Genomic DNA, 55,119 nt, shown 5'->3' with positions numbered 1-55,119 from the left:
AGAAAATGTCAAAGCGGTGAACCTACCTGAAAACATCCTGGTTTGGCTGGTTTTAGTCGGTTATAGAGTTAAAAAGGGAATCACAACTGCTCGTTGGGGATATGAAATTATCAATAACTAGGTTGTTGGCAGGGTTAAAACAAAAGAGATAAAGATTGACTCGTTCGTACTTTTTAGGGACACTGGTGCAATATTACCGGGTTGTGAGTTGTTGAGGTTGATTTTTACCTGGGTTGATCGATACTGAGATAGTTTTAGACCAGGGTGAGGAAATTAAGACTTAAACATGCTGCCTGGGTTAGGAGAAAATAGGAGGAATAAGAGTAGGAATAAAAAGACTGAAGGAGGTATAGAGGAAGTTTATTACATGCAACTAAAGCTGTTGATTAAGCTGGAGTTGAAGAAGTCTTCACTCGATAGTTGTGAGACAGGATCCATTTCTTCTACTGGAATTAGTAATCTGGCATCTAACGCCTGGTCTCGGTTCACCCAGATGTCACTCCTGTTGGTAGAGGCGGTATTCAGCTTTTGATAGAGAAGCGTTCGGTGTGTTTGAGTCAATCCAATCCCATCTTGGAAGAGCGAGAAAGGCGCATCCATGGTGGTTGGGTGGTGTGAACTGCAGCTGGCTTCTGTATCTGTTGAGCTGAATAGGTCTATTGATGGGACACATTTCCACAGCATTTGTGGCAGGAAGAGAGGTCCAGGGGTTGGTTTTTCAGCTTCTTCTGTGGTGAGGATGGTGTCCATTGAAAATGTAAGTCCTTTCTTCTGTGTCACCTTGGATCAGTTGGATTCTATGATATTTCTGTGATAGCCCCGTTGGAGATAATAACGTACCAGGTTGTCAGCATGTAGTTTGTAATTTGCTGGGTTTGAGCAGATTCGTTTCAGTTGAAGAAATTGACTGTAGGGTCCCTTGATTTTGATATGAGGTGGGTGACAAGTGTAAGAGAGATAAGAGTGCATGTCTGTAGGAACAAATCAAAAGAGAGTTTTCTAGTATTACGGTCACATTTGACCCCAGTATCTAGGAAGGATTCTTTTTCAATGGAATATTCAGCAGTGACTTTTATAGTTTTATGGAAATTGTTCATGCGCTGGATGAAATCTGAGAGTTTGTTGATTCCATAGGTCCAGATGAGGAAAATGTCATCTATATATCAATAATATACCGAGGTTTGCCGGCATCTGGTCTAACATTTCATGTTCAAATACAAATACAACTTAACAGTTTACAAAGTTTCAATTACAGACAAAAATAGAAACTTACGGGTTTATCCAATGAAAGACTAATTTACTTAGAAATGATGCTCTTTCTTCTGGTGAAGGTCTCTGAAAAAAATATTTATTTAAACTAATACATATCATATACATGTGATAAACCATGCCCATTTTTAAAATTCCCTTTGACTGATTCTGTGACTGACTCTAACCATACTACAGAAGCCTTGTTACAAGTAGCAGATTTAGTCCAGACTTCAATGTCATTCTAACATCAGTCAAGATTGCTGGCCAGGCTAAGTAACATACACCCACTGGCATCTGTCAATGATAATTAAATCTTTATTGACCCAAAATATATTAAAGATCTTCATAATAATATGAAATTTCTCATTTTAAATATATTCACTAGAGCCACTCGTGGCACAGAGTGGGACTTTGCAAATGTAGCAATTTGCTAAAGACCCCGAAAAAATCATCCATCGACGATAATTAGGTCAAGCGCAAGAACAAGTCTAAAGTTGATAATTTTTTATTTTTTAGAAGATTCTAATACCGGAAGTAGACGTCAGACCTCACAAATGAAAGTATCAGCAGATAGCCAAGGTCAATGACCTTTGATCTTGTAAAGGAGAAGGCCTAAATAGGTCAAGATCAAGAGATATACGCCATTAAAATTTCAAATTGATAACGACTATAAAACCAGAAGTTGACTTAGGACAGCAAATATAAAAGTATAAATAGATAGCCAATGCCAATGACGTTTGATCCTACAAAGGTCAAGGTCAACAAAGGTCAAGTTCAAAAATTAAAAATTTTGAATTTCCAAAACCTGTTCCCCTTTTTTTGAACTATGAAGCGGAAACAACCAAAATTCTAAGACAAAGTGGCTCAAAATATAAGGTAATTGTGTAAAAAGTTCCATTTTGAATAAATGTATACTTTGCGAGTTATGCCCCTGGCCAAAAATATCAATAAAGAGTAATTTAACCCGGAAGTGCCACGCCCAACTCAATTGTTTTTGAATAAGTTAATCAATATTCAAAATGTTACGTTATGTTCCAAATGTCAAGTTCCTACATAATAGAGGTCAAAAGATATAGGTCAACAAAAGTCAAAAAAGGTCAAAATCGAAAAATGAAAATATCCAAATGTTAAAACCCGTTCCTTTTTTGAAACTATAAAGCTGAAACAACTGAGCTGTTAATACATACTGGCCAAAAGGATGAGGTAATTGTGTGCAAAGTCTCTTTTTGAACAAACGCATCCTATGCGAGTTATGCCCCAGCCCCAAAATGTAAACAATTAGTAATTTAACCCGGATGTGCCACGCCCACATAAGTTTTTTTGTCATAGGTGAATTCATATTCAAAGTGTCTAGTTATTTTCCAAATATCAAGGTTTTACATCAAATAGATCATAATATATACATATACCAAGCTCAAAAAGTCGCAAATATTGTAAAAAAAAAAAAAACTCAAATTTGAAAAAATCACGAATTTCAATTTTGCTTTAAAAAACGATTGTTATATATCTATGTAAAGTACACGAAAAGCACATTAGGAAACCGAAAAAATTTACTCTCTAGGTTAATTAGGTCACGTGCTAGAGCAGTCCAAAGTTGCGAATTTGAATGTTTTTGGACAGCTATAAAAGCGAAAGTAGACGTCAGAGGTCAAATATGAAAGCATAAACTAATAGACAACGTCAATGACCTTTGACCCAATAATGGTCAAGGTCATCAAAGGTCAAGGTCAAAAATTGAAAATTTTGAATATTTCCAAAACCTGTTCCTTTTTTTGAACTATGAAGCGGAAACAACCAAAATTCTAAGACAAAGTGGCTCAAAATATAAGGTAATTGTGTAAAAAGTTCCATTTTGAACAAATGTATACTTTGCGAGTTATGCCCCTGGCCAAAAATATCAATAAAGAGTAATTTAACCCGGAAGTGCCACGCCCAACTCAATTGTTTTTGAATAAGTTAATCAATATTCAAAATGTTACGTTATGTTCCAAATGTCAAGTTCCTACATAATAGAGGTCAAAAGATATAGGTCAACAAAAGTCAAAAAAGGTCAAAATCGAAAAATGAAAATATCCAAATGTTAAAACCCGTTCCTTTTTTGAAACTATAAAGCTGAAACAACTGAGCTGTTAATACAAACTGGCCAAAAGGATGAGGTAATTGTGTGCAAAGTCTCTTTTTGAACAAACGCATCCTATGCGAGTTATGCCCCAGGCGCAAAATGTAAACAATTAGTAATTCAACCCGGATGTGCCACGCCCACCCCAATTTTTTTGTCATAGGTGAAATCATATTCAAAGTGTCTAGTTGTATTCCAAATATCAAGGTTCTACATAGAATAGGTCATAAGATATACATACACGAAGATCAAAAGACACAAATATGGTAAAACTAAACTCAAATTTGAAAAAATCACGAATTTCAATTTTGCTTTAAAAAAGCAATTGTTCTATATCTATGTAAAGTGCATGAGAAGCACATTAGAAAACCGAAAAAATTAACCCTCTAGGTTAATTAGGTCACGTGCTAGAGCAGTCCAAAGTTGCGAATTTGGCTTTTTACGGATAGCTATAAAACCGGAAGTACATGTCGGAGGTCAAAGTATCAAATGATAGCCAAGGTCAATGACCTTTGACCCTATAAAGGTCAAGGTCATCAAAGGTCAAGGTCACGAGATATACGCCATCAAATATTGAAAAAATTCAATCGCAAATTGCAAAAAAGCAAAATCGAAATTCAAAAATCGGCTTCCTGCGATCTCTCTTAATTTTTATGTTCTTTCATTTGACACCAAAATTTTGAAATTCGGTTCAGCCAAATTGGCTGAATAAAAATCAAAGAGTTTCAGGGAAATCAAAATCTACGTCTGTTCCGGATTTTTTTTTCTTCGTTTTTTGGTCATAACTTTGTCTATCTATCAGCATAAATTTTTTTGTCCTATACAAATTACACCGGAAGATATTCAACCGGAAGTGAACATCGATTTCCTGTTTAAACCGGAAGTGAAATTGAAATTTTTACTGTACCATTTTGTTTACTTTCTTAAACTGTCTTTGCTCAATTTTTTTCAGATTAATCAGACAAAAAGCAAAAAAAATGAAAAAAATGCAAAATTTGGCAAAAAAAATGTCTGCGACAAATTTTCGAATTTTGAAATTGCTATTCTTTCAGATTTTGCCAGTAGATTCCAAAAATGCAAACCCAAAGAAAATCGACTGACAAATACGACTTCTAGAGCCGATTAACTATTCTTGCACATATTGAACTGTGGCACTTCCGGTTTTGCAAAAAAGATCCAAAATATATTTATGCACATCGTCGCCTATATTTAAGGTTCGTGAATGTTGAATGGTTGCTGCAACTATTGTAGTCTAAGCTCAGGAAGGTGTGTAAATTTCGAAAAAAAAAAAAAAAAAAAAAAAAAAAATTGACATTTCAATAACAAACTGATAGCAAAGTCCCACAATTACGCTTTTGTAGATGAAAAACCCTGAATATCTCATCAATTTAGGGTCAGTTATGCTGAGTTTTTTCACAAATCTGTTTAGATCAATAGTAATAACCCCGAAGCATTGAATTATCACACTCTGAAATTTTCAAATATAATAATAATATATATTAATTAGGTATCATCAAATTCACACTAACAAGGTCTCAACTACATAGACAAATTTAACTTTACTGAGACCTCATACCAAGTTTCATCAAGATCCGATAAGCACTGTAGCCCCCCTCGTGTGTCAAATTTGGTACATTTTTACTGAGTCAAGGGCAATAAATCTTTTCTTTCAAAATGAGCCAAATTTATACATGACTGTGATCTTATCAATATATACATATATACCAAGATTCATTACTATTAGATAAAATCTCTAGCCCCAATTCTTGTTTACATGCCAAATTAGACACATTTTACTATATCAAGGGAAATAACTCAAAAACCATTCATCAAATATGAGCCAAATTAAAACTTGACTAAGATCATTTCAATATGCAAACCAAACTTTATTAAGATCTGATAAAAACTCTAGCCCTGCTATCATGTTTACAATCCTAATTTGGTTTGTTTCTACGAAGTCAAGGGCAATAACTCAAAAAGAATTCATCATCAAATTCGAACCTGACCGCCATCTTGTCAGTCCCAATGCTCACACCAAATTTCATCAAAATCCATTGAAAATTGTAGCTTCTATTGTGCCCACAAAAAAATTTTGACGTGATTTTACTATTTCAAGGGTAATAACCAAAATCCATTCATCGAAAAATCTTCAAATTCGAACTTGACCGCCATCTTATCAATCATGCTCTCAGAATCCATTGAAAATTTTAGCTTCTATTGCGACAACAAAAAAATTTTGATTTTACTAATTCAAAAACCATTCATCGAAAAATCGTCAAATTTGAATTAAGTGCCATCTTGTCAATCTTGTTCCATTAAAATCAAATGAAAACTGTAATCTTTAATGTGCCCACAAGAAAAGTTGACCGACAGGGTCGAGGACAATATACGCCACATGAAATAATACAGACAAGATTCTGTAATAGCATGGTGTATTTATGAAGGGTTAAGATCAAAACTAAAAGATTGCGATGGCCATTGCGATACGCCCAAAATTGTAATGGCAGCCAAGTCGTCCTAGAGGAGAGCTTTCAGCAATTGAAACATTATGAGAGTGACATTTTCGTGCTAAAAGAGCTTAATTCACAGCCTTTTTCTTTCTTAAGATTCATTCATATCAACAAGAACTTAGTTTTGTTCATTGTATACAAGATTAAAAAAAGGATTTTTTTATAAAACAGCATAAAAAAAAAAAAACTAGATCCACAGGCTTCGCGTGGTTCTGAAGCAGTGCGTAACAGTTTGATTTTACGTTTAAAACTGTGCCACAAAGTATCATACTCCCATCTTCAATATCAACCCTTTCAGACCAGCGAGCAAGTCTCAAACGGACATCACATCTTCTCTTTTTTAGTCATCTCACTCATCTAAATCCAAAATTTATTATACAATAAAGCATCGCTTCAATATTTTGGAATGCAATCAAGAGGTCTTTGATAACAGTTCCTATAAAAATATGTTTACATGGTGGCGACAGACCGATGGGTCCTAAAGAAACAATTTAATTTTCTTGTGGTTAGTTGGAAGAGCTTTGTGATCTAAGGGGGATAACTCATGACATTACCCCCTTTAAAACACTTATGCCTACCCTGCAGTGTCTATAACGTGTGCAATGTTTAACTTTAAATCTTATATTTTGGATTACTGATTGTAAATTATTTACATCATTGACTTAATTTTGTTGTTGTTTATTTTTCAGGTTTTCATATTGGACTGAAGTATCTCTAAATATAATGCACAGGAACAAATAATTAAAATTTCCACCAATTGTCCACTTGTAAATGCTTATATATAAAGTTTGATCTAATAAAGACATTTTCATTCAATGAACTGTTTTATCATTTTGAACACTTCATTAGAAGCATTGTAGATCAGGTGGTTGCCTAGAAAGATACGCCCACTTTCCTGATACATTTTCAGTATTTTAAGGGCAGTCACAAATCTGTGTCAAATCATACCAAAAATCTAATTTGTGCAAGATATTGTTGACTTAAACAAACACACATTATTTAATAAAATTCTGACATAAACTGTCACCTCTATCACCAACAAATTTTGATGCGTTTTTACTAAGTCAAGGGCATAACTCAAGTTCCGTTGATCTAAAAAATTGTCAAATTCAATATGTCTAAGATCTCATTATAAATGATCATATCGAATTTCATTTAAATGGGATTTAAACTATACACTCTATTAGGTTCACAAACAAATTCCGATGCGTTTTTCATAAGTCAAGGGCATTAACTCAAAAACTGTTCATCGAAAGATCGTCAAATTCGAACTTGTCCAAGATCTCAACATTATAAATATTCACACCAAATTTCATTTAAATTGGATGAAATCTGAATTCGAACTTGTCCAAGATCTCATGAATATAAATGATCAAACTAAATTGCATTCAAATCAGATAAAAACTGTTGTCACAAGCCAATTGTGGATGGACGGACAGACGACAATATGTGACCCTCCAGGACAAAACCAGTCGAAAGTCGCAAAGTCTATATTTGGCCAACGGCAAAATGAGGGTCAAATTATCGAAAATGGCATTTTGTCATGAGCTTGAAGTAAAATCAATGAACTATCTATAAAATGTCATATCTTTCATCAAAGCTTGTCCTAAATGTGTATAAATCAGATTTTTCGACCAGCGGTCAAAGTTTAATTAGTTAATTACGTCAAATATGGCATCTTATCCCAACTAATTAGACCGTTTTGTCTAGTTTCACGTACGTCAATTTCTATCATGTCGGCCATTGTAAAGATGCTGGGAAATCCCTCTATCTAAAAATAGCATTTTATTTGATGTCACGACAGATGCAACTAATCAAATTGCAAGAATAAAACCCATTGTACTCCGCCTTCGATGTCTGATTGGTTGAATCTATCAAAGACATGCGCAATGCGTTATTTCCGTCTTACGTCTGACAGATCAACAATAGACAACATGGAAGTAGAAATAGCAAATCAAATCAGTCACACTATTGAATACCTGTGGGTCTAGTGTCCTAGTCTAAATCAATAAATTATTTACTAAATTTACACAATTGTAATTAATTAATTATTCTATGCACAAAATATGTTACTTTAATGATAAATTTCTTGTAGAGAAAATGTAAAATCTGACAGTATTAAAATTATAATATTACAGCTGTACGTGCAAGTACTTAAATAATGAACCATGCTATAGACATTTTTTACCTGAGGAAATGATTAAACGGCGTATGCTTTTTAGAGAAATGACACCAAGTGAGTATTAGCTATGTATTTATCTACAATTCTTATCCTTTAATAAGCAAAATTTTATCACCAGAATAAGATTTCATTTTCATATTTTAATTGTGACTACATGTGCTGGCTAGTGGCAATAACCCTGTTTTGTTTTTTTCTGAGTTTAAAATCATTTCTCATTAATACATTTTATTTGTTATCAAAATTCATAGTTGTAATGGAGATCAAATGTTGGTGCTTCTGGGGAAAATATCCTGTTCAATAAATATGTCAGAAAATACAGAAGCCAAAAAGAGAAAAAATCAGACGGTTCGACAACACCAGCGCACACTGTATTGGCTAGAGGGTCATCAGACTTGTCGGGACACTTTTAACTTTCTACACATGTAAGTACATATACATACCTAATATATTGGCATGTTAAAATACAAAAAGCCGATCAAATACAATTTCATAATTTTATTGTTGTGTTATTAATTGGCACAGTGATAAGGTTATTTTGCCACTAACCACAAGGTCACAATATCTGATTGGAGACCCTTATATTTCTTGTATATTTGCATGTTCATCTTTCAGTTATTAAGGGATATTGTCAGCTGAGCTGATGACGTAGAGTGACAAGCCCTGAATATAAGATTACAAAATGAAAATAAAGTCCATGTCGTGTGCAATTGGTACTCTACATCAAAGATTCTGAGGCAGTAAGAATTTGCCAACTATTTATGGACTTTGGTTTATCAAGTATAAAAAAAATGAACCCTAATAAATTCATTCAATTTGATCAATTCTCAACCATAGTTTTTATTAATTTTAGGTTAAGTCAAGATAGATTAACTCATCTATTAAAGCACGATAAGGAGAATGGCTAAACACCGATGGAGAAGAAATCTGGGGGAAGGCAATCAAACACGCAATCATTCGTTTATCAAGATGCTTGTGATGTTGTGAAGTTTTTGACTAATAATGCTACAGACCATGCATTAGTTTTGCCAGGACGGATACCCGGTTATAAGAGAGACGACATCAAATTATTACCATCATTGCACACAAAAGTTATAGTTTATGATCAGTATAAGACAATTCTTGAAAAATCAGGTGAGTATTTCTCTATTTAACGTTATTTACATTATAAGTTTCAAAATGTAACAACCTTCATTTACAACTTAAAGCGGAAGTTCTTTTTGAGAAAAAATTACTCAAATATAGCCCAACCCGAGGATAAGTGTGCATATTCAAATTTGAGGCTTAATTTCAAATAACGTTTGTGCTAGAATAGACTTGATTTTCAAAATTGAAATCTTTTTTTTTTTTTTTAGGTTAAAGAGTAATGGGGTCTAGCAGTTTTTTTTAATTTTTGGAAACAACTTTGCTCATTTATAGTTGTCGCTAAGCCAATAACCGATTTGTGTTGGACCCGTAAGAAAAATAGTTTACTTATTTTCGCAGATCAAATCTGACAGATGAAAACAAAAGTGAAAGAGTACGACTTCAAGAACAACAACATCTTTACATAGTTCAGCAAGAAAGATCTTTGTATAATGCCATGGTATCTGATGCCAAAAGCACCTGTAAACAACATGGAATCATGCAATTAACTACAAATTTACCTTGCAGTCGCAATTTATCTATGCACTACAGTTTTGACTATGCCCAACAAGTCCATTTACCCAGTAACCCTATGCAACCAGGACCTCTTTACTTCTTAGTGCCAAGAAAAGTTGAAATATTTGGTGTTTGCTGCGAGGGCATACCGAAACAGGTGAATTTTTTGGTTGATGAAGGGCATCTAATTAGCAAAGGATCAAATGCAGTCATATCATATATGGATTTCTATTTTGATCATTATGGTATTGGAGAAACCGTAGCTAATTTACATTGCAACAATTGTTCTAGTCAAAATAAAAATCGATGTATGATTTGGTATTGTGCATGGCGTGTTGCGAAAAGACTTCATCATTCAATTTCATTGAATTTTCTTATAGCAGGTCACACCAAATTTGCACCTGACTGGTATTTTGGATTGATGAAGAAGTCTTTTCGTAGACATTCCGTTCCTGCGCTAAGTGTCTTACAGGAGGGAGTCAACCTAAGTTCATCTGTTAACGTTGCTCAAGTAGTGGGTACAGAAGATGGAACAACAATTGTACCAGTTTATGATTGGCAAAATTTTTTTGCAGAAGATTGCCAACCACTTCCTGGAATAAAATCATATCAGCATTTCAGATTTGATTGTCAGCATCCAGGTACAGTGTTTGCTAAGTCAGCAACTGATAGTGAGGAGAAAATCTTTTACATTTTGAAGAATAATAAGAGAGGATAATGCTATGTATCTCCCCATAAAAGATAACGCTTCCAAACTTGCCATAGAGGATAACGCTTTCCAAATCGCTGTAGAGGATAACGCTTTCCAACTCGCCATAGAGGATAACGCTTTCGAATCCGCTATAGAGGATAACACTTCCCAACTCGTCAAAGAGGATAACGCTTTCCAACTCGCTGTAGAGGATAACGCTTTCTAACTCGCTGTAGAGAATAACGCTTTCTAACTCACTATAGAGGATAACACTTTCCAACTCGCCATAGAGGATATCGCTTCCCAACTCGTCATAGAGGATAACGCTTTCAAACTCACTGTAGAGGATAACCCTTTCTAACTCGTCATAAAAGATATCGCTTTTTAACTCACCACAGAGGATAACGCTTTCTAACTCGCTATAGAAGATAATGCTTTCCAACTCGCTGTAGAGGATAACGCTTTCCAACTCGCTGTAGAGGATAACGTTTTCTAACTCGCTATAGAGGATAACGCTTTCCAACTTGCTGTAGAGGATAGCGCTTTCCAACTCTCCATAGAGGATAACGCTTTCCAACGCGCCATAGAGGATAACGCTTTGAAACTCGCTATAGAGGATGACGCTTCCCAACCCGTCATAGAGGATAACGCTTTTTAACTCGTCATAGAGGATAACGCTTTCCAACTCGCTGTAGAGGATAATGCTTTCTAACTCGCTATAGAGGATAACGCTTTCCAACTCGTCATAGAGGATAACGCTTTCCAACTCGCTGTAGAGGATAATGCTTTCCAACTCGCTGTAGAGGATAATGCTTTCCAACTCGCTGTTAGAGGATAACGCTTTCCAACGCGCCATGGACGATAACGCTTTCGAACGCGCCCTAGAGGATAACGCTTCCCAACTCGTCATAGAGGATAACGCTTTCCAACTCACTGTAGAGGATAATGCTTTCCAACTCGCTGTTAGAGGATAACGCTTTCGAACGCGCCATAGACGATAATGTTTTCGAACACGCCATAGAGGATAACGCTTTCCAACTCGCCATAGAGGATCACGCCTTACCAACACGCTATAGAGGATAACGCTTACCAACTTGCTATAGAGGATCACCATTACCCAATTAGCTGTTAGGGGAATAACAACTCACTGTCAGAGGATAATGCTACTAGTTGTTTTTGTTGATAAATGATTTTCATTCTAAAATTGATTTCTGTCTGCTGCTTAAGCAAATATTTAAATATGTATAATAGATATTTGAATTCATTTAAGGTTAAATTTATAGTTTCATAGCTAACCGTAAAAAATTTGATCCTTCGTATCTTCAGCGTATGAAACTGTGGAACTGACAGCTGGTCTCTTCTGGAGACATAAGGTGCAGGACAATAATAGGCAAAATTTTGTTTCTTTTTTTTTAGAGACTCTTGATTTATAACTTTTGTGCCCTTAGCTCAGGTTGGATGTACTTCTGCAAGAGCATATCAATTTCCTAATAGACCTTGCCGACAAGACATACAATATATAGACACAGCTTTATGGAACAATAATCACTGGTTAAAGTTTTATGCAACGTTTCGAGGTGTTTCCCCCGTCGTCCTCAGGCACATAATGAGAAGAAGTGATGGGCAAACTATATATACATTAATGCTTATTATTGAGAATACACAAGTGATAAATGGTTTATTGATACATTACATTAAATTTTAACAGGTACAAAAATGGGTATATAATTCTTAAAATAACATACAGGCTGATTAAGTAAAATAATTGAAATAAAGTAAATGAATTACAAAAGATTAATTGAAGATTAAATAAACAACTATTGCTTGTATTGGAGTCTTTTATTAATAGAAATTACATTGTTTTAAATAACTGACTATGGTTATAGTTGAAAAATTTTTATTGAATTAAATACATTTATGAATATGAATAATTACAAGTTGATAAGTTTATCATATGCATGCGATAAACGAACACCTTCATCTCTGTTAAGGTCAGGCTGTAATGACTGGCTCAACAAATGGTGTTGCTGCAAGGTTAAAGCGGAAAGTAAATTGAGCTCTAAAGTGTCCATTGTGTTTGCCACTGCATGAGTTGACACTCAAAATGACATAAGTTATATTTCGCAAGTGCACGATCGGCTAACATCCTTCTGGTGCCTGTTTGAGAAATCTCCAAAAAGATTGGCTGTTTATCTTAACATACAGGTAAAACATAACATTGAATGAAAGCAGTCGAAATGTAGTTCATAGGCGTCTTAAAAAGGCATGTACCACACGCTGGCTCTCTTTTGATAATGCTGTCAATGCTTTCCATAAAGATTACTGTGCAGTGATGTTGACCTTGAGTGCACTCTCTGACAAAGAGCCCAATGCAAAAGGAATGCTCACAGAATTCAGAAGAGCCAAATTCTTATGTTACATCTACATACTGCGTCACATACTTCCACACACTACTGCCTGCACTCAGCAAGACAATGCAGACTGGAAATATACACTATTCTGCTCTGCAGCCAGTCTATACTATGCAGTTTCACAAGAACCCAGTAAAGCAATGATAAAAGATTTCGATCCCAATGATGGAAGACTTAAGCTAGTATTGATCCAAGAGGTAGCCGAAGCTGATGATGAGAGACTGGGAGAAATTACAAAAGATGAAGCAGAAGAGATCAACATACCCAAGTTGCTGAATCAAATGACGGGAATTTCAGTTTCAGCACATGAAGAGCAAGAGGCAAAACAGCTTCTCAGAAATGTTGAAGCTCTGAACAAGAATCTTGGACAGAGGTTTGAACATGTTTTTCCCATTCTCAATGCCTTCCAAATTTTTGATCTGACTCATGTTTCTGAAAGGATCTCCACTTTTACAGGGATATGGGGAGAGCAAAAATTGAGGTTTTAGGAAGCCACTTATTCCAGATAATCCTATGAAATATCAACAGCTCGATGAATATAGGATGTTTGAATACCAAATGGAAGTGGCCACAATACTAGCTTCTTTCCTTTGGTGTCTGACACTCCTTTTAAAGCAGAAACACTCCTTACAGTATGAGATCTTGCCCTATTCAGCAGAGGTGGCTCTCTCAACTCTAATATCTAATGCTTGACCAGAAAGAGGAGCCAATGCCATTAAACCCATTAAGTCATGACTCTGAGGTTCTCTGAACACAGATATGCTCAATGCACTCCTCCAAAATTCAATAAATGGCCCAAACTGCAATTCTCAGCAGCAAAATCAATTGTACTCAAAGCTGTTTCTAGGTTCCATGCGTAAAAGAAAAGGCAGAGGGGGAAGTCAATGAAAAAAACAACCAAACCAAAAGGGTAAGGAAAAAGCCAGACCAAGAGGTAGTACCTCTCCATTCAGTTGTTGAAATCATTGAACTCTTGGATCTGCCACTTGACATGACTGTAATTTTATTTTACTATTGTATTTTTCCTCCATATATATTATGTATTTGAATAAAATACAATGTTAGTACTTCACTTCCAGTGGAATTGAGTTATGTCAAAAATAACATATGCATTATATTACCATCCTTAATACAAACTTTTTTAACTAAAAAAATTCGTACCTTACTTAACATGTAGGCTGCCATTTTGGTTTGCCTCATTTTGCATTTTGCTATTCAGAAGCCATTTTTCATCTGATTTGCAAAACTTTTGTGTCAAACGTTGAATGTTTGTCTACAATTCCTAGGAAGTTTGAAGGCCTTGACCTTTGATGACCATTTAATTTGATGATAATTTGCGACCTTGTCTATCTGATGACCCATTCACCTCTGCAATCAAACCATTATTTCCGATTTTACAGGGGTTTAAAAATGGACCATTTCGAACCTTTGCATTACTGTATCTCGAAGCCTAATAGTGATATAGCAACAATTCTTACGATTTTCTAATGTTGAGATTCTGAGCTTTCCAATGATATAAAACATGCATGCCTTACATGCGAATTCATAATCCCATTCACTTAACATGGGGTTATTATTAGATAAATAGACTAATTAAATTAACCTGGCTGTCAACCCCAAGAGAAATCAAAATATTAGTTGTTTTAAAGACACCCTCCCTTTTATATTTCTTAAATATGTTTTATGTCCAGGTATGGTATATAATTAATAAGCTCTAGGATTGAACCGTGTTATACTGCATCTGAAAGGGATACCCACACTTAATTTACCAACTTTCTTATTTCTTGTCCGAATATTATCAAATTCTAAATTTGATGGAAATATTGAATTTTTGTAGTGTGCATGCGCATTACCAACTTTCTTATTTCTTATCCGAATTTCATCAAACTTGGTCTTTATTAATATAAAAGATTCTTTTATTCCTAGAAATATACTTTAAACTCCAGGCACTTTCGCATATTTGCATTTAGAAAAGTATTTACATTAATGTAATTGCAATAGACTATCTTCGTATGTACCTGAATGTCGTAACACGCCCTGCATCAGTACTGTTATTAGAACAGTTCTAGTTCTCTAATTATTGTCTAATTTACTGTAATGTACTCGTCACGTAATTATTTTTACTGACCTTGTTAATATCTTCTTGTTCCTTTCTCTTGTCAGCAAAACAAAATAAAACCATCTGAACAATTATCAAAGTGAAGTATACATAAAATGTTGAGAATTCAAATAAGTTTGAATTATATTCCTGAAAAAATCAATTTTGTAAATGGATATGAACATTTTTGGAAAAACAACTACATTGTAAACACTTTGTGCATGTAATCCTTGTTAGACTTTTAGAATTATCACAGCACATTAAGTAACAATTGTTTTATGGATATCGACTTCAATTTGACACTTGAAAACATTCAAGTTATTGAGCAAACGTGTAATCAAGACTCGAAGACAAAAGGTGGTATTACTAGCATCACACTAAACCAAAGTGGAGTTCAAAGATGGATACTAGCTCAGCCTCACAATGCAACCATCACAAGGCAATGTGAATTAATGGCTGGAATGGCTTGCAATGACAGGAAAAATCTCGATGAAACTTTTAGAAGGCTTTATCAACAATGGTTTAGTTGATAGAGGCTTGTTAACAGATCAGAAGACTTGTTTACTAATAGATGCAATGGCATTGATTCAATCCTTGTCTGACATTCCAGATTGTGTCAGATATCCTTTAATAAGCATAAAAAATGCTGAGTGAAGCAGGAGGGCTGCTGGAGGCACACAAAAACAGGCAGTTGCAGCCCCAAAAGCAAGTTTTTCGGGCAAAAATCTCATAACTAGGATAGAGATTGAGGCCATCTCAGATATCAAACTTTTGTGCTCTTCAACATCATCAGAACAATGTTTACCACCGCTTGGTGCCCTTACACATCATTTTAAGAGAGCCAATTACCAAGCTGCCATTTATAAGTGTTGTTTGGATCAGTTGGACACAGATGGGAAATGAAAGTCAATGATTTATCAATAGTATGGATGACAAAAAACCCAGCCCCTAAATCAATTTTGGAATTTTTGCATTGTGTGTGTAAAACAGGCTGCAAATCTGGAAGGTGTTTTTGTTTGAAGGCAAAATTAAAGTGTACTGATTTGTGTCATTGTTCAAATTGCGAGAATATTGAGGGACAAGAAATTGATAGTATTGATAATTATCATAGTGTTGACCCTGATGTTCGATTATCCTGTATGCATAGTATAGCCTAATAATAGGCCTACAGAACCTATCTACTTTTCTTTTTTTGATACATATAGGTCTAATTATGCCTCAAAAGGCAGTAAGCAGCCATTTCCACAGCTAAGGACTGTTTCAAATATTAGGCAATAAACGTAATGAGCAGGTAGACTAATCTAATATGGTATTTGCAGTTGATTCTAGACTGGAGCGAATAACTTGTTTCAAATTGTCCACAAAAAACAAACATGTCTCATAACAATACTTTGTTTACTTTGTTTCTATTGACCAATCCATCCCATGTGATCATTTCGAACTACCAAATATGGGTATTTATATATGCTCTGATCAAGTCCAAAAAAGGAAATGAAGTAAACATCCGCTGCTGAAGGAGTCCATATGGATTAGAAGGTTGTACAAGAAAACTGCAGGGTTAAGGATTAGGAACTATGTGCATTTGGCATCCTAATAGAACTATTTTACGACATCAATTCATTTTTTTTTCAGTGTCCACGTGCTGGAGCAGCGGTTTCATTCTATTAACATTTTGAATCTTCAGTCGTGCCTAAATACACAAAACATATGTACAATGGAAACAATGTCTCTAAAACTCCCCAGCACCATAAGTAACACCTTCGAGGCTTCTCATTTTTTGTTCAGCAGCAATTCTAGCAACTTTCTGTAATTGTCTTTGACATTTTTGTTTTTGAGCAGAGAAACACTGACTTTGTAAGTACCTCCTTTTGTCTTTTTGTTTTGAAATTTTATGAAAAGAAGTACCAGGGAAAACACTCATCAATAATAGTGTATCACTATCACTGGCTGAGGATTCTTTATTAAAAGGACTGCAAAGGTGCACCAAAAAACGGAGTGAATAGTCTCATTTTGTATTTTGTGTGGCTTTGTTCAACATTCGACTGAGTAGAGGGTTCTGTCAAATGTTTATATACTGGCATTAAATTATTGCCTATTTCTCTACTGGGTGGTATTCCATTGAAAGTGTCATGGGGTCCTGGTACTACACCACAAGCAAGAGCATGTATGAAAACACCAGGAGTTCGCACCAGTCGGACAGTAATGGTGTCGAGGATCATCATCCGTGGAAAATGAGTGAAAGAGTGTTGCATATTCGGTTAATTTGCCATGTCTACAACCACCCAGAACTATACCAGAAGTTTTAACAGTTTTTTACAAGATTTCTCAAAGCTGTACCTAAACTTTTAAAATTACGGTTTATATTTAATAAATGTGTATGTGTTTTAGCGTCACCTTCACTTAATATTGTTGTGTATCACAATTTTTGTTTGTCTAATGACCTTGTAAATAACATCTCAGTAGGATCTTACATAATTAACATATATATCATATATATATATGTCGTATTTTTATGACTTTCAAACCATTCTTTAGATTCATCACTGTCCTCCTCCAGAATATTCTTATGAAGAGAACAAGTATGGCAGTATTTTGACAGATCAAAATCTAATACTAATCCAGTGGATAAGTAAAAAATAAATGCAACACAACACCATAATAAGATTTATAGCCTCTTCTGTACTAAGACCCGTCAACCGACACAACAATGTCAATAACTGGACAATCGGAAATTAAATTGGTCCATTTTTTCGTTGATCTATAGAGTATCCACATTATTTGGATCAACTAAAAATGGGCTAGTGTACTGGTCACTCTGGATCACTTTTTGCCTTGTAGATGTTAAGATTGGGGACATAGTACACTAACACTATACACAGCAGCCTGCGCATGTTCTTTACTTTCCAAAATCAAAATTTAGTTACAATTCACTCACTAATGCCGTAGGCCATCTACTGATAGGTAGGAATATAAATATAACCACTCCCTCAGTCATAATAAATTATTCCATTGCCATATTGTAACAGTTCTCTTGCCATAATAATTCCTCCTGGACTCGTAACCAATGTATTTCCATATCCTTCCCAAAACCCCAAAAATTCATACAGGCAAAGGGAGAGAATCCAGAGAATGAACAGTAAAAAACTTTGTGAAATGTTTTGTAAATGAATGGAGTTTTTCGTCCTACTCTTCTGCACCTTACATAAAATATTCAACAATTTCACTAATTTTTGTCAAAATTTGTCAAGAATTGTGCCTTCTAGAGTGCTTATGAGCTAAAAACTGAACGCATTTTCAAGAACAAGGGAAATAACTTACACTAAAAATTTTTTTTATTTTTCGGATTTTCAATAGGGTTTATCCTTGGGTGATAACAATCACTCATACCAAGAAATTCTTCAAAATCCACCACATATCGTGCCTTCTAGAGTGTTTACAAGCTAAAAATTGAACGCAATTTCAAGAACAAGGGCAATAACTCATACTAAATATATTTCGATTTTTCTGATTTTCAATAGGGTTTATCCTTGGGTGATCACAAACACTCATCCCAATTTTTGTCAATATCCGTCAAGAATTGTCCCTTCTAGAGTGTTTATAAGCTAAACACTGAACGCATTTTTAAGAACAAGGGCAATAATTTCATATCAAATATTTTACAAATTTAGTGTTAAGTGTGAAGTTTTGTTAAAAAAAATTGTGCCTTCTGGAGTGTTTACGAGTAAAAATCCACTTTGAAGATCAATGGCATTAAGTTATATAAAATATTTTGAACTTCAATGAGTTCATCCTTAGTTGATGTAAAGTTTCATCCTAATTTTGTCTTCTGAAGTGTTTACAGGTTAAAAATTGAATGCGTTTCACAGAACAACATATTTTCAATAGGGTTCATTTGGGGCTATAATATACAATTTCAGTTTCATGAAAATCGGTCAAGAATTGTGCCTTCTACAGTTTTGACTAGCAATTGTGGACTGATAGACATGGTTGAAGGCAATTTATGCTTCATATTTCATGTGGGTATATAGAGATAGCTTGCCATGCAAGGTAATATACACCCACTGGCAGCTTTGATTTTAAATAAATATATTTGGCAGTACAATAACAATTACCAGCATGAAATATTCAACCTTCAGACATATACTTCTTTTGAACTTTTTGAGGCAATACAGAATAATATCACCAAGTTTTATCAAACTCTGTCAAGAACTGGGCCTTCTAGAGTGTTTTTAAGAACAGGGGCAATAATATTTTTCGATTTTTTTGATTTTCAATAGGGTTTATCTTGATGACATACTAAGTTTCATCTAAATCCGTCAAGATTTGTGACTTCTGGAGTTTTTACGAGCAAAAAATTGAATGGGTTTTTAAGAACAAGGGCAATAACTCATACTAAATATTTTTTTCAATTTTTCTGATTTTAGATAGGGTTTATACTTGAGTGATTACAAACAAGCACACCAAGTTTCGTCAAAATCCGTCCAGAATTGCGCCTTCTTAAGTGTTTACAAGCTAAAATTGAACGCGTTTTCAAGATCAAGGGCAATAAATCATACTAATTATTTTTTGATCTTTTTGATTTTAAATAGGGTTCACCCTTCGGTGATAACGAACACTCATACCAAGTTTCATCAAAATCCGTCATGAATTGCTCCTTCTAGAGTGTTCACGAGCGTTTTAAGAACAAGGGCAATAACTCATACTACAGATTTTTCGATTTTTCTGATTTCCAGTTCATCCTTGGGTGATTACAATCAACCAATCCAAGTTTTGTCGAAATCAATCAAGAATTGTGCCTTGTGTTGCGTTTACCAGCAATTGTGGATGGAAGGACAGGGTGACGACAATATACGTCCCCCATTTCATGTGGGCGTATAAAAAGGGCCAAAAACACAACCTCAGACTCCTAGCAGTCAGTTGTAGGATATTATCTTTAACCAAAACAATCATTGCCTGCAATTATATGTATTTTAATTTGCCCACATATGATGTGATGTGTATCTGTATTAAAGAAGAAGCTTATTTATTTCAAGGGCCTACTCCAACCTGAAACAGAGTTACAGTTCTTGCAAGTTTTAGGGATTTTTGTCTTGTAAATATGGTAGAGACCAAAGTTGTTTTCTTTAAACTTACACCCATTATTATGTCTACTGCAAAGAAGAACCCTATTTATTTTCAAGGGTTTACTTATTCTTGCTGGGAGTTGACCCGATGCTTGAACAGAACAAAGTAGTGGATTTTTTTAATAACCATCTCAGTTGTTACTTTCTGTTACGTCATCATCAGGGGAGATTGGTTAAAGTTAATTTTATGTAAAAGTCCCTTGCCAGTTTTAGAGATTTTTGTCTTGTAAAAACTATAAAGATCAGAGTTTTTAAGATTATTAAGCTTATCATTAGGAAGAAACCTATTAAATTGCACACACACAAGTTCCTGGTTGATAGCCTTTTAATTATATGGGACTCTTTCTTTCAAGGACAATTCAATTCTTGTAGGTTGAATGAAATGAATTATACTAGAATTGTTTTCTCCTGTTGCTAGTCAGCATGTTAGGCGTTATGAATAGCAAAGGAATGCTTTGTTTATCATTCAGTGCTACGTCACCGTCTCTCTTCACGTGAATTTGTTGTTTTATCTTGACACGTCTTGTTATTTACCATGACTGACGAGTCAACAGAAAGTATTGGTAGTACATTGAAACTTGTTTTAAATCAACTACAAGAATTAAAAGAAGATAGAAGTAATATTTTACTGGATTTTGAAACGAAGATTGAAATTGAATGCTTTTCATAATGAGGTTACCCACGGTAATTCTTTGGCTGTTCATTCCGAAGTGAAAAAACTTAAATTAGACACTGAGCATAAATTCAACATTCAACAAGGCCAATAGTTGCCAAATGGCGGCGAGAAGGGAAATTTGTTGTGATGTATCTGGATGATGGTTTTGGAACTTGTGTGGATAAAGATGACGCAGTATTAATTAGTTCACAGATTAAACAAGATCTGATTGAAAGTGGGTTTGTTCCTAAAGTTGAGAAATCAACGTGGTATCCGGTCCAGAACCTGGTGTGGTTAGGTGTTAATATGTATTCCAATTTAGGTTCTATTTCTATTCCAGATAGGAGACTTATTAAAATCTTAGATACTATTTCTTGCATTGAAAATTCATGTAAGGAAATTAGCAAGCTTAGCTGGTCCAATTATCTCTACTTCTGTTGTCATTGGAAATGTTTCTTTAATAATGACAAAATTTCTAAGCATGGATATTTTGAAAGCCTTTTCTTGGAATTCCTATGTAAGTTTAAGTCTTCAATAAATACAATTTTGGAAGGATAATATCTATAATTTGAATAATAGAAACATATTTTATCAGTACCTCCTACGCCGGATATGAGGGTTCAACCATAAATCGGGTTGCTCATTGAATGTGGTTGGATTGTGAATGCACAAAAAGTTCAACGTGGCGAGAGCTCGTAGCAGTCCAAAGGGTTTTGAATTCGTTACTGAACTAATTAGAAGGTAGTCGTGTAAAATGGTTCACAGACAATCAAGGGGTGGTTTCGATCGTATATAAAGGCAGTATGAAACCAGAACTTCAGAAAATAGCTTTTGATATATATTTGACATGTTTGAAGTTTTCAATTATTTTGGAAATTGAATGGCTTCCTAGATTAGAAAATGAAAGAGCCGATTATTTGTCTAAAATTATTAATTATGATGATGGGGTGTATCAAGCGAAGTAATTTTACAATTGAGTGAATTTTGGGGACCCTATGAATCGCCTCAAATGTTAATTTTAAATTACCTACTTTTTATTCTAGGTTTTGGTACCTTGGTTCGTTGGGTATAGATGCCTTCACTGTAGATTGGCATGGTGTAAACGGATGGTTTGTTCCTCCAGTTCATTTAATTGTTAGGGTGTTAAAGAATATGGAAAAGTTACGAGTATTTGGAACCTTGGTCCTCCCATGCTGGAAATCGGCCCCCTTTTGGCCAATGATCTTTCCTGGTGGATCCCATGTCCCTTCTTTCATTGAGGATTTTATGAATATACCAACTTCAAAAAACTTTTACACGTCTAGTACTATTGGTAATGGACCATTTGGCACAAAGGATTTACCTTTCCGGATGTTAGCTATGAAAATTGATTTTGGCAAAGTTGTTCCTTAAAAATGATCTGTAAAATCTAATCACGTCACCTTAGACATTGTTATTGTTATTACTGATACGTCACTGTAGACCGGATTGTTAATACTGTTGCGTCAATGAAGACGGGATTATTATTACGGATACGTCACTGTAGACGGGATTGTTATTACGGATACGTCACTGTAGACGGGATTGTTATTACTGATACGCCACTGTAGACCGGATTGTTAATACTGTTGCGTCAATGAAGACGGGATTGTTATTACTGATACGTCACTGTAGACGGGATTATTATTACTGATTCGTCACCGTAGACGGGATTGTTATTACTGATTCGTCACTGTAGACGGGATTGTTATTACTGATTCGTCACCGTAGACGGGATTGTTATTACTGATTCGTCACCGTAGACGGGATTGTTATTACTGATACGTCACTGTAGATGGGATTGTTATTACCGATACGTCACTGTAGATGGGATTGTCATTACTGATACGTCAATGAAGACGGGATTGTTATTACTGATTCGTCACTGTAGATGGGATTGTTATTACTGATACGTCACTGTAGACAGGATTGTTATTACTGATACATCACTGTAGATCGGATTGTTATTACTGATACGTCACTGTAGACCAGATTGTTAATACTGTTGCGTCAATGAAGACGGGATTGTTATTACTGATTCGTCACCGTAGACGGGATTGTTATTACTGATTCGTCACCGTAGACGGGATTGTTATTACTGATTCGTCACCGTAGACGGGATTGTTATTACTGATTCGTCACCGTAGACGGGATTGTTATTACTGATTCGTCACCGTAGACGGGATTGTTATTACTGATTCGTCACCGTAGACGGGATTGTTATTACTGATACGTCACTGTAGATGGGATTGCTAGTACTGATACGTCACTGTAGACGGGATTGTCATTTCAGGTTATATTTTAAATGATTGTTTGTTCAATTTTAATGTTCTATTTTGCGTAAAAGGCTTGCATGCATTAATAATGTTATTTTTATACATATATTTTTTAGGACTCATTCAGTTGAAATACAGGAGCTTCCTGAATGTTTTTTTGGTAAAATTCACTTAGTTACTGATTTGCTAGAAGGTTCGAAAGCAAATTCAACCGTGTTGAAATACAGTAGAGGTTTTATGAGGGGGAAACGCTGGGCAACTAAAAATGGTATCTCAGACAGTGATATTTTACCGGCTAAATCCCTTCAAGTAGCTTTGTATTTGTCAGGCATTATTCAGGAAAGTAACACTCCTAGTACCCTTATTAGTGCATTCTATAGTTTAAAATGGGCCCATGATCTGGCAGATTTAGATTCCCCTACTAATTCAAGTTTAGTTAAAAACATCTTGGAGTCTGGGAAGCGAAAATTAAGTAAACCAGTCAATAAGAAAGAACCTATTACTAAGAGTCAGTTGATAAATATGTACGAGAGACTAATTTGTTCAATTTAAGAACTATATGTGCATGTTTAATTGCCTTCTGTGGGTTTCTACGTTCAAGTGAATTACTAAACATTCAAAGATCAGATGTTCTTATCTTTTCTACACATATGAGTATTTTCATTCAGAAAAACTGATGTTTATAGGGACGGGGCTTGGGTCAAGATAGCTAGAATTAATTCAGATATTTGTCCAGTTAAGAATGTGGAAATATATTTCAGATGTGCTGGTTTTTTTTAATTTTCTGATGTATTCATTTTTCGAAATCTCTCGAAATGTAAAACTTGTTATATTTTTCGTAGTGATAATAAGCCGTTGGCTTATTCTAGACTAAGGGAACTATTCATTGATGCATTTTCTCCTTTTGTTCCTAACATTAAAAATTACGGTTTGCATAGTCTTCGTTCGGGAGGTGCAACTGCATGTGCCAATAACGGTGTGCCTGATCGATTATTTAAGCGTCATGGAAGGTGGAGGTCAGAGACCGCTAAAGACAGCTACAAATAGACGGTTATAAATAGCAAAGGAATGCTTTGTTTATCATTTAGGGCTACGTCACCGTCTCCCTGCACGTGAATTTTTTCGTTAAAAATTTGTTTTGATTGTATGTATTTAGAGAATGTATTTTGTAATGGGTTGTATGATTGTAATATATTTTTGTCATGAAATTAAAAGACAGACGGTGCTCTGTACGTGCTCCATGTCATATATGTTTTGTTTCTGTGGGGGGAGGTCAATGACGAGGAGAACAACATTTTGTTGCAGTTTCTAAGATTGTTTCAAGATACTTTCAGGGTTTGTAAATTCCATATTTGTTTATCAAAAAGAAATGAAAAATAATGTTCAGCACCTGAATAATATGTAAATTAATGCACATGTATGACCAAATATGGTAAATTCCAAATTTGTAAAGAACAGATTTAATATCTAAGGCCAAGACTTTTAAGGTGTTAGGTATTTATTTCAGGTGATTTCAACTGATTTTGATGTCCAGACTTCAATTTTGGATGAATTCATGGTCCCCATTACTAATTAAACGCCTGTCTGTACCTATAAGCTGGCAAGCCTCTGCTTCATTGAGTGATCAAAAAAATTTCAAAGTTTACTCACCTTCAGCATAATTTTGCTATAAAATGGAATAATTGATGTCAATAATATCAAGAGCCAGAATATGAATAAAACACCAGATGTTAACAAGCCCTTTATTCTCTCTATGTGCAGAATAACTGTTGCATAAATCTGTAAAACAAAGTCAGAAATGTTAGCATTCGTAAAGCAGTCTTAGTTCCCAAGCAAACATTCCATAATAAACACCCATAACCAGTGGCAGCTCAATATTGAAAGATAACTCTTTTAAATTCGCTAAAAAACAAGATCTAAGCTTATAGATAGACAAATATCCACCTTCCCACAGCCCAGATTTGAAAAATATTTGGCAGTGTCTCCTACTAATCCAAATTCTGCAGCTGCCAATGCCCATCACAGCTAATAAAAAGATAGCTTGCCAGGCAAGGTAAAATACGCTCACTGGCAGCTTTGATTTTCAATAAAAATATTTAGCAGTACAGTTACAATCACCAGCATGAAATATTCAACCTTCAGTCATACACTTCTTTTGAACTCTTTAGGGCGATATAATAGTATTGAGTATGAGTTATTGCCCTTGAAAACTCTAGAAGGCAAATATTCAATCTTGAATAATAAAGCCAAGTTTTGTCAAAATCCGGCAAAAATCATGCCTTTTATTGTTTAAGAGCTGAAATTTCGATAAGGGTTCATCCATGGTTGATAATAATCAATTTCACCAAGTTTTGTCAAAATCTGTCAAGAATTCAGCCTTCCAGAATGTTAATGAGCTCAAAATTTACCACTTTCTCAAGAACATGGGCAATAACTGATACTAAATATTTTCGATTTTTCTGATTTTCGAAAGGGTTCATCTTTGGGTGATAACGAACACTCATGCCAAGTTTTGTCCAAATTTGTCAATAATTGTGCCTTCTAGAGTGTTCACAAGTTAAATATTGAACAAGTTTTCAAGAACAGGGGCAGTAACTCCTACTAAATATTTTCAATTTTTCTGATTTTCAATAGGGTTCATCCTTGGGTGATAACAAACACTCATGCTGAGATGAATCAAAATCCGTCAAGAATTGAGCCTTCTAGAGTGTTTACAAGCTAAAAATTGAACATGTTTTCAAGAACATGGGCAATAATTCATTCTAAATATTTTTAGATTCTTTTGATTTTCAATAGGGTTCACCCTTGAGTGATTACCAACATTCACACCAAGATTCATCAAAATCCGTCAAGAATTGTGTCTCCTAGAGTGTTTACGAGCTAAAAATTGAATGCGTGTTCAAGAACAAGGTCATATAACTCATATATATATCGAATATTTTTCGATTCTTCTGATTTTCAATAGGGTTCATCTTTGGGTGATTACGAACACTCATACCAAGTTTCGTCAAAATCAGTCAAGAATTGTGTCTCCTAGAGTGTTAGCATGTGCTAAAATTGAACGCGTTTTCAAGGAAAAGGGCAATAACTCATACTACATATTTTTCGATTCTTCTGATTTTCAATAGGGTTCATCCTTGGGTGATTACGAACACTCACATCAAGTTTCGTCAAGAATTGTGTCTTGTAGAGTGTTTACGAGCAATTGTGGACGGACGGATGGACATGGGTGACGGCAATATACGTCCCCCATTTCATGTGGATGTATAAAAAGTATTTTAGTTTGTAGACTAGTGAATTTGATCTTATTACTGTAATTGGGATGGTGATGAATTTTGCTTTCTTATAAAGCTTTCTGTTGGGTGGATTTAAGACAAAATTTGAAGATTTCCATGCATGGTTCTGACCCAGACAGAAAATCAGGCTCATATAATGCCCTATAATTTTCCCTGTTGATTCTGGACATTTTAAATGTTTAATACTTAAATCATAACAAAGTAATAACAATTTGTACTTACAAAAGATATCACTTGTATTCCTTTGGCAACAATTTCAGACTGAGAATTATTTCCATTTTTTTCACTTATAGAATACAGCAACTCAAAGAGAGACAGCAGACTAAGTGATAATCCAAGAAACTGAAAAGAGAACAATACTTGTTAGCAGCATATCTTTTATCAATGCTCACAGATCAACCTGAGTACAGGAAAGTATATGTAATTACAATTTGGTGCTACGATATGACCATTTTTGCTGCTGAGGTCAAAGGTTTGATCGCCAATCGTTTGACTTAGTGTAGTCTACTTCATTCTTATTGTGTTTATGGAGATGTTTGCCACTTGTCTTAAGACATTCTTGATGCCGTGAGGATGCCAATAGCTATAATCAAGCTTATACTACGCCTTGGGCACGGTAACTGTAACATGTTCTGAGCTAATTACCGAAGGACGCCTTTCTGCTGCGACGAAGCCAGAACTGTCAAAAGCTCTTATTTAAAGTATTAATTTAATTTTTGTCAAGTTTTGAATTAGTGACTAAAATGATTTTAAATTTTTTATTTATATTGGATTGTACAAAAGGCACAGCTCTCTAGAGGACTGAAACAATTTCTGCCGCACCAGCTAATTTTGAGCCACCTTGTTAATGGTCAAAAAAAAGAGATTGCTTGTTTTCAGATGCCTGTAAAACCTGAAGTATATGTTGGACTTAAAATATCAAAGTATGAATTGATATTCTAGATAAATGACCTTTGAATTTGCAAGGTAATTTATGTCAAAAATGACAAATTGAAAAACCTAATCCATTTTTTAAAGTAAAAAGCTGAAACAATTTATTTTCATCACAAATTGTCCAAACAAGTTAACTATTTTCATGCAACTTTCGATGGTGACAATTGCAAATATTTTAATTTGTTAAGATATTCGTTGTTTCACTCCAAAGGCTTGAGTTTATACAACAAAGACCAACTTAAGCACAGTTACTAAAGAAATTGATTTTCAAATTTTCAAGTGCAATTGTAAAGAGAATTTTTTTAGTTATTATGTGTACAATGTTAAATGATGTTTAAAAATTTCAAGCGCCTACATTAATTAGATCATGAGATATTCGCTAAAGTTTGAGTTTATACAACAAAAACTTATAATTTTGTTACTATAGAAGTCGAAGCAAAATTTTCAAAGCACAATTTTTATCAAAATATGAAGAGTTATATATCATTGGAAAGAATTGATTATATGTAATAAAGTTATAAGAGAAAGTTAGAATGAAAAGTTAGGTCATGTGACAGCTCTTCAAAAATTAATCTTCGTGATTTTCAAATAACTGTAAAAACTGGAAGTAAACAATGCACATTATGCTACTGGGGTACTGTTTAGCATATAAAAAATGTCAGTAAATTAGATTGTTTACTGATGATCTTATCTATTGGAAATTGATTAGGATGTGTCAATCTGTGAAAATATGACAGATATATTAAGGAATATATGAAGATAATCATACATCTCTCACAGTCAATTAGGCAATCATCAGGAAAACCAAAAAAGATATCTGAAAGTCAAAACATCATGTCAATAAACCGGTATATATATAATATATTTTCTCAAGGGAGGTAGGTAGGTAGGTAGATGACAAGTTAACGTTCGCTTCCAGCGGATGCTGATATCACAAACTAGGTAGTCGTAGTAGTTGGATTGGATCAAATTGGATGATTCGGTGTTGTTGGTTTGGTTGTTGATTCTTCGTTAGATCTGGTCGGGTCGAATGACATGGCGGTGAAACTCGGCCCTGGATGGTGTGGCGTGAGTTACTCTGTCTCCTTCATTCTTCCAAACTCGTTCTGATCATGGTATTTCTTGTTGATTGGTAGTCGAATGGTAGTCGTTGGTTTGGTTTGGTTTGGTTTGGTTAGATTATCTGTTATCTGTTGAAAATTCTCAAGGGAAATTGAGATCAGATTTCATAGGTGTTGAAAAATGTCCAGTTGCCAAAAAAATAAAATAAACATCCCTGAAGCACTACAAAAAAGAAGATATCGAATAGATATCATCAGGGGAAACAAATATAGTGGATGTCAGAAGGTCACTAGATATTAGCCTTAACAGTTTAGACTTGAAAATTATTGAAAACATAAAACCGGAAATAAAAGAAAAGCGAAATCGAAATTTAAAAGTCTGCTTCCAAATTTTTTTTAGCAATTGATTGCAGATTCCAGATATACCAAAATAATGAAAAGAGCTTTATCTTCTGAGGCCCCACCAACGACATGGGTGACGGCAATATACGCTCCACATTTCATGTGATGAGAACAATATACCCATAATGAATAGAAAATCTTTTACGTTTGTCTTTAATGATATGAATTTGTCTATTTTCAAACCGAAAAAGGACCAATGTGATACCTGCTGCTCTTTTGAAACATGAAGTAAAATATGTTGATCATGATTTCTTCAAGAAATTTAGCAGTCTCAAATATTACTCCTCTATCAGTCCAGGACATGAGGCAGGCGATGCTCGAGTTACTGATTTACGTGTTTAAGTATACACCTGATGGTACAATTCGATACAAATTGTCATTTACAGATACATACGAATCTCTACCGCGAAGATCTAAATTAGGGGGGATAAACTTAAATGATACAGTTGACAAGTAACATACAGGACCCCTGCGTATAAAAACCACCAAATATAACCATTTACAGGAACTTAAAAAGGTTATACCAAGGGATTTCCATCCCTTTTATGACAATCTCTTACATAGTTAAGCTGTGTTTGTGGCCTATACAAAAGTGTGTAAAAAAGTTAAGTTAATGTTACAGATTTTTAGTTGTCAGATTTAATGTTACATAATAAAAGTGAAGATGTCAGGATCCCTTGTAGGAATCAATATTAATGTCAATATGCAAATTAGCACCACTACAGTTACATAGTGAGTGACATTTTAATTTTTCCTTGGTGTTAACACCACCAAGAACAATAACATGGGGTACACACCTTGAATTTGTTACTCAATGATACTCAGCTAAAAAATATGAGCCCTTCAATATTTAGTTCAATGTTAGCAAAATATCAAATTAAAGAAAAAAATTATAATAGTTTTGTTCTGTATAATGTTATAGACGTTATGGTGACCAGGCTTTGCTTTTTACCCCTACTAAAATGACCTAAATGTCGTATCTCAGACAAAAATATTCTTAATTCTCAATTCAAGGGGTGTATCTTGGGCTGTCAAAACATTTTTCCATGTCAAAATATCGTAACTCTTCTCAAGAAGGGTTACAAGTAGCAGACCAGTAAACAGACTAGTCGTGTAATGTGCGTATCTGTTGTATTTGTTTCATACAAAATTGTAGCTATATAGATAGAATTTTAACAATTTTATGAAGTGTTTTTGCCCTCCTGAAAAATTTTCGAAAACGGAGATACATTTTGCAACCACAGCGACGATATATAATAAAGCTTATCTTTCATACATAACTTTTATTATATAAGAGATAAAGATTGGCTGTGCAACCCGATTATCATTGACTAGTTTCGTTCGTGTTTGAACTCTTCAGACTGATTAGAATCACCTTGCGGGGTTCTATTTATACTGTTCATGGACCACGGAGGAAGGTTACCCTGGTACGGGATTCACTGGGGTTGTCGAGGTTCGTAAGTATCGGGGTTACCGGGGTTGATCAGTACCGGGATTGGTTTGTTCCAAGGTAGGAGGGTTTAAGACTACACCAAACTGTCTGGGTTAAGAGAAGCTGGGATAAATAAGAGTAAAGGTAACTTGGACGTTGGATGCCTGATTTTGAGGGTACCGTCCAGCACTGAACAGTAAAAGTAAATGTAGGAACTTGCATTGTTTGGGAAGTGAGAGGGTGGGGAGGCTATAGGGGGAATCTAAAGTTGAAGCAAAGAAAGAAGTGGGGTGTCCAGGTTTAGATTTGCCATTGATCCATGTGGTTGGAAAGTTTGCAATCTGACAATCCAATGGAGTTAAATGGAGGGCCTATTGGCTGTGGGCTGTGTTAGGTCTGGGTTGGTGTCGAGTCGGTTGATTATGAGGTAGTTAAGATTTCGACTGGAGTGTCTCCCTTAGGATAAATAGGTTCACTTCTTTAGCATTAGCTTTGGCAGACTTGGTTGGTGGAAAAGTAGACTCTTTGTCTTTTAGCCAGTGGATTTTCTTTCACCAGTGTTACTAAATTTTTCAAAATTGTTTTCAACCTTAATTTTTTTTTATCAACACTATATATGAGATATTTCCACATAAAATATACTTACCATTTTAGAGATATTGAGAGAGTTAACAGGAACTGTTGGAAACACTTTTAATGTATAGAGGTAGTATGCATAAATAGGTGTGATCAGAACCAACCAGATCAAAGGCACCCATACCAATATAGTTTGTTGAAAACAATCTGTAAATTGTGGCCAACTATTTCCATTTAACAAACTATCATTCTGTAAGAACAAAAAATTTTATCATAAAGTTTATGACATGAAAAAAGTGAGGTAAAGTCTATTAAATTTAACAGCAACAGCAGTCAATATATCACTGGACTACTGCAATCCAATCAGTAATAGTGCTCACAGCTCACCATTGTAATTTGAGCCTTCAAATTTATGTGTGTCCAGAATTATTTACGTTTGAATGTTAAAAAAATCAGTCCTGTTTTCTGCCATATATAGATAACAGATAATACATCTATTGAAATAGGGAAATAACTTACTACTAGTAAAAACAAAATCTTGAAGTCTACATAGTATTTATACTGTCAACCTGTGAGGTCTATAATAGGCCTATATAACATAGACGTCGTTTCAGAATTCTTTTTTTATTATCGGTAGATTATCATACGCGACTTGATGTCTAATTCTTATGTAAACTCGAACTTTGTTTGTAATTTTACTGTAGCCTGTAAACATTCATTTATAGCCTGCATAACTTGCTTACTTACAAGAGTTTCCATATCTGAAGAATGTCAAAATAGAAGTGGCTAATTCGGTTCAATAATTTGTGAGGGTGTTGCAGGAAATTTATTTAATGATCGGACTAGAGGTATTACATGTATGATGGGAGGCCTACCGGAACAATTTAATTTAGAGGGCTGGAATCATGCTTGTGTAGCAGGTTTTTTTTAAAGGTACAAGGAAACTCTGGGTCGGGCTTCGATAAATTTTTTTACTATAAATCTAAACAATAACTCCTATGAAATAGGAGTTATTATAAACTTGTATAAAATTAGGTGTAAGCTAAATAACCATGTAGCCTAAGATTTCAACAAAGATGACATCAAACATACAATATTAGGTGAAATGACAGAAGTGAAGAAAGAAAGAGAGAGAAAGTCTTATATAGGAGAGTGATTAGAATTTAAACTGAGTAAAAATAAAGAAAAGTGCTCATTCTGCTGGTAAACAACTTAAAGCTACCGTTGATAAACTAGGGAAGAAAAAGAAACTTAAAGCTATACTTCAGAAATAAAGAACAGAAACATGAGAAATACAACTACCACACTTGCGTTCTTGTTTTCAAACATCATTTCACTTTGACATTTGTCACAAAGTCGTGTTAGATTTTTGGTGTAACCTCTCTTTAAGGGAGACTGTATCTTTAAAGTTTATTTTGTTGTTTATATAGATTAGACTATCACAGTGTATATTTATGGGAATAATTTAGGGTCTGGTTAATCGAAAATGTATTGACGTGTAACTAGGGAGGCCCATTGGATTGAGACATTGAATACAGCAAGACCTATAGGACTAAATATTCATCATAATGTAGGCATAGCACCCTTTGTTGTCCCGTTTAATACAACCAGCAATCGAGCAAGCAAGATAGTTCATGCCCACTATAAGAGCCTTCAAGAGAAATTCCCCCATGTCTATAAGCAGAAAATGATAGTTGCATATTCAAAAAATAAGAACTTAAATGATAATATTGTTCATAGTAAACTAAAAACAATCAGTACATAACAGATTATTTTTTCTAATTTCAGATCAGAATAAGAACAGAAGAAAACCCAATATCAACACCCTTAATCCTAATTTCTAAATAAAGTGTCTGCTCCACCCTAGGCCTGTACATTTGGCTCCACCCTAGGCCTGTACATTTGGGAGAATCAAACCCTCCCTTCCCCGAAATTTAATAGTTTCTAAGCAGGCTTAGCACGTGCATTGGTAACACAAGGAATATAAGGCTTGAAGTATTTAGTTTCGTGGCTCATTCTGATTTAGTCAGAGTTTTGTTGTTGGTCTGGTCGTTCAGCGTTTCATCGTAGTCGTAAATGTCTTGAAATCCATTAGTTTCCTCAGCTCTACTTTTTGTAATGTAGACTTCGACTTGTCTCGGGTGACATAATGAAAATGGTCGATAGTTGATAGCTGATAATAGTATAGTTCTATGGTAACTTATAAAATGGTACTAATAGTCTGGATGACAATTATATTAGTTAGTATTCATCTAATGGTGTTGGAAATGTTGTCGGGGTGATGCAACAAGGCATTTCTGTGTCTATCGGACATACTAGTAACGAATTATGGAGACACGACTGTAGACGACCAACCTTTAGTTAGGGTGTAATCTGTATCCCTATGTGTGTGGTTATTAGTTATGTGTAACCTGTAATCTGTATTGATATCTGTTGCGTGTAATATTGTGTACGGATGTGCCATTTGATTAACTACTAACTGAGATCGTAATGTACTTATGATGGTGGACAAATCTTACGGGATAACTTTTATTAGCATGATAGCTGAAGAAGATGATCATGAACTGAAATTGGGGGGTGGTTGTGTATATTTTTATGTTTATTGTTGTTAAATTTGTATAATATGTATGTGTTGTTGCCGGCTAAGTAAATTTGTTAATTTATATCTCTTATTATTGAGTCTTCTTTGGGGTGATTCTAATGTGCGAAGCATTCCGTCCATCCATCCTGTGACAATTTGGTGTCAGAAGTGGGATGTTTCGTACTGAAGTTTTATCTTACGGAAGGGTTAATAATTTAAAATCCAGTACTGGTATATGTTTGTAATGTTATAGTATTAATATGTAGGGAATATTTAATGTATTTGACACTAGATTTTTGAATTCATAGATTGATGTGATTTGTTCAATATGTTATGTTCTAATTAAGATCTCATTTGATGTGTAGTAGCCCCGTATATAATGGACACTGTATTACATGTCAAGACAATTTCGACTTTGACATTTTAAAGTTATAATTTACAAGTTTATTGTTTGAGGATGGATTTTGATGGTATTATTAGATTAGGTAGAGAGATAGGATTGGAAGGAGAGGAGTTGACAAATTTTGTTGCAGAGGAAAGAGCATTGATTAGGGAAGAACGGGTAAGAGATAGGGAATCTAGAGTTGCAGAAAGGGAGTTTGTTTTGAGACAATTGGAAATTAAAGAAACTTTGGTTGATAAGGAAATTATGTTGGAAAATTTAAAACAACAAACTTTAGAATCATCGTTGTCAACTAGTGATTTAGAAAGCCGGAAGTATTCGTCAAATATACGTCATCCGAAATTGCCGATTTTTAATGAGCAAAAAGACGATATCGACGCGTTTTTGCATAGATTCGAACGTTATGCAGTCTCAGAAAAGTGGCCTTCTGAAGACTGGGCGGTCAATCTTAGTGCGCTTTTAACAGGGAAAGGTTTAGAAGTTTACGCAAGGTTGTCTCCAGAAGATTCGGTAAATTATGAAGTATTAAAAGATGCTTTGCTTAAACGATATGAATTAACTGCAGGTGGATTTCGTCAGAAATTTAGAACGGTAAGACCGGAACAGGGTGAGTTTGCAGGACCATTCTTTGTTCGCCTTGAAAATTCCCTTGAAAGATGGACGACTCTTGCAAAGTCAGAAAAAAACTTTTGAAGGTTGGAAAGATTTATTATTAAGAGATCAATTTTTGCATACATGTTCTAAGGACTTATCTATGTTTTTAAAAGAACAATGTCCTTCGTCGGTAAAAGAAATGGCAGAAATAGCAGATCGATTCATGATAGCACACGGTAGGTATACTGAAAAGAGCAAGGAAAATGAAAGTAATAAAGATGCTAGTAATATCTATCAAAAAAGATGTTTTATTTGTAGGAAGACCAATCATGAAATGAAGAATTGTATTTTATTGAATAACATTAGGTCAAATGCTGCATCTGTTTCCATAGATTCAGAACGAAATGGTAATAAAGTTGTTGGTAATAGTAACCAGCAGAAATATCGCGATGTAAAACAAAAACCAAAGTGTGACTTTAATAATTCAGTTAATGCTTGTGTTTCAGATGATGGTATCGATAAAGATGAAATTTCATATTTAAGTGCATCTTGTAAAAGAGCTTTGGCTTATAACTGTTCAATGCCTATTCCCTGATGGTTATATAAATGATGTTAAAGTAAGTGTATTACGACACACTGGCTGTTTGAGTGCTGTTGTGAAAGATTCTCTTGTTTTAGATAGTGAGTATACAGGAGAAATACAGAAATGTATTTTGGCAGATGCCCTCAAGAGAGTCTTGGATTTAGTCCTTTCGAATTATTATATGGAAGGAATGTTCGAGGCCCAATGCATATTCTTCACGAATTGTGGACAGGTGAGACTTTAACTAATGAGGTTAAGACTACGTATCAGTATGTTATTGATCTAAAACGTAGATTAGAAGATACTTGTTATTTAGCTAGAGAAAATTTGATAAAATCCAGTAAAAAGGAAAATATTACTATGATAAAAAATCCAAGGAGAAGAATATTAAAATTGGAGATTCGGTTTTGCTTCTTCTACCTACAGACCACAATAAATTACTAACGCAGTGGAAAGGCCCATATAAAGTAGAAAACATTCAAGGTAAATTTGATTATAAAGTAAGAATTGGACAGAAAGTTAAACTTTTTCATGCTAATTTGCTGAAGCATTACTATGTCAGAAAAGACGATGAACGTTTATCTAAACATGTGTCTGCAGTAATTTGTGAGTGTTCAGAGCCTCTTTCTGAGCAAACGGAGATAATTACGCCACCATTAGAAGCTAAAGAGCATTTTAAGGATGCTGTTATAAAAATAAATATAAATTAATAATATAAGTTAAATAAAAACTTAACAGATAACAATTACAAAGAATTGAATGATTTTCAGGATATTTTGACAGATCTACCTGGAACCACAGATTTAGGGGAACATGTTATAAAACTTATGTCTAATAATCCAGTAAGATTGAAACCATATCCTATTCCCCATGCTACAAAAGATACCATTGAAAAAGAAGTTAATAATATGTTGTCTATGGGAATCATAGAAGAATCAGATTCACCATATTCATCTCCTATTGTTCTAACGAAGAAACCAGATGGCACTAATAGATTTTGTATTGATTTCAGGAGACTGAACCAAATTACAGTATATGATGCAGAACCAATTCCAAAATCCAATGATATTTTTCACCAATTATGTAATTCTTCGTACATGTCTAAAATTGATCTTTCTAAAGGTTGGCAGTTACCGATGGCGGAAGATTCTAAGAAATATACAGCTTTTCAAACTCCTCAAGGATTGTATCAGTTTAGAAAAATGCCGTTTGGTTTAGTGTGTGCACCAGCTTCATTCTCCCGAGTGATGAGAAAATTGTTACGAGGAATGAAAGATATATCTAATTATATGGATGACATAATTGTTTTTAGTAAATCTTTTTCAGAGCATATAAAAACTCTTGAAGAGTTATTTTTGAGACTCAGAAAAGCTAAGTTAACAGCTCGTCCAACTAAATGTTTGTTTGGTTTTCAGAAACTTGATTTTTTAGGTCATTTTGTGGGTGAGAAAATGATATCGCCTCAACAAAGCAAAGTAGAAAGCATAGTAAATGCCTCTGTCCCAATAACAAAGAAAGGATTAAGAAGTTTTTTGGGTTTAGCAGGTTATTATAAGAAGTTTGTACCCAATTTTGCTACAATTGCAGCACCATTAACCGATTTAACTCGGAAAGGTAAGCCAAACAAAATAAAGTTTGAAGCAGAACAAGAAAAAGCATTTAAGGAATTGAAAGGTATTTTAGCAACTCCAGTTATGCTTAGATTACCAGATATTAGTAAATTAAGTAAACTTGGTAAACGGTCGCCTAATGCGTTGGGCCTTATCTTTACAACCCTATCGGTTTCGAATTGAAGCAGTAAAAGGAAGTCAAAACATAGGAGCTGACTTCATGAGTAGGTGTGGTACGTAACACTCTTTTGTGTGATGCCAATATTTTTCAAATTTTGTCAAAATTTTGATTCAATCAATACTGAAGAATGACAATAATAAATTTTTTTGGCCCCTAAATTTGAAATGTCAGGCAATATTTCTAGCATTATAGATTTGTTAATTTTTACTGTGTCATGTAGGCCTATGATCAATTTAATTAATTTACAAGGCTTAAGGCTTATTTAAAAAAAAAGAATCAATTTGGAGTTTAAAATTCATAAATTTACGAGCTGTGGAAAAATATCCCGACTTTTCTCCCAATCTCCAGATTTTACAAGGAGATTTTTTTCCTGACCTGTATACATGTATGATTACTAACTTAAGATATTTTTGAAAGAATTATTCAATTTTCTTACATTTTTAGTACTTCTGAAGACAATTTACCTATATTCAAGACTCAAATCAACCTCCCAAAATTGCTCATCAGTCCCTTTAAGCACACTTTAGACTGACAATTTTTCTGTCTTACTGTAAGGCTGACAATATTATTATATGCGCCAACATTCTAATAGCAGCAATCATCGCATCGCTTTGCCCTGTGTTCATTGTCAAGGTTAGTTCGCCCTTAGAGATTAAGAACCATTCAATTCAACTGCTAATAACATAACTGAATGAATTTATCTTGAACAATTTTGATGAAGTCACTGAAATCTGGTAATGTGATGACACATCTGACATAATTTCATGTAACATGTACAAAAAGTTGGACTGTAAATTTGGAGAAAGCTTGCAAGGCAAGGTAGGGTACAGACAACAGGCAGTTTTGTTAGATAAGAACATTTGGCAGAAAGATAACTATCACCTGTATAAAATAAATCTATACTTCATGCGATAAAACTCTTCCTTAATTGATAATCAAGGAATTTATCAAAATTCTAGAGTATTTACAAGATAGCAATCAACAGCAAAGAATAAAATATTTAATTCATTTTATATTATATTCCACTATATGCCCCTTGGGCATTCTCGGATTTACTCTATTCTCATTTGTTTCCGTGAATATGCTCAATCGCTCAACGTTTAAAGTGAAAACTTCACGTGCATAGAGCTTGTGCGCATGCCCAAACGCATGCGCATACACATCCTTACACGGTTGTTTACTATATAAACAGCCAGTAACAAGGTACAAATGTCTTTTTTCTCGTTTGAAACAGACCTATGCTCATCGCTACGGTGATATAACTTTAATTATTTTTAAATTCGTTGAATTTTTTCTGTGACTACTGAGGCTAGAATTTAAATCCATCTAGTGTAAGCTAGATTTAACATGAAGTAGTGCCGTTGGTCTACTTTCAATTTCGAAACTAGCCTCAGTTGTCAAACCGCAGGTTTGTCTTTTTTTTTTCTTTTTTTTTCATTGGTAACATTGTATCCGAGATGGATAATCTCAACAATCCTGTCATTTTGTTACAAGATGACTTGCCAGATGATGACTTTAATTTCGAGTTTAATGAAAGTGGGTCTACAGACCCAATCATTAATGATGTACGTCTGGACAATCAATCAACCGGATGTTTATCTTCTGAAAGGTCCGTTTCCGGTAATAATAATAAGAGGAAATGTAAGTCATTGGAGTCTAATAAAAAGGCCACTAAGCCCCAAAAATGTCCTAAGCCAGTAGGTAACGCCATAATTGGTATAGAAACACCCAAGGATGAACACTTTATTGATTCTTTTGGTGATACGTTTGAGGATGACTCCATATTTAACAATTACGATAATACTGGTGGTAGTACTAGTAGTAGATCTACTGTTCATGTTGATAACAATTTTCATAAAGTTGAAATCGACCGACCCAAAGAGTTTCACAAAACTGTTACTTTTAGAAGGAATCCCTTGACTGGCAAAGTATCTTCCAACAGGCCAACCAATGTAGTCTCCTTGACATTATTAAACAACAGGTTGCAGTTTTAACAAACTTAGTTACATCTAATTATAATAATAATAAGAACAATAATGATAATGAAAATCAAAATCAAAATGCTGAAGAGGAAATAGGTCAAATCATGGCTGATCCAAATGATAATAGTAATGAACATTTTAATGATAATAATGATACCTCTAAAAACAATATGGCCACATACAATGAACCTGTCCTCAATCTTTTTGATCCCGAAAGTATGTATGAGGAATTCAATTAATGACCCTGACCAATTTGTTATTCCCAAAATATTTAGCGGAGATCCCGCAATTGGTAACCCTGCCTCTGACAGCATTGTCAATCTCATCAATATAGCCACTTCAAAGAAGGTAGAAATAGACGAATTGGCTTCCAAATATCCAATATCAGAAAACTGCAAGAGACTTATTCCTCCCCTTATCGAACCAGATGTTTGGAATATCTAAAGGTATGCCCAACACAGGACACGTCATTACAAGACGTTCAACAGCTTGTAGGTCTTGGGATTTCGCCACTGTTGTCGGTTCTGTCGAAACAAATAGATCTAGAGGTCAAAAGTACCATTTTAGATTCTGCGGCTACTCTTGGCAATATCATGCTGGAGATCTCTATTAAAAGGTGCTTGTATTTACGGCGTTTCATGAGCAAACGCTTTCATCCTCTCTGTTCTTCCTCTAAGCCTGTTGGTGACACACTCTTTGTTCCAGATCTGTCCCAATGTAGAAGGGAAATAGATCAATCCCATCGCCTTAATCGCAATAAAATTATGTATAATTTCAGACAGAATAAGAGATTTTTTTATAGGCTCTGGCTCTTCAGTTGCTAGATCCATTGTTTCAACCTACCATTAGGACTGTAGCCTCCTTTTGGTCTCTGTTCTTTCAGTCGAACTGCAATTGTTATTGCTCTCATTTTTATTCATTATCTTGATAAAGGGAAAGTCAGAGAGCTTCAGGCTTCCTACTTAGACTATGATGGAAACATAATTCTAGATCTTGATATGATTTCTGAATTGAATTGGTGGGTCACAAATATTGAGAGCTTTAATGGTCATCATATCCAACCACCTCCTGTTGGCTTGTTGTTAACAACTGATGCTCTGGGCTGGGGAGCACATACTGACAATGATCAATCAAACGGTAGATGGACTGGGGTGGAATCTATGTACCAAATTAAATATTAAGAACTTAAAGCAATTTTTTATGGCTTAAGTTCTTTGTGTTCACATTTAAGAAATGTTCACATATGCATTCAATCTGACAATCAAACTGCTATTGTGTACATCAACAAAATTTGTGGATTTGTTGAATATTCATTTTTTATCGCAAAGAAAATTTGGCTATGGTGCTGTGAGCGAAGTATTGTTATATCCACCAAGTATATTCCTGGTGTTTTGAATCACTTGGCAGATAAACTCTCTAGAGATTTTTCCAATTCAACAGCATGGAAATTGAACAGGCATGTCTTTAGTAAAGTCTGTCATCTTTTTTCAGTTCCTGATGTGGATTTATTTGGCACTCGTCAATTAGATAGTTTTGTATCATGGGAACCAGACCCAACGGGTAGTACTGAAAATGACGCTTTCTCTCTGAAAGATCTTTATCCATATGCTTTTCCTCCTTTCAGTTTAGTAAGTCAAGTTCTGTGGAAGATAACATAGGAGAGAGTACCAAAGATGTTGTTAATAGTACCCGGATGGGAGACACAGATATGGTATCTAATTCTACTCTCAATCTTAATAGCACATCCAGCTCGACTTCCTGCCAGGAAAGACATTTTGAGTTTGCCGTTCAGCAGAATAAACCATCATTAGGTGGGAAGAAACTTTACTTGACCGCTTCTCTTGTGTCAGGAGATACCTCATTAGTAGGGGTTTATCTGGAAATACTGCCACAATGATCATTTTTGGCAACCTAGAACAAATAAACAATATGATTTGGCCTGGAAAAGGTGGGCTCTTTGGGCAGATCAGTAACAAGTTAATTCCCTGGATCCATCTTTAACCCAGTTCATTAATTACTTAGAAATTTTGTCACAGAATAGTTCGTATTTTATAGTAAATACTGCCAGATCTGCAATTGTTCAAACACTGAATATTATGAAAAATCGGCCTTTAGTGGCTCGGTTTATGAAGGGTTTATTTGTCAAAATACCTCCAAGACCACGATACTTGTTTACATGGGATGCATCAGTGTTACTGAAGTTTCTTGGTTCCATGTATCCACTGGATAAATTGTCACTAAAGGAACTTACCCTAAAAACTGTTTGTTTGTTGGCCCTGTCAACTGCACAACGATGTCAGCTTTGTCTTGTTTGAGTTTAGATGCTTTTCATGATTCCGGTAAGGTCATTACTCTTGGTATTAACAAGGTTATTAAGACATCTAGACAGTCAAAACCGTTATACTCAGTCAAGCTATCAAATTTCAGGAAACCAAGCTTATGTCCTTGTAAGACCCTTAGAGTCTATATTTTGAGAACTACAGAGAAGAGGAAATCATCTCAATTATTTGTATCATTTTTAACCTTTAGAGCTGTCACTTCAGAAACTATGGCTAGATGGATTAAATCTTGTCTGGGTATGGCAGGTATTGATGTTTCACACTTTAAGGCACACTCTACAAGAGGAGCATCTTTCTCAGTTGCTTTTAATTCTGGTTGTCCTATTTCAGAAATACTGAAAACAGCAAGTTGGTTGCACGCCACTACTTTCCAGCAATTTTATAAAAGGGAGGATAACACAAGCACCTTTAATAAATATGTATTATCAAGCTGAAAATGGTTTATTGTTTTCTTCCTTGTTGACAATCTTTAAAGATGCAGAATAAATCCGAGAATGCCCGAAAGGGCATATAGTGGAATATAATCCCAATCTCATTGGAGCGCCCGAAGCCCATTGGATTGAGACATAGAATACAGCAAGACCTATAGGACTAAATATTCACCATAATGTAGGCGTAACACCCTTTGTTGTCCCGTTTAATACAACCAGCAATCGAGCAAGCAAGATAGTTCATGCCCACTATAAGAGCCTTCAGGAGAAATTCCCCCATGTCTATAAGCAGAAAATGATAGTTGCATATTCAAAAAAATAAGAACTAAAATGATAATATTGTTCATAGTAAACTAAAAACAATCAGTACATAACTTTACAGACATGACATACAGACAGATGCTATACTTCTCGCCCATTGGCCAAGTTATTTTTTCTAATTTCAGATCAGAATAAGAACAGAAGAAAACCCAATATCAAGACCCTTAATCCTAATTTCTAAATAAAGTGTCTGCTTCACCCTAGCCCTGTACATTTGGGAGAATCAAACCCTCCCTTCCCCGAAATCCAAATTCATCCAAAAATCATCACATTCGAACTTGTCCAAGATCTCGTCATATAAATGATCACACTAAATTTCAATAAAATCAGATACCACTTTCCTGATACATTTTCAGTATATCAAGGGCGGTCACCAATCTGTGTCAAATCATACCAAAAATCTAATTTGTGCAAGATATTGTTGATTTAAACAAACACACATTATTTAATAAAATTCTGACATAAACTGTCACCTCTATCACCAACAAATTTTGATGCGTTTTTACTAAGTCAAGGGTAATAACTCAAATTCCGTTGATCGAAAAATTGTCAAATTCAATCTTGAATAAGATCTCATCATTATAAATGATCATACCAAATTTCATTTAAATCGGATGAAAACTGTACTCTCTACTCATCAAATTCGAAACTTGTCTATGATCTCATTACTATAATTGATCACACCAAATTTTCTTAAGTCAAGGGCAATAACTCAAAAAACGTTTATCGAAAGATAGCCAAATTCGAACTTGCCCAAGATCTCATCATGTTAACTATTCACACCAAATTTCATTTAAATTGGATGAAAACTGTAGTCTTTATTGCGTTCACAAACAAATTTTGACGCATTTTTCATAAGTCAAGGGCAATAACTCAAAAACCATTCATCAAAAGATAGCCAAATTCGGACTTGTCTAAGATCTCATCATTTTAAATATTCACACCAAATTTCATTTAAATTGGATGAAAACTGTAGTCTCTATGTAGTGTGATGCATTTTTCATAAGTCAAGGGCAATTTCTCAAAAACCGTTCATCGAAAGATCGTCAAATTCGAAAGTGTCCAAGATCTCATAAATATAAATGATCACACCAAATTTCATTCAAATCAGATAAAAACTGTTGTCTCTGATGAAAATATGAGGCTTTAAATAATAAAACATTACTCAAAATAAACCATTAATTCCTCCAACGTTTCATGTATCTTAAACACACTTAAAAAACTGTTACAATAAAAATTGTGATGTCTTGGTTATTCAAACAACCATCTGCAAATTTAAGTTATCAGTGAATGCAGAGTGGGGGGTAGGAGTTACAATAGCTAATACTTTGAAAAGTTTTTCATTGTATCAGGATTGTATTCATTTGATCCTCTTGGTTAAACTAATTTAAGTTTATGAATCCAAATGGATTCAGCCAGATCTATTTTTCTTTTATCTACATTAAAATTGTCTGTAGAATAGTGGTTTTAAAAGAATGTCCAGGTGTATTTAGATAGCTTGCCAGGCAAAGTAACATACACTCACTACTAACTGTCAGAAATGATAACAAAATATTTAGTGGCTTAATAATGAAATTTCAAATAATCTTAAAATCATCTATAAGTCAAATCCTGAAAAAGTTCATAAAATTATCATTAAACATGAACAATGTCTCATCCCTGTACACAAAAGGGCAATAACTCTGAAACGGTTCATCCGACTATTACCAATTTCTATCTTGACCGAGATCTCATTTATATACATGCATATCTAGTTTCATGAAGATCGGATAAAAACTGTAGCCTCTATCACGTCTACAAGGCAAATTTGACGAGTTTTTTGTAAGTCAAGGGCAATAACTCTGAAATCGATCATTCGATTTTTACCAATTTCGAACGTGACCGAGATCTCATCAATATATACATGCATACCAAGTTTCATCTAGGTTGGATAAAAAACTATCATGCCCAGAAGCCAAATTAGATGCGTTTTTTTTAAAATTTCATTAAGATCAGATAAAACCCATAGCCCCTAACATGCCTACAAGCCAAATTTGACAAGTTTTTACGAAGTCAAGGGCAATAACTCTGAAACCGTTCATCTGATGATTAACAATTTCGAACATAATCATCAATATATACATGCATACCAAGTTTCATCAAGATCAGATAAGAACTGTTAGCTCTATCATACCAACAAGTCAAATTTGACATGATTTTACTAAGTCAAGGGCAATAACCATAACAACTGTTGATCTGATTTTTACCAAATGCATTCTTGACTGGACTTCCTTGAAATCTGAAAACTATTTTCCGATTATTACCAATTTCGAACTTGACCAAGCTCACTATTTATATACATGCATGTGTAGTCTCTATTGTCCCTACAAGAAATGTAGACAGACTGACCGAAGGATGGACAATGGCAACGACAATATCATTCCATATTTCCATGTGGGTGTATAAAAAGTAGTTTGATTTGAGTCATGCCTTTAACATGGAGGTGAACTAAGCTGCACATACTTTAAAAACCACTAGAACCATACAAATTTCTATAATCTTATCCATTTGGAAACCACCCCCGAACACCATTCATCCAGAAATACCAATAAGAAATGCCAAATTGCTAAACTATCCATTATGTATGAAAAGCCTAATCTCTTAACAGCAATGTTACAACCTAAAATTCCTAAGAATTACGCCATTATGCCACAGTCAAACACTGCTACTGTGATCAACACAAGCAAGTTATCTTAAACAAAAAGAACATGACTGTCTATCTCCAAAACTTGATTGTCGTGAGATATTTATAAACCTTGCACAAGATCCATACGAATACTAAAAATGATGAAGATTAACAGAAGGATATGTGCAGATGAGATTGCATTTCATCGGCTACTCCAGGGTTTAATTTAAGCTGAATCACATTGCAGATCAATTGTGAGTCAAAGAACCCCTTTTGAAATCAAATACTTCTTGTGATTAGTCAAAATCAAAATTTATCACAACAATCTGCAGATCAATTGAAATTATGAATTTTTTGTGAAAATTTTCTGCAAAATCTAGTAATATTACACATGCTCTTAGCAACACCTAAGCAAGATGATAGCTGTTTGCACTGTCATCACAAATACACACTTATTATATCATATCATTTTCAGATGATGTAGGTGTTTTCAATCACTAAACTCTGTGAATTTTAAGCCTTTTGTGTGACTGTTCGGCCTTAACCCTTTCAGTCTTTTTGACGTAATATAACGTCATACAATTTACAACCGTTCAGACTACTTGACGTGATATTACGTCCATGAAGTTTAGTGAGTCAAAGTTCGGGAAGTTCACCTTGACCTTCTAAATTAGGTCATAAAAGGGAAATAACTCTAATTATTGTTTACCCTGACGACATTTTGTAATGGATCTGTCATGTTTTTGTTAGTGGCCCATAGAAGTGTGGATACTATTTTAGCGGATCTGTCATTTTGGGGAAGTGACGAAAGCGACGTAGAGCGTGTTAGTGATGATAGTGCCTTTGAAATAGATTCTGATGACAGTAAATCTTCTACTTCTAGTGACGCTGAAGCCGACCGTAACGAATTTCAAGAAGAGCCATTAAAATCTTGTGAATGGACTAATGATTTGCATGAACCACCCGATGTCAATTTTGTTTTTGAACACTTGATGTTTAACATTTTGAAGCAGTGGATTTATTTCAACTTTTTTTTACCCGATGATATTTTGGGAGATATTGTTTTGGAAACTAACAGGTATGCTGAGCAGTGTAAAGAAGGCAGCAACAAGCACAAAGATTGAACTAATATTTCAGTGCCTGAAATGAAAACATGTCTTGTCATCGCCACTGGTATAGTACAGAAAAAGGGTCGTGTTGCAAGTTATTGGTCAAAACACTGGCTTACTCAAACACCTGGGTTCAATCAGACTATGACTAGCAAGAGATTTCTTCAGATATTGTCATGTAATCATTTTGTAGATAATTCATCAACAACAGTGGACAAGTCGGATAAATTATGGAAAATTAGGACACTATTAGACCGTGTCGTTAGGCGTTTTCAACCCGCAACGTGAAATTGCTGTTGATGAAACTATGTTGAAATTCAAAGGACGACTTGGAATAAAACAATATATTAAGAACAAGCCTATAAAGTGGGGAATAAAACTGTTTACATTAGCAGAGTCATCTAGTGGATATGTGATAAATATTATACCCTATGCTGGAAAAAGAGAAGACACTCAATTTTTCTAAAACTGCTCAAATTGTTGTTGATATTTGTCAACCTTATATTAACAGAGGTCACCATTTATTTATGGACAATTACTATACCAGCATTGAACTTATTGAATATCTCGCCAAAGAAAAAACATTGTCTTGTGGAACTGTAAACAGCAACCGCAAAGAACTTCCAACTGACATGAAAACAGCTCAACTAAAAAACTGAAGAAAGGTGAAAGTTTGAAGAGAATGTGTAACAATATTTTGGCAGTAAGCTGGAAAGATACTAGAGTTATCAATCTTTTAACAAATATCCCAGGTAGGCATATAAGCTTATTATTTATAACAAATATTAAAATTATATTATTTTAAGTTTGTATAAAATATGAAAAGTTTGTTTATGAAAAATTAGCAAATGCAAAAGTAAAAAGACTACTAAAATACATTTAGCAAAAATTTTATTATAGAAAAATTAGTGTAAAAATTTATTATAGAAAAATTAGTGTAAAAATTTATTATAGAAAAATTAATGTAAACTTTATTATAACAAAATTATTAAAAAATTATCACCATTATCAAAAGTATAAATATTACAATTATATAATAATATTGCCAAATGATACTAAAATATAAGCTTGGGGTTCAAATTATTTTCATCAAATGGAATAAACTTTTGTGTATCACTTAATGTCTCATTATATTTTGTAGGTAATGTTGATGATGTTGTTATAAAGAGAAGAGATAAGAAACAGGGTGGTGAAGAAGTTACGATTAGTAAACCAAGGGCTATTGTTACTTATAATTCTTTTATGGGGGGTGTTGATTTATCTGATCAACGTGTTGCTTCATATAGACGTCTTATGAAATCTTTGACTTGGTATATGCAAGTTTTTTTTTATTTGTTAAGACTCTCTGCTGTTCAAGCCTTTATTGTACATAAAAAAAACTTCACACAGATTCAAAATTGTCACAATATGACTTTTTCTTACAATTGGCTGATGGGTTGATAGGTGGCAGAACATTTACTAAGAAAAGAGAGCGTCCATCTGCTGTCTTACCACCTGAAATAAGGTTTGATAGAACATTAGAACATGCTCCAATTAAGTATGAGAATCAGGGTAGGTGTTTTTTCCATTCAAACAGAGTTGAAACCAGATATGGTTGCAGTGTGTGTGAAAAGAGAATGTGCCATTACACCGTGAATTATCCCTACATGGACCCAAATACAGAAAATGCAGCACCAGCTAGAAAACGCAAAAAAGTCAAGTTGTTAGCTTAATGGTCATAAAACTGACGTTGAAATTTATGTTTGCTTCAAGCAAAAATGTGATTTTTTTAACATTAAATAGCCAGTTTTCTTTTGGTTGCCTTGACTCAATGGATAAAATTTGAGGATTTTTTATTTTTTATGAAAAGGAATCAAACAGAAAATGACAAAAGTACAGTTCGCAAATTCAATATACAGTGTGAGATTCAAGGTTTTCAGAATGAACAATTCAAAACATTAAATGGTGTAGATTGTGTTTCTCAGCTCTGAAGTATATTTTCAAACATTCAGAAGACTATGAAAATTGTTTTAAAATTGCAAACCAGATAACTAATGACTTCTTTAAGGTTAAAGATAAATCTGATTCAAAAAGCAGACAAGCAGGACAGTGGTACTTTATTGGACTTATACAAAAATGTTTCTCATTTTCTACCTGATGCTCAGAATTTTGACTACGACTTCGAAGATACCCTTTCAGTGCAAAGAATGGAATAGGATTTGTATGTTTGAATACCATTTCCAGAAATTTGTGCAAAATGATGTGGTCTTCAATACATCTTGGAAACGCTGGGACTATTTCAATAGTTTAAAATCATCATCTGACCTCAATTCCCTTATTTTCAAGAATGCTAAAAATGTTATAAGAAGACGAAAAAGTCGAATGATTGCTCATGCAATAAAAGAAGAAAACACACTGTTTACCACTACACAGCATCGGGCGCCATATTTGGAAACCCAGATACCTGAAAATCTTCAAGAGTATTTGACTGTGGCAATAGACAATGTTATTTGTGTTAAGTGCACATGTCCTGGAATTGATAATAACTCATTGGATGTAATGATAAGCTGTTGCGAAGAGTTGATATTAAATATATCGAAAAGGTCTTAATAAATATTTTGAATTATCAACACAATGTCGGATTGCACCAGATATTCCTCATGGAAAGCAACTCATTAAGTCATTTCAAAAAGATGGACAGATTTCAAGATATCAACTTTACGATGACATCAAACTAAAAAAACTAAATGATAATATAATTTATGTCAAGATAATGCATGGTGAGATGACTACAGATGCTGAAAGGGAAACATGTCTAACTTGTTTTGAAAATATTTTACCAGATCCCCTGTCAGTTTCCAACTTTAATATCATCGAAGAACGGCACTTTGATGTAGCATTGGAGATGCAACTTTTTTATCGGCATTCATTAACAAAGAATTCTTGACCAATAAACCAGATCACAATAAATTTCTTGAACAAAAGTATGAACGTCTGTATCTCATATATGACATGTTGTTGAAGAATCTAAATAAGAATTTCATTGGTATATTCCTTCAAAAGATCACAGATGACCTCCTTATGAATTACCACAGTATCAGCAATCTTTTTAAGACAACTAGCAAATATGGACTAACTACTTCATTAAATTTTGCAGAGAATGGTGTCGTTTTGAAAACTATGAATGATCAATTATATTATCAAACATTCATCAAAGAATATTCTATGACATATAGCTCAATTTGTGGAGAATTAACCAAACCTGTAAGTTTACGAGACTGTTACATGATTTTAATGCTGGATAATCTTGTACTGTTAAAATATCACAATGACCCAGAACCAGGTGAACATCGCTCAAAACAAATGTGTATGTTACCAATTACACTACAAGGTATGCCCAAAGACTCAAATATTGTTGAACTGTGGCATGATACAGCTTTTTGTGATGGTTCACAAACTTGTGATTGTAAGAAGGAAAGAGAATTTTCAAGAGTCAGCATTTAACTCGATTCTAAATCTGCTTCCACAAGAACAACAGAGTTTGGAAAAATTTGAAAAGGTATCCAGATGGGGAAATAGACATCTTTTTTCAACCATTAATGGTAAGATATGTTTCTTTCAATATTTTTTGCATGCTAATATTCTCTTAAAATATCTGTCCATATACATGAGGATTTAGATAATTTTTGCAATAGTGAAATAAATGTGTTAATCATAACCAAATGCATAATTTGTCGTGTCCGATGAAAAATGATAAGTAAAATTTTCGAAAATTTACTTTCAGACATCTCAAGAACAAGTGTAAAAATTACATGGCTTAGAAACTACCTCCAACAAGTCATTGATACTGACATTGAAAATAACGAGAATAAAAAAGCTACATCAGCTGTAGAGCAGATCGCTGTCTTTGATATTTCTGAACAGGTAAAAGTTGTCATCCTTATATTTTTATCAAAGCTTTCTAACAATAATAGGTGTCAGATTAGTTTGATTATAGCATAAATTGAGGTTCTGTACTGGTATAGGTTTTTTTTTAAGTTAATGACTTAACATTAATTTCTCTTACAGGAGAATGTTAGATCAGGTGAGCAAGTGTGTGATCAAGAGGAAGTGCATTTTAATCTTAAAGATGTGTTGGATGAAGAAGCAAACAGATCATTATATAATTCAGATGTGGAACTTGCTGCCAGCTTTGATGAATCTCTTCTTTAAAAAATCCATGGAACAAATGAATATTTCAAATGATGAAGTTGAACAACATGTAGAACTGTCACAATTTGGACTGCACAAGTTTACTCCACCACCAGACATCCACAGCCAGCTAGTGGTCGAGATGACGACATAAATGTACTTCGTGAAATCCTTGATGACATCCTTATTAAGACAGGATTAGATTCAAGACTGTGTTCTGACTCCAATAAATTTGACAGAATCCTTTTTGGTCCTGACAACAAAATTGGTATAAATTTGTTGTCCTTGATAAAGGAAAATTTGAAATATGCCAAATTTCTAACTGAATTCCCTCTTCTCCATCTTCGCAAGTCAAAAGTGAATACATTATTTAGTGCATATAAAAACTGTGGTTTAATAGAACTAGTAATGATTATGCGAGATGATACTAATACAGAATGGGGAAGACTCATCACAGCAGAACATATTGACACAGCTACTCGTCATATTTTCAGAATATCACAAGCTCTGCAAATGGCATTTGTTATTAAATTCATAGAACATCTTCCACCAATTCAAGCAAAAATGTTATTGAGTGATATTTTAGATGGAAAGTCTTTTGACTTTGACTTTTTGACTTGACACAAGTACCAAGTGGAATCAATCATTTAAGGAATTTATAAACTCTAACAAAAAAAGTCAATGCCACTTTTTCCCTACTCTAGCCTACTATTTTACAATAGCTATCAGAGGCTGATATTACAGACAAATATATAGATATCTGAAGACATTCTGACAACAATGTGTTATTTGTCATTTTAATCAGACAATTGTCAAATGATATTAACAACAAAATCAATAATGAGCTCATAGCAGTCAGATTGTATGCCTACAGGTCCATAGAAATTAAAGTTCTATAATTTTACATTTGAAATAAAAACAGTTCCCTCTTAGAAATTTATGTAACAATTATTCAATTAGGCTACCCATATTTCCTACTGAAATTATCTTTTGTAAAATTATATTTGCAAATAATATTCCTTTCTTTCATCAACCCAAGGACTAACACTAGTATTTTGTGGCTGATAGTTGAATAGTTGACTGATAGTTCAATTCATACAAATATAATGAGCATATATGATTCTTTTAAGAAAATGGGGGAAAAACACCCCTCCATTATGATATGTCATGGACTCCATGACATGGAAGTGTTAAGAGACCTAAATAAGCATTGCTTAGGCCTAATTTGTCAAAGATTCAACTTACCCATAAAGGATCTCCTCCACAGAACTCGTCAAAAGTATTGAGATCCATCTGAAATTATAGTAACAAATCTTGTGACCTGCAGTTCAAAGGTATTTTCGAACTGGATTGGATTTTGCCATGGGTCTGGAATTTCTTTTTCTGTTCCAAGCAGGCCTATCTTACCCTCATTAATGATTAATGCAAAATAAATAAATCATTGGTTTTCATGAAAAATCTATGCGTTGGAATAAACTTTATGTGAATAGTTGGTCCAACAAGTTTTAACACAGCCAAACTATTTACATATTTGATAATATCGTTGCAATATTGTATCAGTATTGTTTTGAATAAATGAATGAAATAATATAAAATAACTGTTAACAATGTTGCAATATTAATAACAGTAATGAAATAACCTCTTCTACTACAACCTTTACGTCCATGATAACATGTTTGTACGCATTAGTAGACCTATAAATAGACACATAGCCCAAACACACAGGCCTAATTTCACTATTGGGCCAATAACTGACGCTTCTCAACCAATAAAAACTGTAGCTATAATCTTCGGAGCAGAATTATTGGTTATAGTCACGATGTGGATGATTCAGCAAATTTTTATCGGCCAAATCCCAAACAATATTGGTTAAATGCCTGAATTACTGGGGGTCAAGGATGGAAAATCGGAAATTTTTTGGCTTGGCTGTATCTTGTAAAAATGACGTATTGAAAAATTAATATTCAAGACTACTTTCTTCACATTATCGGTAATCCACATTTTGCCGATTTCTTTTTCATTTGAATATCAGCTTCAAAACGGGTTTTGTTGTAAACAATATTTTATTCTCATATTTCATACTGTTTTCTGTCTATGGTAAGCCTTAACCGACAAACGGAGATTTGTTATTGGAGCTTGGGGAGAATTTTAACCGGTCGTATAGCCATATTAGTTTTCGGGGAAGGGAGGGTTTGATTCTCCCAAATGTACAGGCCTAGGGTGGAGCAGACACTTTATTTAGAAATCAGGATTAAGGGTCTTGATATTGGGTTTTCTTCTGTTCTTATTCTGATCTGAAATTAGAAAAAATAACTCGCCCAATGGGCGAGAAGTATAGTATCTGTTATGTACTGATTGTTTTTAGTTTACTATGAACAATATTATCATTTAAGTTCTTATTTTTTGAATATGCAACTATCATTTTCTGCTTATAGACATGGGGGAATTTCTCTTGAAGGCTCTTATAGTGGGCATGAATTATCTTGCTTGCTTGATTGCTGGTTGTATTGAACGGGACAAAAAAGGGTGCTATGCCTACATTATGGTGAATATTTAGTCCTATAAGTCTTGCTGTATTCAATGTCTCAATCCAATGGGCTTCCCTTGATTGACGGAATTTGGTAGTTTCATCTTCGGGCAAGTCAATTTCTATGCGCTCAATTGGTATTAGGGTGAGATCGTCTATTGAATGGTCGTCGAGGTTGAAATGATTAGAAACAGGCTTGTCTTTCTTTAATTTGATCCGACCTATGAGCATTAGAACAAGTACGTAAATTAATCTTAGTTTCTCCTACATATTGAAATGAAATATATTACATTCGAATGTTCACATGTTAGATGTTCCTGGATCGGGTACCTTTTATTCGTAGAGTTGCTTACAAAATAATGAGTTTCTGATATAAAGGGACATGTTTTGCATCTACTGGACAAACATGGAGCACTTCTTAAACCTGGAGGTACTTCGGCATGAAGCCTGTTTTTAGCTGCTATTCGTGCTAATGTTATAGTATGAGAGAATGTGACTTTAATGTTAATGAATGATTTATCTTTACAGCAAACACTTATTACTAATCTCCTAATTTGTTCTCACTTTCTATTTTCTCTCTTACTCTTCTTATTTCTTCTTGAGTTTAATTCTACAAACTCTGTTCAGTGATCTTTCATCACCTTGTTGTTACATTCTTTTGGGGTATTGGGATACCTGGATACAGAGTCATTAGTTACCTAGCTTTTGTATAGTCAAGTCAGTTTGTACTGTCACCAAATTGATGTGTTTGAATTTCATATGGTAATCTGGATTCTATTGGATATAGTTTAGAGGTATGTTAAAGTGTTTTATAAGTATAAGTTTAAGTATAAAATTAAAGAATATTATTAGTAATTATAGTAAGTTTTCAGGAATAAGTTGTGTGGTAGTAATAAGGTGTTATACTTATATTCATCTTTAAACCCCACTTTGGATTTATTTACAACCTATGTATTATAAATGTATATCACATTGCATAATTATTTATTTCAAATATTAATGCATTAGGTTTTACAGTTGGCAATTTCGTTTATTGTAAAGATTTGTATTTTATTTGTATTTGTATTTGTATTTGCTATATTTTATAATTGTATATAATTGTTATATTTGTGTATTGCAGGGATTTTGCTTTCTGTTTTCATCTATAATAAAACCATAAAAGAAACCTTATCTGGTTATTTAAACTACCCCAGGCCACCCTATAACACTAATGTGGAATTTTTTATGTTTCGTAAATATCGTTTAGAGCACTCACGCTCTTTCAGTTTTGAGAAAACAATCGTACAGACTTGGTTGAAATCAGAAGATCTTGTGCAAATTAGATGAAATCGTAAAACTTGTGACTTAATTATACCAGAAAAGGTATGCTTTGGGTGAAAGGAGCTCTTGTGCAAGAGTTGATGAGTATCAGTTTCTTTGAAATACACTTTAATATCCAGTTTATTTGTTTCTGCTATGGCATCTCCCTAAAAGACTGTGGTATCGAGAAAGTCTATGCTTTTGTCACTCACGTTTGTGGTTAGTTTGATAGAAGGATGGTGGTATTGTTTCAAAGAATTCCCAAAACTGTTCGATAGAATAAGTCCAAACCATACAAATGTCCCAAAAAGCGTCCGTAAGTGGGTCAAATGGACAGAGGCAACACCTCACGTTCCCACTCTGCTATGAAAAGGTTTGCGTACGAAGGGGTGAATCGTTTGCCCAAAGCTGTCCCTGAAGTTTGTAAATATGTTTTACCATTAAATGTGAAATCGTTTCGACTAAGACAAATCTCTAAAAGCTGTAGAATTGCATCGTTGGGTCTGTTTGGATCTGGGTTTCCATTAAAAGCTTTACGAACTGCCGTTAAACCAGTAGTGTTATCGATATTAGTATGCATAGAAGAAACGTCAATAGAAATTAAAATAGCATTAGAGGGAACTCGAAATTTTTTTACTTTATTGACAAAATCGGTTGTGTCTTTAAGGTAGGCGCGATGTTAACATGCTAGAGGTAGCACGAAATGATCAATGTATTCTGACACTGCATAGGACTCACTACCACGGTCAGATATAATCGGACGGCCTTTAGGGATTTTATTCGAGATAAACCACTCCTTGGTTGGAATTTATAGATTTTAGGCAAAGTGACAATCAGGTTTGGCAGACATATTGTTTCTGTTTAAGATAACTAGTTTTGACTAAATCGGCAAGAATATTGCTAATCGTGTTAGCAGTTTCTTTGAAAATTGGTTTCGGTAAAATGGCATAATGTTTAGGATTATTCAGTTGATTCTCTGCTTCTGAAACATAATCCTCCCTATTCAGAATGACACAACATGAACCTTTGTCACTCTTTTTAATAACAATTCTATCGTCTTTAAGTAAGTTTAACCCTTAAATGCCCACCGGTACATATATGTACCACGTTACCAAACCAGCCGCCGTAGTCTAAAAATAGAATTATTTGACCCCTTAATAGTTTGTTTACAAATATTAGCCTAGTCTGTGTTATCTAGGCACAATTGCATGGAGTTTAACTATCAAGGGAGAATACTCTGCAATGCTGATCTTGAAAGGGTATCAGACAGGCATAATTACAATTTTTTATAATGTTTCTTCACCAAAATGATTATTTTGATATTGATTTTGACTTATGGATTTGGTCTATAAACACAAAACATATGTCCTAGACCATCATGGCAGACTTTATTATGGAAATGGTAAAAAAAACTTTTTATGGGAAACGCACAAAAAATGATGGTACATAATTATATGGAACAATTATGGGCATTTGTAGTAAAATCGTATAATCAAATAGTGCTTAAAATCATCTTTTATTTCACTGATTACAACTGGATTTATTTCAACTAGCATAAATTAATACTTTAAAATATAATCCATGTATAATAGCATCCCACCCATGACCCCTTTTTGAATAAATTCTGCGTACGCCCCCCCCCCCCCCCCCC

General features: G+C 34.3%; 8 protein-coding genes across 8 annotated transcripts in view; 5 read left to right on the top strand and 3 right to left on the bottom strand.

Annotated features, from left to right (window-relative positions):
• LOTGIDRAFT_157153 (hypothetical protein) overlaps positions 1-1,395 on the bottom strand; it is a gene marked incomplete at both ends in the record, with an annotated part of 9,674 nt that extends 8,279 nt beyond the window's left edge. The window contains one exon of the mRNA XM_009048932.1: positions 1,274-1,395. Within this exon, the coding sequence (XP_009047180.1) occupies positions 1,274-1,395 (122 nt within the window). The remainder of the gene's footprint in view (positions 1-1,273) is intronic.
• Positions 1,396-8,973: 7,578 nt separating this feature from the next.
• LOTGIDRAFT_157152 (hypothetical protein) lies at positions 8,974-10,418 on the top strand (the record flags this gene model as incomplete). Its single annotated transcript, XM_009048931.1, has 2 exons — positions 8,974-9,193; positions 9,559-10,418. The coding sequence occupies 2 exons, from the start codon at positions 8,974-8,976 to the stop codon at positions 10,416-10,418; spliced, it is 1,080 nt and encodes a 359-aa protein (XP_009047179.1).
• Positions 10,419-10,575: 157 nt separating this feature from the next.
• On the bottom strand, positions 10,576-10,968 carry LOTGIDRAFT_98861 (hypothetical protein; the record flags this gene model as incomplete). Its single annotated transcript, XM_009048930.1, has 1 exon — positions 10,576-10,968. A coding segment is annotated over one exon (393 nt), but the record flags the coding sequence as incomplete, so codon positions are not given.
• A 9,857-nt stretch (positions 10,969-20,825) lies between these two features.
• Positions 20,826-23,524, top strand: LOTGIDRAFT_157151 (hypothetical protein; the record flags this gene model as incomplete). Its single annotated transcript, XM_009048929.1, has 3 exons — positions 20,826-20,971; positions 21,722-21,787; positions 23,089-23,524. 3 exons carry the CDS (start codon positions 20,826-20,828, stop codon positions 23,522-23,524), a joined length of 648 nt encoding a protein of 215 aa, XP_009047177.1.
• Positions 23,525-24,614: 1,090 nt separating this feature from the next.
• On the bottom strand, positions 24,615-31,431 carry LOTGIDRAFT_157150 (hypothetical protein; the record flags this gene model as incomplete). The annotated part of the gene is made up of 4 exons (XM_009048928.1): positions 24,615-24,638; positions 26,491-26,610; positions 30,743-30,922; positions 31,420-31,431. 4 exons carry the CDS (start codon positions 31,429-31,431, stop codon positions 24,615-24,617), a joined length of 336 nt encoding a protein of 111 aa, XP_009047176.1.
• A 2,279-nt stretch (positions 31,432-33,710) lies between these two features.
• Positions 33,711-34,845, top strand: LOTGIDRAFT_157149 (hypothetical protein; the record flags this gene model as incomplete). The annotated part of the gene is made up of 2 exons (XM_009048927.1): positions 33,711-33,970; positions 34,569-34,845. The coding sequence occupies 2 exons, from the start codon at positions 33,711-33,713 to the stop codon at positions 34,843-34,845; spliced, it is 537 nt and encodes a 178-aa protein (XP_009047175.1).
• A 5,788-nt stretch (positions 34,846-40,633) lies between these two features.
• Positions 40,634-40,921, top strand: LOTGIDRAFT_111508 (hypothetical protein; the record flags this gene model as incomplete). The annotated part of the gene is made up of 1 exon (XM_009048926.1): positions 40,634-40,921. A coding segment is annotated over one exon (288 nt), but the record flags the coding sequence as incomplete, so codon positions are not given.
• A 4,178-nt stretch (positions 40,922-45,099) lies between these two features.
• LOTGIDRAFT_157148 (hypothetical protein) lies at positions 45,100-49,662 on the top strand (the record flags this gene model as incomplete). The annotated part of the gene is made up of 6 exons (XM_009048925.1): positions 45,100-45,295; positions 46,613-46,660; positions 46,915-47,022; positions 48,608-48,841; positions 49,235-49,374; positions 49,519-49,662. The coding sequence occupies 6 exons, from the start codon at positions 45,100-45,102 to the stop codon at positions 49,660-49,662; spliced, it is 870 nt and encodes a 289-aa protein (XP_009047173.1).
• Between the last annotated feature and the right edge of the window lie 5,457 nt (positions 49,663-55,119).

This window comes from Lottia gigantea, assembly GCF_000327385.1.
Source record: "Lottia gigantea unplaced genomic scaffold LOTGIsca_13, whole genome shotgun sequence".
Taxonomy (NCBI): Eukaryota; Metazoa; Mollusca; class Gastropoda; family Lottiidae; genus Lottia; species Lottia gigantea.
This window is presented reverse-complemented; position numbering and strand designations above follow the sequence as displayed.